A 72,089-nucleotide genomic window follows, 5' to 3' on the forward strand; every position below is an offset into this window, starting at 1 on the left:
ACTTCAGATTCTGTGTCTCACTCTTTCTGCCCCTTACCCAATCCCACACACACATACACACACACACTCTCTCAAAAATAAATAAACATTAAAAAAAAAGGAAAGTGGCATGCTGCTAGTTCCTTGTGGTTTTGGAGGGGGAAAAATCCCATTTGTTTCCTCAGCTCGGTGATTTGCTATGATGCCTATTTTTGTGAATGATATTTATGGATTCCCCCTTTCCAGACAATTGCCTTGGAAACTTATGTAACCAGACCCTAATCTAAAAAGAAGTCAGACTGAAGGTTATAAATGTTGAATATGTCCAAAGTTGAGTTCCTGTTTATTGGAGGAGAGCCTGGGACCCTTTTTGCTAGGTTACCTTTCTCCTTTGCTGAGTCTGAGCACTTGGAACATTTTAGTGCTGGCCTGCTGTGACTCACTGCCTGGCCAGCAGCTTAACAGATGCTTGAGCAAGACCACAATATGTCTCTCAGATAATTAAACACTGGGGCTATGCACAAGAGGACAAGTTTTTTTATGCATCAATTATGGGGACATTTTGTCATCAGCCCCTCATTTCTACTTTCTCAATACAACATAGTAAACTACGATATTTGAGAATCCTTATTCTTTGCCCTTTCCTACTCCCAAAACCTGATACAATGCAAGTTTTCATCATTGTCATCCATGTTAGACAGATCTACTCCATTTCAGTTGCAGGAAATATTCTTAGTAAACATTTACCTAGTGTATTCAACAGCAATCAGGCCATTGATGATAATGTAAAAGTTTATTAGAACATGAAGAGAGAAATTACCTACAAGTAATTCTGGAGTACTGGCTACTAGGAGCCAAATGCCTCATAGGCAGAAATTCATTGAATAGCATGCATTTATTATATGTTGGCTGCCAGAAGTTTAAGCACTTGAGCTCAAACTTGCCATTAGACCCTCCCCAGCATGCGGGCCACCCACCAGTTGCAAGGCATAATTACACGACAGATAACCCGCCCTCCTTGGTAACAGTATGGATATGGGTAGTAACCTAGCAAGGGTTCACAGACACGGCGGCAGTAGCGGTTGCCTCGGCGGCAGTAAATACAACAATAACCTCTCTCATCCAGCATGGGGTCAAATTCTATTCCATTTTCAGTCTGAAAGAAGAATAAACCATAGTTGGAGGGTAAGGTTCACTAAGAAAAGGTCCACCAAGCAGGGAAGGACTATAAGACAACATGAACTGGGGACTGGTGAGAAACTAAATTCCTTAGTCTGATCAAGATTGATCAAGATTGATTATGAATGAGCCCCTTAAGGATTACAAGTTTCTTAAATATTTTTTGTTAAAACAATGACCATGCACCTTTTAATGACTTTGATCTAAGGGGTAGTGAGTTTTTTGAGGGCTCTTTGCTATCCTTCTAACAGAGTGACATGATTGTAACTTACATAGTCATTTATTGGAAGTTCTCCCTCACTTGCTTGTCTGGCATGGCGGGTCTTTTCCACCTTCACTTGAGGGACCACCCACTGCTCATTTTGTTCAATCCCTTTTTTTTCATTGGTAGGAAAGTGAAGATCTTCACCATCCTCCTCAAAGTCTTGTAACTCTGAAACTAAGGGAATAAACACAAAGTTTTGATGCACCTCCTTTGCAAATGGTTCCCAAAAGAAGTCTTTGGGGTTATGGTGTTGGGAATAGAGATTTTCATTATCTTGTCAATGCCATCATTTAGGCAAGCATGAACCACTTTTCCAAACTCCTTCAGCTGCAATTATAAAGAGATTTCCCCCCAAACAAATCTGACTATTCCCATGTACGCAGATCTCTTCTTTGCTCATTTGGCATTGAATACTTACTGTTTGCCTTACTAGCACCCTAATTTTAAAAACCAGGAGAGGGGACTTAGGTGTCTCCCAACAATGATTTTACCTTTGATAAGTGCTGAGTAAATATTTTTTGATTGCTGGATTTGATTTAGTGCCATCTGTCTTCCCCTGCTTTCTCCTCTCTTTCCTGTCTTAAAATGTTTTTTTTTTAAATTTCTATTTATGAATAATCCTCCATTTACAGAAGAGTTGCAATGATTGTACAGAGTTCCTATATACCCTTTATCCAGTTTCTCCTAACATTAGCATATTAAATAACCTTGGTACAATTATGAAAACTAAGAAATTAGCATTGATACAATTCTATTAACTAAACTATAGACTTTATTCAGATTTCATCATTATTTCCATTAATGTCTTTTAGAAAAAGAATGTTGAAGCAGAAGTTTTAGCATCCAATCCAGAATATCACATTGTCTTTAGTTGCCTCTTTTTTTAAGCTGCCAAAAAGTACCAATAGCTTCTTGGTTTGGTAAGAGTGGTCTCTCTTGAATAAATAGTAATTTATTCTGTCTAGAATGAGGGAGGTCAAATTCTGTATTAGCTGGGAAGAATAAGACGTCCAGAGACCTTTGCCTTTTCTATGAGCTGATTGGAAGTTGAGAGCTGACCTCTTCTACTGTAGATCCCTAGCCCTCAATTACTTTTATAGTGATTCCTAAAACAGCCACAAAGAAATTTGTATTACAATGACTGTCCTGTCTTCTGGGGAGAATGCCACCAGTCAACACAGATAATCATTCTTGTGACAACAGAAAATTGTTTTGGCTCCTCTCTTCTGTTCTTGGGTTGGGTACACAGTGGTTTGAGCAATAGTCTGATATCCCAACTGCAATGAATATAGATGTGCAAAGAAAGATTAGTTTTTTGCTATCACTAGTCACATTAGGGTGGCATTAACTTTGCTGGGATATTTAAAAGCCTGTCAGCATTGATTTATCTGATTTATAACTTGGCTGTGAGAAATTCCTTCCTCCCTTGGTGGTGAGCATATACAGTTTCATCTAAGATACAAGCTGATCATTTGTGTTCCTAGAAATGTAGTTTCTAAATGATGGGAACATTAACCTGTTACTGACTTTGGAAAGAGGAGGAGGAGAAGGAGGTCATACCTGCTATTAGAGTGGGATTGATCCAATACATGGTCACATTATTACAAATTTCCAGAATTTTGGAATTTTTCAGAAAGTCTCGGTTTTCAATAGGCTTTTCTGCTGGGACCCAAATCACAGACTGTTCAAAAAAAGTGGTGGTAATTTCTTCATTCTGAGAGAAGTTCAGGGTGGGGATAGGCAGAGAAATTAATAAAATGAGTGAGACATTATGGAATACTGGAAAACACTCTATTTTAAGTTTGGATAACAATTTTAATCCCAGGGCTGTCTGTGAACTAGCTGTGTATGTGCATACAGTAGGTGCCTTTGAGAGAGTTAAAAATTGATCCCTCTCTCAGGTCTAACAGTAAAGCTAGTCACTGTACCAGGAGTTTGCTCTGCTACCATTTCACTTACAGTTAGGAAGGTTATCCATCGTTTTTTTTCTGGGCCTCCCACTGGGCCATATATGTTTTAATTCGGCTTCTGGAACCCTGAGTGATTTACATTTGTTTTTGCTCTTTTAAATGGATGTTGTGGGTGCCTGCCTTGTTTTAGGCTTGCAACTAAGATTGCAGGCAGGATTTGATCTCAAGCTGAAAAAACTCCTATAATCCAAACTGGTGAGATCAATTAAATAGCAATCGAACTTACTATTTTGGTTTTACAAGATTTGCCTGTTAATGGTGGCTAGTTGTAGTGTGAAAGATGTCTTTTTTTGTGTGTTACAGTCCAGTCTTTAGATTGTGACTTCACTGGCCTTACCGTTGTTTTACTCCTTTCATTCTAGATGCTTAGAGTTTGTCTTACAGTGTATTTTTCTTTAGGTAGCTTTTCTTATATTGTCAAGAACACTGCCTTCTCTTCAGTTTCTTGTATTGGAAGTAGTTGATCTATGTACCTACTTTCTTACTCACTTGTCTTTTGGGCCTTGACATTTCCCCCTACTCTTCAAAATTTTTTTTTAATGTTTATTTATTTATTTTGAGAGAGAGAGAGAAAGACAGAAGGAAAGAGAGCAGATGGGGGATGGGCAGAGAGAGAGGGAGAGAGAGAATCTCAAATAGGTCCAGCACCGACAGTGTGGAGCCCAATGCGGGGCTCAATCTCATGAACTGTGAGATCATTACCTGAACCAAGATTAAGAGTCAGACACTTAACCACCTGAGCCACCCAGGCACCCCAACATTTTCCCTACTCTTAATAAGGCTTTTACTTTTCTTTTTTGTTTCTTTCTAGCTTTATGATTTCAGTGTTTTTATTAATACGTTCTCTGAAATATGGCTTTCTATAATTTTTCCCTAGTTATTTAAAACTCTCAAGTCTTAGCTTCTTCAACTTTGAGTCTGTAAAGACCTTGGGATGTGTTGAAACGGATTGTAGAAAATGAGGTTGGTATGCTGACTAGCTTTGTTAGCAAAATCAGGGCTATTTATATACCTGCTCTGTATGTTTATCATGCGCAAACCATAGATACAGTGGTGAGAACAGAATAAGAGGGATTTTGTCATCCAGAACTGCAAACTTAACTCATAAAAAATCTGTAGCCTGAATATATATAATTGAATATAAAAGTAATCTCACTATCATGAGATAAATACTTATGTTATTTAAAAGATTTGGCAAAATTAATTGAAGAATAAATTAGGGCCAAAATGAGACATTATGAGCCTTTGCCTTTATCTTTTTCAGAAAAATAAATCCTGTTGTATTAGTTCAAGGTTTTATTGCTGGCTGGCCCTACTCAAATGTTTACATTATTTTCTGTAAAAAAAAAAAAAAAGCAACATGTACTGCCTTTTTCTCCTATTGACTCTCCCTTCATCTTATCCTTGCCTAATTCCTAATTAGGCAGTAATTCCTAATATCCTGGAAGTTGTTCTGTTCCTCAGATGCATTGAATTTATGCTTTTTTTTTTAATCACCAAAATTTTTCACTACCATAGACCTTGAGAACACAGCATTGTCTCTGGGAAAGTTTCTTTTTTTCCTTGGAAATTCTAGTAACAAGGGTCTGTAATTTCCCTGGCCATAAGGAGACCAGTGGCATGTCTGGGGGAGCCAATGACAGTTCTGAGACTTGGGTAAAGGAAAGGATAAAGGGCTCCCTATCCCACATCACCCCCCCAAAAATAGAAAAAGGGAAGAAAAAAATAAATGGGTAGATGAGAATTAAAATAGAAAGAGCTATGTAGGAAAATAGTGAAAAAATGGGGGAGAGAAAGACGAAAGAGGTCTTTACAGTACATAGAGAGGCCACTGTGCCATTGCCATAATTTCATTTTACATTTGCCAGTTAAACACTAAAAGAAAACCAAATAAACCAAACAAATAATTGTTTCTTTCTGGCTACAGTGGGAATATGCTGCCACAATATGGCTTTAGCTAAGGTTCCCCTTATTCCTTCACTGATAGCAACATACTTTAGTTACAGGAGGAATATCAGGAAAGCATTAAGAGCCTCAAGGGCTTTAATGATAGTTGTGTTTTAGTGAATAATCCTCCATCCCCCACTAGGTTTTCAGGGGCCATTTAGTGATTGCACCAGTATCTTAGGTTGCCTTACCTTGGCCTGACAGTATGTTTTCAGAGAATTTGTTATTACACTGCGGTTCTTACCTTCTTTGCTTTTGCCTTTCCTAGTGAGGTTAAATGCAGATTATTTCATTAGCAGAGTCTAGCATACAATGGTAAAGTGAATGAACTGGAATCTTTTAAATAGGTGAATGCCACAGTGTTATAAAAGCCGCAAGGATCTCAGGTGGCCTTGGGACTTTTCTTTTTAAGACTTTATCTTTAAGCAGGATTGCTTTGGTTCCTCTGGCTCACACATCTTACTAGAAATCTTTGGTTTAGAAGCAAATGTACAGAATGTTAATGGCTACCCAGGTATAAAAGTATAGTGTTGCTCCTAATAGCATGAACTTTCGTTTTTCAAAAGGCCCAAGTTCAAGATCCCAATCTGCTCCTCACTAGTTGTGTGACCTTGGAAAAGTCACATTTTGGTTCTGAACTCAGTTTCCTCATTGGAAAGTGGGGATAATAATAGCACCTCTCTGTAGGGTCATTGTAAGCATCAAATGAGAGTAAAGCATTTAGTACAATGTCTGGCATATAGTTAACACCCAATAAATGATGGCTTTTCCTACCACTATTAATATTCTTACTTACTTCATCTATTTCCTCCTCTGGTTCAGAAAATTCAGGAATCACTTTAATCTGAGTTTTGATGAAGCATTTTTGAAGACCTACAAAGTAGATGCCAGTGTAACCCTATAAACAGACAAAAAAATAGACCTTCCTGAAATAGTGACAGTTAACGAGGTCCATGATCTATTAAGGCCCCAGGATGGCAAAATTTGAATTCAAAGGGAAAGCTTTTGTTTTACAAACTCAGTGGAGGCTAAAGGCTATTTTTTAACTTGACTCAAATGTTCTAATATTTTAAGTGGGAAACCTTGAGGGGTGGAATAACCAACTTACATTTTTAAAGTCATGTACTTCCAATGTTTCATCAGTACCATTTCCACTTCTGAATATTTCAGTTCTGGTCACTGGATCAATTTCCATGTAAATCTTCTTCTTCTCTCCATTGCTGTAGAAAGTGTGCTCCATGTCATATGTCTGGAAGAACAGAGGAAAACAAGCTCTAAGATACTCAGTGTGTCCCTTCATAAGACACTTTAATTGGGTAATATCTGGGGCACCTTCTGTTTCTGGAGCCTTTGTGGTGAGGTGCCATCTCAGCAGCTTACCATTGGGATTTCTCTGAGACTCAAGATTAAAGTGAGGTGCTTCTTGGCACTGAAGCTGATATGGGGATCCTTCAGAGCCAGTATTTTGTATTCAACCCAAGTTGCTGAACTAATCACTAAAATTCCAACATTTTTTCTTGGCAGCCTTGATTAAATAGTGAATGATATTTTTGCAAACCAGCCTGTAAAGTATTTTTCCCTTACGTTAAGCAGAGGGATCATGTAAAACTGCTGCTGCTTCTTTAAGTTACCACTTCCCTTCCAAGTAGTGTTCACCCCCTCTCCCCATGAAATTCATTAGGGGCTGAGAAACAGATTTGAACACATGTAGAATGCTTAGGTATTGCTCTTTATCTCCTTATCTAACCAGGACTTTAATGTTGCCTCAGTAGTCTTGGGTCTTTTTTTAGAATCTGAAGACCATTCTCCTCGGCCAATATTAGGTAATACTCTTATCTAACCTCAACTGCTTCTTTTCCTTCCATTTCGACTCCAGGATACATTTATTGCCTTCCCCTGACCGTCTCTTTTATGGGTTAACTAAACCCACTCAGTTTATTCCTGAGTTTTGTTTTCCAAACCTAATTCAGTTGGCTTCAAGTATATTATACTTGAATATATGTAGAAATATATTATACTTGAATATATATAGAATTCGACAATTGTGTCAAGTTCCCTGCACTAAGTAATACAGTATCATACAAGAATAGTGCCTTGAAAAGGCTTCTTTATCAGGTTGTTCCTGAGTGGTTGAAGCAAAACTCCAGATTCTCTCTGGCCCTCTACAAGAGGTAATTTTTTCTTAGGACCAAGAGGACCAGTCCCATCAAGTGTCCCAGTTTAGGAGTAAGCCCATTACCCATAACTAATGACATATTTGTAGCTAGAAGCAAATAACAAACCTAAAGTAATATGCTACGTGTCACAAACCAAGCCAGACCTGATGGTGCCAGGTGGAAATCTCTTATTCCTGTTGTTAGGATGCTTCCTGCTATCAAGTTTTTTCCTACTTAGTTTTCCTTACAAAAAACATTTGGTAAATGAAAATTCCCCTAAAACAAGTCATTTATAGAGCCAATGTTGCTTTCTAATGATATGGCTTCCAGTGACAGAAGGCCTTTTAGAGCTTATACTGGGTCGGGATGCTTTTTAATGTCTGCGGGTGTCTGTGACTGAATGTTAGTTTAACCTGGTCAAATTGTCCCTAGCTCAACTAGAAAAACAAGTTGGAAGGGTTTGTAGAAACAATGTTGCTTCAAGTGTTAAAAGTCTTTGTAGCTGCTGAATAGGAAGCAATAATGTCATTTACTTCTTTGTAGCTCTGCAGTGCCTTGGACAGGGTCAGTACTTAAGTACTGGGTATACTAAATTAAATATTAACTATACAGCATATGTTTTTCCCACCAGGGACAAATTCTCAGCTTCATAAAGAGATTTTAAACATTGGCAAGGTCTTTTAAGACACCATACTTTAAAAGGGGAAGGAAAATGGTATTTACAACCTTCCAGCAACTGCAGAGTTAACTCAGGAATTCTGGCCTGGTTTGTGACAGGTAGCAAACAAATTCCTTTAGGCTTGTTATTTGCTTCTAGTTATAAATATTTCCTCAATTTCAGCTCTGCAGCCAGCTTGAGAAATGTCTACCTATGGCAAGAAATTGAACTCTAAGTAGGCCTGACCTAAGTAGAGGAGAGAGGCATCTACTTCAGATCCAGTCTTGTCAGATCTCCTAATGGGAGGGAATTTCTTTAGAAGTACTATACATTGTTGAGACAAATGTCGACACTACTAGTCATTGGGGGTGGGGTGGGGTGTTTGTTTCATGAGCAGCACCACTGATGGATTATTGCATGGAAAAATGAGGTTAGAGACTAGGGGATGTTGGAATGCTGCCTACCTGGGCAAAAGAAAAAAATACAGGCTGTATTTTCAATCATTGGTAGAAGACTATGGGACCATACCGGTGACATTTAGAATTTCAGTGTACTTCTGTGGAATGACTTTTCCTGCACTGTTGGCAATGTACTTCACTTGGACACCTTGCTAGATGAAAACTATTGGAAACTGCCAAGCTCAGCAGATCTTGATTACTTTCAACATTCCTTCAAAGAGGTTTTTTTGGGTTTTTCTTTGGTTTGGTTTGATTTCGTGGGAGAGAAGGGGTCCATTCTGATCACATTCATTAACCAGATTATTGGCTTATTTTTAGCAATGATAGGCTGCTAAATGGAGTGGGATCAGAATGACTTCATTTACGTGTGAATCCTGGATAAGGGGTGGGAGTGGGAAGCTATATATTCACCCAGATGGAATTCTACTATCGGAAGTATCCTTTTGGAACAGACTGTCCTTGTCTAGGAAGATGATGCTGGTGGCCCACTTTGGACTGTTTGGGGATGGGTTTGAGCAAATCCAGACATACTGTCTCGCCCAGGTCCCTGTGGAGCACATTGCCTGGGAAATGGCTATGCAAGCGCCACTGGCCCATATGAAGACTGAGCTCATGCCTTTGGCCTCAGAAGTACTTTTCTCTCTACTAAGCTCAATGCTCAGGGGCTGAGGGTCTTTCTGGAGATAAAGGACCAAATGGTTTTGTCCTTTCCAGGCACTAACTATAGCAGAGGCAGGATGACTGGCCTGAGAAACGTATGACTGGGTGCTCAGTAGCTCATCTCACACTGTCCCCAACTCAGCTTTACTTCAGGAAGGACAGAGCAAGGACAGACTGTGATGAGGACGACACTACTGTCAAATTGGCAAATAGGGAAAGTTAATTATTGGTGTTTCTAAGTTCCCTTTTCTGTTCTTTTCATATCCTGTTTCCTTTGTACTCTCTTAGTCCTTCCCCTTCTTCCCATCTTCCTCTATCCTTTTGTTTCCTGTCTAGACATCAAAGAATCTCATGGTGCTTCAGGTCCCTTATGTCAAAGAAAAAATAAATTTGACAAATGATTTCACACTAAGATGACCGTGAATGGTATTTATCTCTTTAAAAAGTGGAGTGAAATACTTAAGTCAAAAGAATGAATTACTAATGATGGATTTTAAGCACAATGACACCAGGAATAGGAGATATTTGAGAGGCAAGGGCATCCTTCCAGCACCACTCTGATACGTTCCTGTTCTACCCACACATAGGTCTCATCTTAACTGTAAGGACACTGGAGTGGGACAGGGAAGCCTATGAAGTGGGATATGACTCAGAAGTGAAATGAAATAGATATGTGGTTAAGTTCAGGTGGTCAGAGATGTAAGAAGACCACACTGAGAAAACATGGAGCAAAACCAAACTTATTTCTCTTCCCTGGCCCTTATACATTCTTTCCTCATTCCAGTTAAATCCTCCACTCAGGTACAAATGAGCCCTAACTTCCCTCTTTCACAGTCTTCCATTTCTTGCCTCAGTTTGTGGCAATCTCTGAGATTAGTTTTTGTAAAAAAAAATACTGTTGCCTCAGACCCCAGTGTGACGGATCGATTTTGGGGGCAAGTGCCTTTAGCCTTTCCTGAAAGGGATTTGAGGACATTTGGCTTAGGTTTGTTTCTTAGAGCCTGTGATTAATCTAGCTGCTCTTCTCTCCACCTTCATCCTTTACTGTTTATGAGGTACACTCTCCAAAGGTGAAATACATGCTCAGAATAGCTGGTTATCAGGTGTTAGGCTGGAAGGAAGGGAAGGGAATGCATTGTGCCATTTTATTACCAACCTAGCCTGTGGGAATTAAAGGGCCTCTGGGTATTTCTTTACCAACACAGAGCAGACAGATTGTTTCTTATGCAAAGTTGGACTTCTGCATCTTCAATCACCAGCTCTCAGCCCTGAAAAAAATTGGCATAAGCAGCACAAACATTCCTCTTTTTCAATGAGAAAAAAAACATTTCTTTCATCTACAGACTCAAGTTGGCTGGGAAGTTTTCCCATACCCACTATCCCCACCACCCCTCATTCTTATATGCATCTTAAGAATAGTAGAAAGAATCTTTAGACCAGGTTCTAGTCCTAGCCTCAACTCTGCCACTTAAAAGCTGTGTGACCTTGAGCAAGTCACCAAATTTCTCTGGAAGTTCAGTTCCCATCTTTATCTCCCACTCCTTGCCAGATGCAATGTTGAATAGTTGACAAAATTACTTTTGCTCACATTTGGACTAATACCTATCAGGTTGATGATTGGACTGCTACTATGCTATTATCTGTTAATCACCTGGGCTACTTTCCCTATACAGCTCCAGTCCCACTCTCAGCCTCTAAAAGACAGTTCCCTCTGAGGAGCCAGGTTTTCCTTGTTGGTGCCATGTAAGTTGCTCAGCAAATGCTGCCTTGTAGAATGGAGGGACTAAATCAGAATGTGCCCATTAGTATCCAGAGTTCTCATCTACATGATTGGTATTAACCTCTTAATAACCTACAGCAAGAACTGGCCCAGTGAGAGCTGCTGTCTGTATAAGGGTGGACTTTCCTTCTGCAATGGTTTGGGAGGAAAATAAAATGAAGAGAAGCCTTCTTTTTTAAAATGCCAATGTGGCACCATCTGGTGAAGCTCAGTCCCTCTGCTAAAGAGATTCCAGCTATAACTCCAACTTTTTCCTTGAGGGTATGAATGATTCTCCAGACCCACATTTTAGCCACCAAACTGCTGTGTAGGAAAGCCCAGAGAACTCAGGAAAGAGAGTTTTATTCTTTATGTGCCTAGAAGAGGCATTGAAGAAGAAGAAGAAGATGGGTCTCTGGCCAATGCTAGTATTAGAGAAATAGGCACAGGAAAGCTAGATCCAGACTTAGCAAGGAAGTGCTTTTTCCGAACAAAGGATTTTCAGCATACGATGATATTGAGCTGGCAATCCTGGGCGATGCTGTCTTAATGATTATTTGCAGTTGAGGTGGGGAGAAGGCAGAAGGATGCCCACATATCCTTACCACTTCTCTTCTCATACTGATAGTATGGAGGAGTTGTGAGGATACCCCCAGTAATCTTGAGTGCTGTGTGGGCCTTAGGATTTACGGTTTCTAAAGAGTCCTAAAGTCACCAGGTAGTTCCTGGATATGGTAGGAAGGGCAGAATTTCATTTATTTAATTTATTATCCTTTTGCCTCATTTTACAAAGGATTGGAGTGGATAGGTTACAAGGTTTGTGCTACATCTATAGATTGTTGATATAAGGGCTGGGATTTTTATGACTTGCTTTCTCCATGTTGGATGAATTAGCTGGGTAGTTGGCTTCTAATTGCTTCAAGTTAAATGGGTAATGCAGGGAACTTTAAAGGAAGAATGTTTCTCTAGGGTATTGGCTTCAAAGATCCTTGGGCAGTCACTGCCTAGAAGTGGAGCTTCATTGTGATGCACTCTCAAAATCTCTGGGACTGAATAGGTACCTTCCGTTTGGCTGAGAAAGCTGAATACAAGCATTTGATGGTCTGGCTTTAATTCAGCTTAAGTGGCTCCTATATGTGGTTGTGGGTTAGGGGCCTGGAGCCTGTAAGGGAGTGCAGCTGTTCCCCTAGGTTTAGTCCCTTTCATTTCACTTCATTTTGATGCTTTTCTCTTTCTGGAGTGTGTGTATGTGTGTGTATGCATTTGCACATGCATGCATGCACATGTGTTTATGCCTGGGGTGTGTGAGGAGAGGGAATCACGCATGGCTTACTCTCACTTTGGGATCAAGAATCTGGGTCTTTTGTACACATTAAGGTGGGAGGTAATGGAAGGAGGGGGAGGACTTACTGGCATGGAAATGTCAACATCAGATGTTAGATGTTAAATAAACACTGTTTATTATAAACAGATGTCAAAAAAAAAAAAAGAAAAACAAAATAAAGAGAAGCTATGATGGAGGCTGAAGGAGCAAACACTAAGAGCTTGGAGGAAGCCCCAGGAGAACAACAAAAAAATCAGTCCATCCATAAGCACAGCAACATCAACAATTCTGTCTCCACGGGTTCCCACAGGTCCCATAGGCTTGTAAAGGAAAGCCCAGAAGAACCTGGGTTTTAATTTGTTAGCTTTTGTTTCTTGCTAAGCCATACTCTTTTTTTTTTAAATAACATTTATTTATTTTTGAGAGACAGAGGGAGGCAGAGCATGAGCAGGGGCCGGGGGGTGGTGGGGAAAGAGACACACACAGAATCCGAAGGAGTCTCCGGGCTCTGAGCTGTTTGTTAGCACAGAACCCGATGCAGGGCCCGAACCCACAAACCACAAGACCATGACCTGAGCCGAAGTCAGAAGCTCAACTGACTGAGCCACCCAGGTGCCCCACATTTCTTGCTAAGCCATATTCTTAAGGGGAGAGTCTTTGTGCAAGGTGCCTGGATCCTTTTCCCTTGCAAATCTTCCAAGACTAATCTGACTTCTTTTTCCTTCCTAGGATTTATAAGTCAGCTCTGAGGCAGGCTTATTGGCAGTCTCAGCCATTGGAAACATAGATGGTTTCTTGGGCTCTTTGGGAATTAAAGGTAGTGGTGGACTGAGTGAAGCATCCACATCTCCAGCTGGTTCCTGAGTTTGCAACGGACCCAGCTGGGTCTTGTGGTGAAGGCCAGGACTTAAATATCAAAGACAACAAATTACAGCTCCCCACTGGAATGGAGAACAAATAACCTTTGTTCATGGTGGGAAAACTTGACCCAGGGGACACATATTGTCTTATACCAGATTATCTCACAATAATTTTGTTCATTTCTGAGAACCCCTTTGCTGAAAAGTACATCCCAAGATGGATTACTTCATCCCAAGATGGATTACTTTATTTCATAGCATACTTGACCTCTTCTGTGCTTGCACTCACTAGGTTTTAGTTTTGGTTTGAGGAATCACAGGATTGCTCCTTATAATGCATTAAGAAGAGAACTGAAGTGAGAAACAAAGATGATATGATATGGAAGTCGAGGGAACCATGGGCCCTGTTAGTGAGTTTGACACCTTGCAAGATAAAAGCAAGGTCCCACTTGTCATTTATAGTACTGAGGCAAATAACATTGAACGTTTAGAAAAACACATAAACTCTTTCAAAATAGCATTTGCAGTACCAACAGTCACAAAAAAAGGCCATCTGACCCACTGTTTAATCAAGCTTGTACAGGTGGTCAAAAGGGCTAGGTACCTACCACACTCAGTTAAGTACATTATGGCCATGGAAAACAAAAGGGTTTACTGTCCTCTAACTCACCCATAATTGTCAAAAGGACCCTATATTCAATATGTGAGGCAACACATCACCTAGAGAATTAGCTAAATGGTAACAGAATGGGAATGGAATGCATTTTGGCGCTCTTATTCATTTTCTGTTTCCTTCCTGATCTCTATTTCTTTGCCCACCTTGACAGCCTGAATATAGGTGGCTTCTCTAGAAAGATATGTGAACAGAAAGTAGTTCAGAAGCAGGGCACAGTGCAAGAGATGAGATGAGATGAGACAGAGAGAGAGAGAGAGAGAGAGAGAGAGAGAGACAGAGAGAGACAGAGAGAGAGAGAGAATGAGAGAAATGGCTAACTATAACCATTGGGTGATGCCTGAAATCCATTCTGGAACAAGGTGCAAATAAAAAAGCAGACAAAGATGGACTGGTTTGCTTTTCATTCTCCCTCTCACTTAAACTTGATAAGGTAGACTCTAGGACTAGATGAAAGTGGATATGACAGTAAAGGTGAAGAATCCAAGGGTAGCTATGCCTTATTTCTCTGTTTTCTTTTGGACACTTGTGTAGTTAATTTTCTATTTTCTCCCCACTGCCTCTCCTTTTTCATCAATCCATACTCTTTCCTCTCTGTTCTTATCACTCCTTTGGCTCCCAGTAGTCTATGTAAACCCATTTTCTTCTTATCTTTCATCCCCCCTCCTGGATATGTGCCTTTCTCTTCCTACATTTGTTATCAAATAAAAATTATGATCTCATTATAACAAATTAATAGCAACAGTAACAACAACCCACATGCAGAGAGAAAAATGTGGCAAAGACATAAAACCATCTTCACACCTTGTAGCTTGTACATTTATTAATTCTCTCTTAAATGGAAATGGTTAGCATGAAGGGACCACTTTCTTTGGGTCACATCTAAATTAGCCTATTGTGTGTGAGTCTGGGTATAACAATAACACTAAGGTACACAAATATCAACGACAATGGCCAGTCAGGTTTACCAAATTACCCTAATATCAGAAGTTTTCTGAGATACCTGTGATTAATGACTTGGTGTCTCTTGTTTCTACCTTGTGGCATTACTGTCTCATGGGTCAGTGACAATTATGGCTAGTGAGGAGCAGAAAAGTGCTGTTTTTTTTTAAGTCATAAATGCATGTGAAGTCAGGTATGAGAATTGCTTCTTCTGAAAAGGTATTTTCTGCCTGACCTCAGAACAGATACATTAAGTCAGAAACATAATCCCTGAAAATCCTTTGCTGCCATTTCTGGTGATTTCTTTTTATGTGGTTGTATATTACTTTTCCATCAACTTCTGCCCAGATAATTGAAAGGGAGATGAAAAATATTTTTTCTTACAGTAAAAAATTTGCTTCTAGTAGGGGTCTTAACTTCTTAAACCCAAGCATTATAAAAGAATAGCTAATTCTACTCTTATCATTATTAACTGAAATGCAGAAAACAAACTTTCCTTTACCAAAATAATTACACAAATGAAAGAAAGCAAAATCTTGATTCAATTCTTCATAAAACCAGAAAATATATGCAAAAGGGACTTAATGATTTTCATTTTCAGAGTAATATACACGTCAAGCACTAATTAAATTCAATCAAACTCAAAACAGAAGCATTAGATAATATGTGCATTTACTTACTTTTTTGGGTGTCTCCGGCCAGAAATGTTTGCCCCCCCAAAACAGGACAATTAGAGTTAGGGCCAGGATACCAAACACCAATCCACAAATCTTAAGTGATTTACATATCTTCTTGGATTTAAAAGCTTCTGCCTAAGAGAGAATAAAACAATACACAACAGCTCTTAAAATAGCAAGCCAAATTCAAAATCACCTTTGATTTCTCTTTTTAATGTTCACATTGCGATACAATAAATCTGTGAAACCATGCTTCTGCTCAAAAGGGAAAAAATATGAATCAACTTACATTTAGAATGTGACAGTCCTCACAGTTCTCTGGAGGATTCTTTGCCATGCTCTCTCAGCGCACAGTACTCTTTTCCTGCTTTGAGAGGACTGAGAGACCACTGCTGAGGTGGAGTTGCAAGTGAGTCAGCTAACAGATGCCAGAGGAGAAGCTGAATTTATATGGCTCAAATATGTCATACCAGAGCCTGAGGTAACCCAGGGGGCTCCTGTGCTGTGATTTGTTACATAGATATACCCATATATGTATATAACTTCTGTGCACAGAATTCCATCCTGATTGGCAAAGACAGAAGGTTATAGTGAAAACTATTGTCCTGGTGGTTGGTTTGGAATGGGACCAAGCCTAGGACACATTGAAATGATTTTTCACTACGAACTTAAAATATCAGTGGCAACACATGCTGCACACTCCAGAAATAAGCAAACAAAACAAAAAAAAGGAATGAAGTCCTGATTTCAATTCCATGTGATTTAACAAATATTTATTGCAGGAATATTAAATGTCAGGCACTGTACTTGGTGTTGGAAATTCAGAAATGAATAAGATACTGCCTCTGCCACTATGATAAAGTTCTTTGAGGACAGAGACCAATATGTTATCAACTAATTTTAATTAAAAACAGGGTTAAAAGATTACTTATAACTTTTCTCTCTCTCTTCATCCTAGCTCTCTGATTATTTTCCTTTCTAAATCCTCTTCCTCAGTCTGTTCCTTAATGTTGATATTCTTTGTGGTTCTATCCTTGATGATCTTCTTAATCTACATACACTTCTTGTATGATCTCACCCACTCCTATAAAGTATCAGCTGCATATCAATGATTTCCAAATCTGTATCTATAACCACTTTTTATCTCATGAATTTCAAAACCATTTGAGTATCTCTACCTGGATATACCTCAGAAACCTCAAACTCAATGTGTCCCACATCAAACTCTTCTTTTGACACCCTCTTCTCCCAACCTATTCCATGCCCCCTATATTCTTTTTTTTTAAAAAATTTTAATGTTTATTTATGAGAGAGAGACAGAGTAGGGGAGGGACAGAGAAACTGTAGGGGAGGGACAGAGAAAAAGGGTGAAACAGATTCCAAAGCAGGCTCCAGGCTCTGAGCTGTCAGCACAGAGCCTGATGCGGGACTCAAACCCACTGAAAGTGAAATCATGACCTGAGCTGAAGTTCAACGCTTAACTGACTGAGCCACCCAGGTGCCCCTCCCTGCCCCCCATATTCTTAATCTTGGTTGGTGGCTGTATTAGTTTTATAGAGCTGCTATAACAAAGTACCATAGACTGGGTGGTGTAAACAACAGAAATTTATATTCTTACAGCTCTAGAAGCTAGAAATCCAAGAGCAAGGTGTCAGAAGACTTGCTTTCTTCTGAAGCCTCTCTCCTTGCTTTGCAGATGGACTTCTTCATATTCACATGGCATTCTCACTCTATGCATGTCTATGTTCTAATCTCTTCTTATGAAGACAACAGTCATATTGGGCTACAGCCAATGCATATAACCATATTTTTCCTTAATTACCTCTTTAAAAGCCCTAACTCCAAATACAGTTACATTCTAAGATAATGGGTATTAGGGCTTCAACATATGAGTTTGGTAGCATGGAGGGCACAATTCATCCCAGAACCGTGGAACCATCACCCACCCTGGCTCCAAAACCAGAAAACTGAGGTTTGTCCTACACTCCCTCCTCTTTTTCACATTCCCTTGATTTAATCAGTCACCAAATCTTATGGATTCTAAATTCTTACATCCTTCAAAGCCATTCTTTCCTCTCTATGTTGACCATTAAAACTTTAGTCTAGGTCTTTGAGAGGTCTCAAATCCATATCTCTAACCAAGGCTGTTCTTTTAGAGCTCTAGATCCATGTGTCTTATCTAACCTGTTGGAACTCTTCACTTGGATATTTCATAGGCACCTCTAATATTACATGTCCCAAACTGAATTAATTATCTCCCCTTCCAAACATACTCTTCTTTCTGTATTACCTTCCTCACTGAATGACACAATAATTAGTCCAAGTGATCCTTAGTTTTGTTTTCTTGTTCACTCCCATGCTTAATCAGCTATTAAATCCAGTCAATTTTGCCTTTGATTTATCTCTCCAGTTCTATTGCCTCCATCCACAATTGCCACTTAGTTGAGGTTCTTATACTTTTACTGTTGCATTAGAATCTTAACTGGTTTCTTTGCCTCCAATCCATTGCCTTCAAGGTGATCTTTCTAAGACTCAAATCTGAGGATACTCTTTCCCCTGCTTAAAATCCTTTCCTGTATATTCATTATCTATAATTAATATCAAAGCTACTTATGGTGACATCATAGGGACTTCATGGTCTGGACTCTGCCTATCTCTCCAGCTTTTATTTATTTCTTTAATTAATTAATTTTTATTTTTTATTTTTCCTTTTGAATCGTTTTTAATCAGGTATCGTTTATAACTCAGATTTCAATCAATAGCAATAGTATCGTCAAATCTTATATAACAGCGATATTTCACCCTAGTAAACTTTTTTTTTGAATGTTTATTTTTTAGAGAGAGAGAGAGAGAACATGAGCAGGGGAGGGGCAGAGAGAGAGGGAGACACAGAATCCGAAGCAGGCTCCAGGCTCCGAGCTATCAGTACAGAGCCCGACGCGGGGCTCTAACTCACAGACCACGAGATCATGACCTGAGCCGAAGTCAGACACTCAACGACTGAGCCACCCAGGCGCCCTTCACCCTAGTAAACTTAATGAAAAAGCATGATACCAAGCATTACCTCTAATGTTTTTTTTTTTTAGTTGCAATATGATGGTTTTATTTATTTGTTTATTTAATATGAAATTTATTGTCAAATTGGTTTCCATACAACACCCAGTGCTCCTACCAACCGGTGCCTTCCTCAATGCCCATCACCCACTTTCTCGTCCTATCCACTCCCCATAAACCCTCAGTTTATTCTCAGTTTTTTTTCAATATATGAAATTTATTGTCAAATTGGTTTCCATACAACACCCAGTGCTCATCCCAACCGGTGTCCTCCTCAATGCCCATCACCTACCCGCCCCCTCCCTCCCATCCCCTATCAACCCTCAGTTTGTTCTCAGTTTTTAAGAGTCTCTTATGCTTTGGCTATCTCCCACTCTAACCTCTTTTTTTTTCCCTTCCCCTCCCCCATGGTCTTCTGTTAAGTTTCTCAGGATCCACATAAGAGTGAAAACATATGGTATCTGTCTTTCTCTGTATGGCTTATTTCACTTAGCATAACACTCTCCAGTTCCATCCACGTTGCTACAAAGGGCCATATTTCATTCTTTCTCATTGCCATGTAGTACTCCATTGTGTATATAAACCACAATTTCTTTATCCATTCATCAGTTGATGGACATTTAGGCTTTTTCCACAATTTGGCTATTGTTGAGAGTGCTGCTATAAACATTGGGGTTCAAGTGCCCTTATGCATCAGTACTCCTGTATCCCTTGGGTTAATTCCTAGCAGTGCTACTGCTGGGTCACAGGGTAGGTCTATTTTTAATTTTTTGAGGAACCTCCACACTGTTTTCCACAGTGGCTGCACCAGTTTGCATTCCCACCAGCAGTGCAAGAGGGTTCCCATTTCTCCACATCCTCACCAGCAAATCTATAGTCTCCTGATTTGTTATTTTAGCCACTCTGACTAGAGTGAGGTGGTATCTTACGCGTGGTTTTGATTTGTATTTCCCTGATGAGAAGTGATGTTGAGCATCTTTTCATGTGCCTGTTGCCCATCTGGATGTCTTCTTTAGAGAAGTGTCTATTCATGTTTTCTGCCCATTTCTTCACTGGATTATTTGTTTTTTGGGTGTGGAGTTTGGTGAGCTCTTTATAGATTTTGGATACTAGCCCTTTGATATGTCATTTGCAAATATCTTTTCCCATTCTGTTGGTTGCCTTTTAGTTTTGTTGGCTGTTTCCTTTGCAGTGTAGAAGAGTTTTATCTTCATGAGGTCCCAATAGTTCATTTTTGCTTTTAATTCCCTTGCCTTTGGAGATGTGTCAAGTAAGAAATTGCTGAGGCTGAGGTCAGAGAGGTTTTTTTCCTGCTTTCTCCTCTAGGGTTTTGATGGTTTCCTGTCTCACATTCAGGTCCTTTATCCATTTTGAGTTTATTTTTGTGAATGGTGTAAGAAAGTGGTCCAGTTTCATCCTTCTGCATGTTGCTGTCCAATTCTCCAGCACCATTTGTTAAAGAGACTGTCTTTTTTCCATTGGATATTCTTTGCTGCTTTGTCAAAGATTAGTTGGCCATACTTTTGTGGGTCCAATTCTGGAGTCTCTATTCTCTTTCATTGGTCGATGTGTCTGTTTTTGTGCCAATACCATGCTGTCTTGATGATTACAGCTTTGTAGTAGAGGCTAAAGTCTGGGATTGTAATGCCTCCCGCTTTGGTCTTCTTCTTCAATATTACTTTGGCTATTCAGGGTCTTTTGTGGTTCCATACTCCAGCTTTGATTTTAGACAATTTCTTTCATAGAGATGGAGCCAACCAGGGGTGTCAGCTGGGCAGGGCCATGAAGCATGTTCATGTGACTTCATCCATGTTCTAATGTCTCAAAGAAAAATAATTTTCTAATTGTTGCAAGCATAATTTTGCATGACATTGATTCTGTAATTCATGAAATTTAATTCATGATTCCATTTGTTTTACAATTTTTGTCCAAGCTTGGAGAAAAAGAGAAAGTCATGAGAAACTTATGTTTACTGTTTTAGATTATTTCCCCCTCCCCAATGTGACATTATGCCTCAAATACCTTCCTTATACTTTACCTTTTATTGATACTGAGACCCTGCACTTTTTCACACTGCAGGGCATTTGCACACGCTATACTCTTTGCTTAGATTTCCCTTCTTTGTTTTTTTTTGTTTGCTTGTTTGTTTGTTGGTATCTTGCTTACCACTTTAAATGTTGCACTTATTATACTGCATTACAACCCATTTATATGTGTTTTTCTCCTGAGAAGATTTTGAGATATTTTAAAACGTGCCATATTTGTTAAAAAGTATTTAATTAAAATTGAGGACAAAGCAATATGCTTTGGAAGCATAGCCGGTGTGTGTGTGTGTGTGTGTGTGATCACTTCTGATTCAAGAGTGCAAAGAAAATTGCACGAAGCACATGGAATTTCAGATTGGTCATTTATTAGCACTGTTTATTCAGTGCCCTCTATGTGATAATCACTGTTATAGGGGCTAGATATATATTTAGTAGTGGACAAGAGAAACACAGCCCTTGACATTATAGAGCTCAGAGTCTAGCTGGGGAGCGAAAAGCTAAACTAAAAGGAAAATATCCTGTATCCTGTAAATAAAGAAAAAATATAAATTATGAATCATGGTAAGAAAGAAAAGTTCAGGGTGCTATGAAATCACCTAATTTGAATTGGAGGTGTCATGGAAGTCCATGCTGAGATATATCTTAAGCTCAGACCTGAATAATGAGTAGATGTTAGCTGATGAAGAGTGAAGAAAAGATTATCCCAGGCAGAGGGAACAGCACATGGAAATACCCTGAAGCAGAAGAGATCTTGTATTTGAAGAGTAAAAGGAAAGTCAGTGTGACTGTAATACAGTGAATAAGGAAGAAAGTTGTTTAAGATAAGGCTGATGAGGTGGGAAAGGACCATCCCATATAAGATTGTGTCTATTAGGATTGTTTTTGGCTGCATGTAAAAGAAACCAAGTTATGGTGGCTTAACACAATAAGAAGTTTATTTTTCTGAGGTAACACCCTCAGTGTCAGCAGTCCAGGGCTTGTACAAGTTCTAGGACCCAAGCTTCCATATTTTTTTTCTGTGGTCCTTTGACCATCACTTCCATCTTCATGCTTCCAAGATGACTATTTCACTCCCAGTCAGGAAAAAGAAAATAATGTAAAAGGCAAAAGACATGTGACAGGTGAATCTATCTCTTTCCATCAGGAAAATAGGAGTTTTCCTGGAATCTCTATATTGTAGATTTCTGCTTATCTTATTGGCTAGAACTGGGTTCTCTATACTGGAGTCTGGGGAGGTTTTATTTTCAACTCAACCTATTACTACTCCTAACAAAATGCTGAGTTTGTTATAGAATGAGGAAACATATTGGGCAGGTAACTCACAGTTTCTGCCACAGGATTTGAAGTTTATTCTAATGGAAATTCATTGAGGGGTTTTAAGCAAGAGAGACACACAATTCCTTTTTCATTTATTAGCATCTCTCTGGCTGCTATGAGAAGAATCAATTGTGAGAGACAAAAATTTTAAAAGGTTCATCAGTTAGGAGGTAATTGCAAGAGATGATGGTAGCCTGGACCAAGGAAGTGATAATAGAGGTGGTAGACAGATTTGGGGTATATTTTAGAGGTAGCACATACTCGGTGATAGATTGGATATACAAGGTGAGAAAAAAGGAGGAATAAAAAATGATTCATGTATTTTTTTTTTGTTTGTGAATTTGGGTGGAGTGTGGTGCCATTCACTGGGATTAGGAAACATGGAGGAGGACCATGTTTGGGGTAATGAGTATGGCTTTGGACATGTTGAATTTGAGGTATGTATGAAGCATACAAAAGGTGTCTAGTTGGCAGTTGGGTATATGTCTTTGGAGGTCAGAAGATAGGTCCTGGAGTGGAAATATACAGGCAACTTAATTTTATTGTACTTTGCTTTACTGAGCTTCACAGATATTGCATTTTTTACAAATTGAAGTTTTGTGGCAACCCTGAATTGATCAAGTCTGTTGGTGCCACGTTTTTTCAATAGCATTTGCTCACTTTGTGTCTGTCACATTTGGTAATTCTCATATTGAAAAACTTTTCATTATTATATATTTTTTTTAATTTTTTTTCAACGTTTTTTATTTATTTTTGGGACAGAGAGAGACAGAGCATGAACGGGGGAGGGGCAGAGAGAGAGGGAGACACAGAATCGGAAACAGGCTCCAGGCTCCGAGCCATCAGCCCAGAGCCTGACGCGGGGCTCGAACTCACGGACCGCGAGATCGTGACCTGGCTGAAGTCGGACGCTTAACCGACTGCGCCACCCAGGCGCCCCCATTATTATATTTTTTATGGTCATCCGTGATCACTGATTATGATCACTGAAAGCTCAGATGGTGGTTAGCATTTTTTAGCAATGAAGTACTTTTTAATTAAGGTATGTACATTTTTTAGACATAATGCTATTGCACACTTAATAGACTACAGCATAGTGTATACATAACTTTTATATGCCCTGAGAAACAAAAATTTCATTCGATTCACTTTATTGTGATTTTCACTTTATTGAAGTGATCTGGAACTGAACTCACAATATATCTGAGGTTACACCTGTAGATTGCAAGCCTTTTGACTGGATGGTATTCAAAACTATGGCAGTTGATGACATGGTATAGAGAAAAAGTGCAGAATAGAAAGAGAAAAAGGCTCAAGATTAAGCCCTGGGGAATCTTCAGTTACTTATTTGAAAATGTACTTTTATAATAGTTTTTACATTTTTATGAAAAAGATACATACCCATTAAAAAATATGCAAGTAATATAGAAAAACCCAGCAAAGGGGAAAAAAATCTTTCCAAATCAGCACTAACCAGGGATAGCCATTATTGGGTCTCATTTTCCTTATTGGAATAAAGACGGATAAATATAGTACCTATTTATGAGATTCCTGTGCTAATTTAGTGAGATAACCATTTAAAGTGCTTATTCTGTTACTTGGGAGATAGTAAACACTTCATAAGCATTAGCTGCTAAGATTAATGAACATTATTCTGGGCATCAATTTTATTATATAGGATTAATAAATGAATACAAAAGTTAAATGGAAGTAATATACATGCTATTTTTAAAAAGTATGAGATTTTTTTAATTGTTTGAACAAAAGAAAAATAAATCAAAGTGAAAGGAATTGATATACTTCAGATCAATGTTTCTTCTCTCTCAAAAAATAGAAGTTTCTGAAAAACTATTTTAAAGTTAAGATCAACGATTTGAAAAATATAAAGAAGTTGTGGTCACTATATTTTTATTACCATGTTTAAATTTTTGATAGTGTTGACTGATTCCTTGGGTAGTTGGTTAAGAGCATGGGTTCTGTAGATAGCTTGCTTTGGTTCAAATCAGTTCTGCCACTTGACTAGCTATTAGGTGGTCAAATTATTTAATCTCTACATGCCTCAGTTTTCTAATTTCCAGAGTAGGGATTAACAAGTAGCTACTTCATTGAGTTGTTGTGAGTAATAAGTGTTAATATGTATAAAATACTTGGTATAGTGCCTGGTACATAATAAACTATTATTATAAATGTGAAGAAATGTGTTATTGTTATGAAACATGATAAAATGAGACCCCTTGCACTTTCCCTACCATTTTCTGATTTTTGTTAGTTATTTTATTATTTTTACCTTCTGTTTTCCACACCCTCCACCCCAGAATTCTTTACGTTTGGTCTTGGTTCTATGTTTAAATGAATTCAATGAATGGCTAAAATTAACAACACAGGAAACAACAGATGTTGGCAAGGATGCAGAGAAAGGGAAACCTTACACTGTTGGTGGGAATGCAAACTGGTGTAGCCACTCTGGAAAACAGTATGGAGGTTCCTCAAAATGTTAAAAATAGAACTACCCTGCAATCAAGCAATTGCACTACTAGGCATTTACCCAAAGGATTCAAAAATACAAATTTGAGGGGTATGTGCATTTTGATGTTTATAAGAGCAGTATCAACAATAGCTAATCTATAGAAAAGCTAAAATGTCCATCAATGTATGAATGAATAGAGAAGAAGTGGCATATATATACAATGGAATATTACTCAGTCATCGAAAAGAATGAAATCTTGCCATTTTCAATGATGTGGATGGAGCTAGAGTGTATTATACTACGTGAAATAAGTCAGAGAAAAACAAACACCATATGATTTCACTCATATGTGGAATTTAAGAAACAAAACAGGTGAACATATGGGAAGGGGAAAAAAGAGAGAGGGAAACAAACCATAAGAGACTAATGATATATAACAAACTGAGGGTTGATGCAGGGAGATGGGTGAGGGGTAGGCTAAATGGTTTATGAGTATTAAGGAGAACACTTGTTATGATGACCACTGGCTGTTATATGTAACACCCAGGAATTCTTTATTCCTGAGTTATTTGTTCTGATATATCACTTGGTTGTCTACATTTTCTCATTTACTAGTTTTTTAAAAAGAGGCACTCATAAATATTACATTTCTTGAACTTTTGCATACTTGGAAATATCTGTTGAAGGGAAAAATGATAGCATATAAAATTCTTGGGTCACACTTTGATTCTCTCAAGAGTTTGATATTGCTTCACTACCTTTTGGCATTGTGGGTTACACTGGTCCTTTAACTATGGTCTCTCCATTTATTCTTTGGTTGGCCATATTTCACTGCAGAGATTCCAGCATTAGAAGTCAGATGATAGAGGAGATGGAGCTAGCAAATGAGAATTAAATAGGGTGGCCAGGATAATGGGAGGAAAACACTGAGGTGTGACAAAAGCCAATAAAAAAGTGTGTTTGACAAAGAAGGTGGCATTGAACTCAATTAAACCTTCTATAAGTTTGAAATACTGTGAAAAATATATTTTTTTTAGTGGGGGGAATGTGGAAGAGCATTCTGGACTGTAAAAATAGCATGATCACAATCACTCACTACCTAACTTGCTTACAGCAAGCCTGGCCCTGTATGCCCCAGTGCAATTGCCTTTCCCAGTCACACTTGCTTCAGTCCCACCAAGTGGACCCCTTCTACCAGAAGACTAGCCAGTACCCCTGCCCACACCATGTCTCCTAACCCAGAAGTTTTTCAAGGCCTTGGATCTGGCGGTAGTGGCAACAAGTTTAATTTCACAAGCAGACCAGAGCACACCTAGTTAAAACTTGCCACATTCAGGCCAGGGACCAAACACTACCCACAGCAGGCAAAGAGAGCCTCTGAAAATGAGTAACCTGAAGGATAAAGCAATCAGGGCACAACAGAGCCCATGCAACACACATTAGAGAAACTCCCAAATCCCTAGGCCCTGAGGAAAAAGGGACTACAAGACCTCTTCTTTATAAGGCCATTACCCTCAAGAACAGGAGAAGTAGCTGGCTTTCCTAACACAGAAGAAGGCACAGAGACTTAGACAAAATAAGAAGACAAAAATTTGTCACAAATGAAAGAATAGGACAAGGCCACAACTAGAGATCTCAGTGAAACAGATATAAATAACATGACCGATAAATAACTTAAAGGAATTATCATAACGATACTCAGTGGACTTGAGAAAAGAGTGGAATGAAACCCTTAACACAGAGATAAGGAATAGCAGAAATAAAAGGCTCAATAAACAAAATGAAAAGCATACTTAATAGAATGAATAGCAGGCTGGAAGAAACAGAAGAATGAATTAATGACCTAGAGGGGAGAATAATGGAAAGTAATCAAGCTGAAAAAAAGAGAAAAAAAATTATGCAAAATGATAATAGACTTAGGAAACTCAGTGACTCCATCAAATGTAGTAACATTCACATTATAGGAGTCCCAGAAGAAGAAGAGAGAGAGGGGGGCAGAAGATTTATTTGAAGTAATAATAGATGAAAACTTCCATAATCTGGGGAAGAAAGCAGATATCCAGATGCAGGAGGCATAGAGATCTCCCAACAAAATTAACAAAAGCCAATACACACCAAGACTTATTATAATTAAAACGGCAAGATACACTGATAAGAAAAAAAAAAACTTTAAAATCATCAGGACAAAAGAAGACAGTTACATACAAAGGAAACCCCATAAGGCTATCAGGGGATTTTTTTCAGCAGAAAGGAGTGGCATGGTATTTAAAATCCTCAATGGGAAAAATATGCAACAAAGAATACTCTATGTAGTAAGGCTATCATTCAGAATAGGAGAGATAAAGAGTTTCCCAGAGAAACAAAGTTTAAAGAAGTTCATGACCACTAAAGTAGCCCTACAAGAAATGCTAGAGGGGACTCTGAGTGGAAAGGAAAGACCATAAGTAAGAGTAACGAAATTAGGAAGCACAAAAGCAGTAAAAATAGTATATATGTAACAATCAGTCAAGAGATTCACACACACACACACACAAAAGTAAAGTATGACACCATATACTTAAAATGTGGGGAGGAGAGGACCAAGAATGGGTTCAAACTTAAATGGCCATCAACTTAATATAGATTGCTGTATGCTGAAGGTGCTATATACAAACCAAATAGCAACCACAAATTAAAGCCACTAATAAATATGCAAAGAATAGAGATAAAGAAATGAAATATATCACTAAAGAAAATCAGAAAAACATGAAAGAGAGAAAGACAAGAAAGGATCAGAGAAAATCATCAGAAACAACCACAAAACAGGTAATAAAATTGCAATAAATACATATCTATCAATGATCACTTTGAATGTAAATGGGCTAAATGCTTTAATCAAAAGACATAAGGTGATAGAATGGATAAGAAATCAAGACCCATCTATATGCTGCCTACAAGAGACTCATTTTACACCTAAAGACACATGCAGATTCAAAGTGAAGGGATGGAGAAACATCTAGAATGGATGTCAAAAGAAAGCTGGAGTAGCAGTACTTATATCGGAGAAACTAGACTTTGAAACAAAGACTGTAACAAGAGACGAAGAGGGCACTATTCGGGGAATAAAGGGGAAAATTGAACCAGATGATATAACAATTATAAATATTTATGCACCCAACAAAAGAGCACCCAAATACATTAAAAAGTTAATAACAAACATAAAGGAACTAGTTGATAATAATACAATAATATTAGAGGACTTTAATACCCTCACTTACATCAATAGACAGGTCATCTAGACAGAAAATCAAGAAGGAAACAATGGCTTTGAATGACACACTGCGCCAGGTGTATTTAACAGATATATTCAGAAAATTGCATCCTAAAAAAGCAGAATACACCTTCTTTTCAAGTGCACATGGAGCATTCTCCAGAAAAGATCACATATTACTCCATATAAAACAAGTCTCAACAAATTAAAAAAGATTGAAGTCATACCATGTATCTTTTTTGACCACAATGCTATGATACTAGAAGTCAACCACAAGAAAAAATCTGGAAAGATCACAAATACATGTAGGTTAAACAACATGCTACTAAACAATGAATGATTCAACCATAAAATGAAGGAAGAAGTAAAAAAGTACATGGAAACATGAAAATAAAAACACAATGCTGTAAAACATTTTTGATTCAGCAAAAGTGGTTCTAAGAGGGAAGTTTAGAGTAATACAGGCCTACATCAAGAAGCAAGACAAATCTCAAGTAGACAAACTAACCTTATACCTAAAGGAGCCAGAAAACAAACAACAAAACCTAAAACCAGTAGAAGGAAAGAAATAATAATGAGTAGAGCAGAAATAAATGATATAGAAACTGAAAAAACAATAGAACAGAATAAGAAACCAGGAGCTGGTCCTTTGAAAAAAATGAATAAAATTTATAAACCTCTAGCCAGACTTATCAAGAAAAAAAGAGAAAGGACTCAAATAAAATCACAAATGAAAGAGGACAAATAACAGCCAACATCACAGAAATACAAACAATTATGAGAGAATATTAAGAAAAACGATATGCCAACAAATTGGACAACATAGAAGAAATGGATAAATCGCTAGAAGCATATAAACTACCAAAACTGAACCAAGAAGAAATAAAATATTTGAACAGACTTATAACTAGCAAGGAAATTAAACCAGTAATCAAAACCCCCCAACAAACAGAAGTCCAGGACTAGATGCTTTCACAGGTGAATTCTACGAAACATTTAAAGAAGAGTTAATATCTATTCTCAAACTATTCCAAAGAATAGAAAGGGAAGGAAAATTTCCAAATTCATTCTAGGAGGCCAGCATTACACGGATACCAAAACTAGATAAAGACACCACTAAAAAACAGAACTTCAAGCCAATATCCCTGATGAACACAGATGCAAAAATCCTCAACAAAATATTAGCAGACCAAATCCAAAAATACATTAAAAAATCATTCACCATGTTCAAAGGGGAGATACTCTTGTGTTCCAAAGGTTGTTCAGTATTCCCAAATCAATCAATGTGATACATCACATCAATTAGAGAAAAGATAAAAGCCAAACGATCATTTCAATAGACACAGGAAAAATCACCTGACAAAATACAACATCCATCCATTCATGATAAAAACTCTCAACAAAGTAGATTGAGAGGGAACATACTTCAACATAATAAAGGCCATCTATGACCCACAGCTAACATCATCCATATTGGGGAAAAAACAGAGAGCTGCTGTTCACCTACGGTCAGAAACAAGACAAAGATGTCCACTCTTACCACTTTTATTTAACACAGTACTACAAATCTTAGCCACAGCAATAAGACAACAAAAATAAATAAAAGGCATCCAAATAAGTAAGGAAGAAGTAAAACATTCACAATTTACAGATGTCATGAGACTATATACAGAAAACTTGAAAGACCACCAAAAAACTGTTAGAACTGATAAATTCAGTAAAGTCACAAGATACAAAATCAATGCACAAAAATCTGTTGCATTTCTATATACCAATAATGAAACAGTGAAAGAGAAATTAAGAAAACAATCCCATTTACAATTATACCCAAAATAATAAGGTATCTAGGAATAAGCCTAACCAAAGAGGTGAAAAACCTATACACTGAAAACTATAAAACACTGATGAAAGAAATTGAATAAATACTGTTAAAATGTCTACACTACCCAAAACAGTCTACACATTTAATACAATCTCTATCAAAATTCTAATAGTATTTTTCACAGAACTAGAATAAGAAGCTGTTTAGAAGAAACAGCTCTAAAATTTGTATGGGAATACAAAAGACCTCGAATAGCTAAAGCAGTTCTGAAAAATAAAAGCAAAGCTGGAGGCATCACAATTCTGGACTTCAAGTTATATTACAAAGCTGTAGTAATCAACATGGTATGGTAGTGGCACAAAAATAGGCACATAGATCAATAGAACAGAATAGAAACCCTAGAAATAAACCCATGATTATATAGTCAATTAATCTCCATCAAAGCAAGAAACAATTCCAAAGGGGATAAAGAAAGTATCTTCAACAAATAGTGTTGGGAAAATGGACAGCAACATGCAAAAAAAAAAAAAAAAAAAAAAAGAAAAGAAAAAAGAAAAGAAAGAAATTGGACCTCTTTATTACACCGTACACAAAAATAAATTTAAAATGGATTAAAGACCTAAATATGAGACCTGAAACCATAAAAATCCTAGAAGGGAGCACAGGCAATAATTTCTTTGACATCAGCCATAGCAGCTTTTTTCTAGATATGTCTCTCCTAAGGCAAGGTAAGCATTGGGACTACATCAAAATTTAAAAAAAAGTTATGCACAGTGAAGTAAACAATCAACAAAACTAAAAGGTAACCTACAGAATGGGAGAAGATATTTGCAAATGACATATCGAATAAAGTGTTAGTATCCAAAATATTTTAAGACTTATCAAACTCAACACCCAAAAACCAAATAATCCAATTAAAAAATGGGCAGAAAACATGAACAGACATTTCTCCAAATAAGCCATACAGATAGCCAACAGACACATGAAAAGATGCTCATCCCCACTCACCATCAGGAAAATATAAATCAAAACTACAGTGAGATATCACCTCACACCTGTCAGAATGGCTAAAATAAAAAACAAGAAACAAAAGGTGTTGGTGAGGATGTGGAGAAAAAGTAACTCTCTTGTAGTGTTGGTGGGAATGCAAACTGGTGCAGCCACTGTGGAAAATAGTGTGGAGGTTCCTCAAAATTTAAAACCAGAACTACCCTATGATCCAGTAATCACATTACTGGGTAATTACCAAAGAATACAAAAACAGTAATTCAGAGGGATACATGCAGTGCCCTATGTTTATAGCAGTATTAATTTAAAACAGTCAAATTATGGAAGCAGCCCAAGTGTCCATCGACCGATGAGCGGATAAAAAAGAGGTGGAATATGTATACATTAGAATATTATTCAGCCATAAGAAAATGAAATCTTGCCATTTGCAATGATATGGATGGATCCAGAGAGTATAATGATAAGTGAAATAAGTCAGAGAAAGACAAATGCCATATGATTTCACCCATATGGAATTTAAGAAACAAAACAAATAAGCAAAGGGAAAAAAAGAAAGAGAGACAAACCAAGGAACAGCCTTGTTTGATCTTGTAGAGAACAAACCGATAGTTACCAGAGAAGAGGTGGGTGGTGGAATGTGTGAAATAGGTGATGTATGGAATTATTGAATCATATTGTACATCTGAAACTACTATAACACTATATGTTAAGTAACTGGAATTAAAATAAAAACTTAAAAATAAGAAGTATATCATAGACCTCCTTCCTTGTCAGTACAAGAGCTCATTTCTAATAGCTAAATGACATTCCACATACAATAGAATATACTGTAATTTATTTACAGGTTCACTATTGACAGACGTGTGGATGGCCTCTATTTTTTGACATTATAAAGAATGTTGCAACAAGTCCTTTGATGCATTATAAGTATCTTTTCATACTTCTATAAGCATTTCTGTAGGATAGATTCTTAGTAGGGTATATTAGTTTCCTCGGGGTGCCATAAATAACCACAAACTTGGTGACTTAAAAACAATAGAAATTTATTCTCTCACAGGTCTTCCTTGATTCTTCCTAGTTTCTCATGGCTCTGGGCAATCCTTGGCATTCCTTGGCTTATAGCTGCACCACTGTAATATTTGCCTCTGTCTTCAAATGGCCTTCTTCCCTCCATGTGTGAATCTGTGTATCTTCAAATCTCCCTTTCTTTACAAGGATGGCAGCCACTGCATTTAGGCTGAAAAAATTATATCTCAATTTAATTGCAGTTCTGTTAGTATTTCTTATGTGGATTGATTGTTAATAACCATAAAAATGCACCATTTATAATTGTGCAATTTGGTCATTTTTAGTATATTCAAGAGTTGTTCAAACATCGTCACTAATTCCAGAACATCTTCATCACTCGCAAAAGAAACCCTGTAGCCATTACTATCACTTACCATTTCTCCCTTCTCCCAGGCCCTGGCAACCACTAATCTATTTTTGTCTCTATGGATTTGCCTATTTTGGACATTTCATATAAATGAGATTATATGTTATACGACCTTTTGTATTTGACTTCTTTCATTTAGCATAATCTTTTCAAGGTTCATTCATATTTTAGCATGTATAAACACTTAATTCTTCTTTATTGCTTAACAATAGTCCATTGCATGAACATACATTTTGTTTAATCATTTATTAGTATATGGACATTTGATTTGTTTCCACTTTTTGGTTATTATGAAATATGATGTACATTTATGTGTGAACATGTTTTGAGATTCTTCTGGGATTATACCTAGGAGTAGAATTTCTGAGTCATCTGATATCGTTCAGTATATATATTTAGCTTTTTTTAATGTTTATTCATTTTTGACAGAAAGAGTTTGGGGGGGGGGAGCAGAGAGAGAGGACATAGGATCCCAAGTGGGCTCTGCACTGACAGCAGCAAGCCAGATGCAGGACTTGAACCCATGAACAGTGAGATCATGACCTGGGCTGAAGTTGGATGCTCAACCAACTGAGCCACACAGGTGCCCCTAGATGTTTAACTTTTTGAGGAACCACCAAACTGTTTTCTACAGTGGCTGTACCATTTGCATTCCCACCAGCAATGTATGAGTGTTTTAATTCGTCCACCTCCTTGCCACAAATTGTTATTGTCCTTTTTGAAATGTTTATTTTTGAGAGAGAGAGGGACAGAGTGTGAATGGGGGAGGAGCAGAGAGAGAAGGAGACACAGAATCTGAAACAGGCCCCAGGCTCTGAGCTGTCAGCACAGAGCCCAACGCGGAGCTCAAACTCACAAACCTTGAGATCATGACTTGAGCTGAATTTCGACGCTCAACCAACTGAGCCACCCAGGTGCCCCTGTTATTGTCCTTTTAAAAAATTATAACCATCCAAGTAGATGTAAAGTGGTATTGCATCGTGGTTTTGATTTACATTTCCCTAATCACTAATGATGTTTAGCATTTTTTCATGCACTTATTAGCCATTGTACCCTTTTTAGTGTCTATTCAAATCCTTTGCCCATTTTTAAATTAGGTTATTTGTATTTTTATTATTGAGTTGTAAGAGATTTTGTTATATATTCTGAATACAAATACCTGGTTTCTCATGTGAATTGCAAATATTTTCTTCTTATTTGGCCATATTATTCCTTGATAATGCTCTTTGATGAACAAAAGTTTTAATTTTGATGAATTCCAACTTATATATATTTTTTCTTTTGTTGCTTGTGGTTTTGGTGTCATATCTAAGACTCTTGTCCAATCCAAGGTCACGAAAATTTATCCCTATGTTTTCTTCAAAGAGTTTTATCGTTTTAGCTCTTACATTTCAGTCTTTGATCCATTTGAGTTAGTTTTTGTATATGATATAAGGTAAGGATCCAAATTCATTCTTTTGCATGTGGAAATCCAGTTTTCAAGCCACCATATATTTTTAAAATTTACATCCAAATTAATTAGCATATAGTGCAACAATGATTTCAGGAGTAGATTCCTTAGTGCCCCTTACCTATTTAGCCCATCGCCCCCCCACACTCCCTCCAGTAACCCTCTGTTTGTTCTCCAGATTTATGAGTCTCTTATGTTTTGTCCCCTTCCCTGTTTTTATATTATTTTTGTTTCCCTTCCCTTATGTTCATCTGTTTTGTCTCTTAAAGTCTTCATATGAGTGAAGACATATAATTTTTGTCTTTCTATGACTAATTTCACTTAGCATAATACCCTCCAGTTCCATCCATGTAGTTGCAAATAGCAAGATTTCATTCTTTATGATTGCCAAGTAATACTCCATTGTATACATACCAAATCTTTATCCATTCATCCTCAAACCACCATTTGTTAAAAAGACTGTCCTTTTCCATTGAATGATGTTGGTACCCTTGTCAAAATTCAATTGTCAAAATTCAATTGACCATAAAGATTTGGGCTTATTTCTGGACTGTCAATTCTATTCCATTGGTCTATGTGTCTATCCTCATGCCAGTATCACCTTGTTTTAAAACCAGAAAATGGGGCTTATTCAACTTTGTCCTTTTTTTACAAGAAGAAAACTATTGGCTATTATGGGTCCCTTGCATTTCCATATAAATTTTAGGACCAGCCTTTCAGTTGCTGCAAAAGAGGCAGTTGGAATTTTGATGGGGATTTTTTTGAATCTGTAGATCAATGTGGGGAGTATTGCCTTTTTAACAATATTAAGTCTTCCAACCCATAAAAATATGATGACATATTTTCATTTATTTAGGTCTTCTTTATTTTTAAATTTTTTTTAATGTTTTATTTATTTTTAAGACAGAGAGAGACAGAGCATGAGTGGGGATGGGGCAGAGAGACAGGGAGACACAGAATCTGAAGCAGGCTCCAGGCTTTGAGCTGTCAGCACAGAGCCTGATGCAAGGCTTGAACTCATGAACTGTGAGATCATGACCTGAGCTGAAGTTGGACGCTCAACCAAATGAGCCACCTGGGAGCCCCTATTTAGATCTTCTTTAATGTCTTCTAATAATGCTTTCTAGTTTCTAGCATACAAGTCTTACACTTTTGGCTAAATTTATTACTAAAACTTTATTTTTTTGGTGTTATTATGAATGAAATTGTTTCTTAATTTCATTTTTGGATCAATTGACAGTGTATAGAAATACATGTGGTTTATGTATATTGATCTTGCATACTAAAACCTGGCTGAACTTATTAGCTCTAATACTTTTTTAGTGGATTCTTTAGGTTTTTCCATTATAGGATCATGTCAGATGCAAATATAGTTTTAATTATTTATTTCCATATTTGATGGCTTTTATTTCTTTTCTTTGCCAAATTATCCTGGATAGATTTTATAGTAGATCTACCGAGTTTTGAAAATTGAGGTTTTTGAAAATTTTTGTTGTTGTTGTTTTTGGTTTTGGTTTTGTTTTGCAAATTCAGTTTTAGACATGCTGAGGTAGAGGTCCTTGAACATTATTTAAGAGGAGAAGTCAGGGAGATAGTTGGTTATTTATTTATTTATTTATTTAGGAGAGAGATTTGCTCTGGAGATTCAGATTTAGTAGATGTCAACAAAGAGATATTTATTGAATCCCTTGAAAAGATAACATTGCCCAAGAAAAGTGTTTAGAATAAGAATGAGGCCTAGAACAGAGGTCAATATCCCATAAATAATGGGGATAAGAAGGAGATCACAAAGGTAATTGAGTAGTCACTGCCAGAAAACTAAGAGTTAAATCTTGAAAGTGCAGTGTTATGGAAGTCAAGGGAAGAAAGAGTTTCAAAAAAATGAGAGTAGTCATTAGTTTGGGGGACATGAAATGCTTTCAGTGGTGCTGCAAACTTTAGTAAAATAATGTCTTGGGTAGATTAGGGCATGTTAAAATGCTTAACGAATAAAACCAGTAAAGGTGATGATACAGATACTAAATAAAGACAGAGGAGATAATCAGTAAACTATATTTATTTGAGTCACTGAATAGTATCTTTGGATATGAATTACACCTGAATTTTCTGCATATTACTTAAGCTTTTTGATATAGTAGAAAACTTACTGTAGGGGATTCTTTGCTTGGAAGACAGGTCATATATAAGCAGGTTCCGGGTAGAAGAGGTCTGATCTATTCTTTTTATGCCAGAGTTTCTCAAACTATTTTTTGACTTGCATTAGCATCACCAGCAATATTTCTAAAGGTACAAATTGGTTAGTTAAAGGTACAAATTACATAACTACTGGATCACGACCCCAGGAGTGGTACCCTGGAATCTGCATCCTAACAACTTCCGTCAGGTAATTCTTATGCACACCTAAATTTGAAAAGCATGGTCCTGGAGGAAGCATCCTTCTAAAAGTTAGTTAAGCTGACTCATTTACTCGAATGCAACAGAGATGAGACCTACTGAAAAGAGACACTGATTATAGCAACATGAGTTTATTTGGCTAACTTTGGGTACAAGGGTGCACAGCCTCAAAAAATGCCAATTGTCAAACATTCTGTTATGTTTCCAATGACGTCATTAGCATTTGGTTAAAATAATGATTCCCTTCCTGTATGAGTTATTAAGTAGTGTTAAGATCTTCTATTGGTCAGGTTTCATCTTTCTATATTCTTCGTCTCTTAAGGTCAAGACTCCTTGCTTTTGATCTATCTTATATCCCTTTTGATCAGTAACTACATCAACTTAAACAAAAGAGGAATTTAGGGGTGGAAATTGACCATCTAATCCATGTCTTGAGGTTTTCTATAAAATGACTGACATATCAAACAATATCTAAATCTATTCCTAGGTTATTAATAGCTTCTGATACTTTTCAGCTTCATGGCTCTTTGAATTTTTCTTTGTGCATTATCTTTTTTTCTGACCAAAAAGTCTCTTCTTTTTTAAAAAAAAATTTTATGTTTATTTTTATTTTTGAGAGAGAGAGAGAGAGAGCACAGGAGGAGCAGAGACAGAGGGAGACACAGAATCTAAGCAGGCTCCAGGCTCTGAGCTGTCAGCATGGAGCCTGAGGTGGGGCTTAAACCCATGAACTGTGATATCATGATCTGAGCTGAAGCCAGACACTTAACCAACTGAGCCACCCAGGCGCCCCTAATCTCTTTTCTTAATTCACTATTTACTTCATGTGCTTATTCACAGAGGGTTTTTTTTAATTGATCATAGCATCAAGGAAAGTTGGGACTAAAGTGAACTTAGAGATTTTATTTTTACTTTATTTTATTTTAAGAAAACTCAAGGCCAGAGTCATGAAACAACTTGCCCACAGTAACACAGCTAGTTAGTGACACAGGGAAGACCAGACCAAGGTCTTCTGATTCTATTTCCAAAGCTACTATATATACTATTTCCTACTATAGCAGGGATTGTTATCCCCAGAGAAGATAAACTAATGATTTTTCATATGTTCTTCAAGTAGTACCAAGTCTGGTGTGCAAAAGGAAGAACTGAAGGAAAATAGTGAGTTTCTTTTTAAGCTTAGTCTGTTAAAAAGATTTAACTTTTAACCACTGTATTAGTTTTCATTTTTCCCCCTCATCGCTGCCAGAAACAATAAAATGACTGCTGTAGCACTGAGACCAAGGCAAGGTATTATACTTAAATCTGAGTTTAAATGATTTACAATTGAGTGGGAAGACTGTCTGGCATACTGGGTTTACCAGGCTATTTCTGAATGCCACTGACCAGCCATGTGACCCTCATCAAATCATGAGCCTCTGTCTCTCAGTTTCTTCATTTTATAGAGAGGATTCTACTCAGAGTGCTTAGACAGAGACCAATGAGAAAGCAGTTGCTTAAAAAAAAGAAGTTACTTATATTCAAGGAGTATCAGCTTTGGACAACTTAGTGACTGCCTTTTACAAAAGATAAGAAAGCTTAATGGACTCCTCACTGTGTCTTGATTAATTTTCACTTTTGAAACTTAAAAAAAAAACTCTCCAAGATAAAGAGAATATCATGTTTTGAAATGGGAGAAAACTCTGGAGTAGGAGATGTTTTTCTTACTACTGATCTTTTTTCTAAATAGGCCTATTAGATTTTACTAAAAGATTCATTAGAAAATGAACATGAAAGAAAGAGACAAGAAAAGAAATAGATCATTCAAAGAGAATTTTACAAAAAAGCAATGACTGTAGGGAGAATAAAACCTCAGAGAGACGTGGTAAAGTCAAGCAATTTGGGTGAAAAGAACATGTGGTGCTGGGTAGTAGTAAGTGCCAAAGAGGATGGGTGGAAAATAGCATGCGCCTGGCCAAAGAGCTTTAAATTTTTTTTTTTAACTGAGAACAGTAGGAGATAAATGGGCAGTCTCCAAGGTGCTCTGGAAAATCAATCAGAAACATCATCTAGAAGCAGCTGACTTAATTCATTCTATTCCTATTACAATAAATCTGACTGGCATATAAATTTCATGTGCCTGGAAATACTAGCCTGAAAAATTACTTTTGGGCTCTTGCTTGAATTGTTATGTTAACAGAGAAAACTAGGAATCCACCAAAACACAGAGAATCCAACTATTTTCTCCTCCAGAGAATAGTTCAAAGTCCAGATCTGGCCTACCGTGTAGATAGTAATTAACCATATAAAACAATTGGTAGCTTTTGGTTATCCAAAATGAGGATGCTGCATTTTTTTATATGAAGGTACAGAACTTGCATTAGGGCAGGTATTTGGAGTATTTTTTTCATACTTGGGGTGGTTTTGTATTGATCCATCTGTACTTTCTAATTCTTCCTCCCTCATGCTCAGTGCTAAGAGGCTTGCCAGGGAACAGAATAAATGGAATGGCCCACCCAGACTTTGGGCCCATAACTGGGACCTTATTAGCAACATGGCTCAGACAACTAATTCTAATGAAAGCTTCACTGAGGTGGCTGAAATGGCTTCCCAAGCCTTAAACTAGAGCTACTGAAAAAGAGCTATATCTTTGTCAACATGAGCTTACTACAGACCAGTTGCTATTGATGATAAAAAAAAAAATCATAGTGGTCAGTCTCTTTTTATGCATTTTGCTGGGCATTTGGTGGGCTCACCAAGTACCCTAGAGACTTGTATTCCTCAATTCTGGAAAATTTTCTTGCACTATGTATTTGATAATTTCATCCCTATATTTTCTCTTTCTGAACTTTGATTATCATGTGGATGTTAGACCCACCAGATTGATGCTTAAATTTTATTATCTTTTCTCTATGATTTTTATATCTTTACCTATTGGTTTAGTGTTTTTCAAATTATTTTTAGAACAGTTTATAGGTTCACAGCAAAAGTGAGTGGAAGGTACAAAGGTTATCCATATGCCCCTTGTACTCACATATGCATAACCTCCGCCACTCTCAAAATCCTGCACCAGAACAGTACATTTGCTACAATTGATGAGCCTACATGGACATATAATCATCATTCAAAGTCTATAGTTTACATTAAAATTCATGCTTGATGTTGTACATACTATGGGTTTTGACAAGTGTATAGTGGTATGTATCCATTATAGTATCATACAGAATACTTTCACTGCCCTAAAACTCCTCTCTGCTGCACCTATCCTTGTCTCCCTCCCGGCTAGCTGTGAACAACCACTGATTCTTTTACTATCTCAATAATTTTGCCTTTTCCAGAAGGTCATATAGTTGGAATCATATAATATGTAGCATTTTCAGATTGACTTCTTTCACTTAGTAATAATACGCATTTAAGATTCCTCCTTTCATAGCTTAATAACTCATTTTAATTTAGTGCTAAAAAATATTCCATTGATGGATATACACAGTTTATTTATACATTGACCTATTGAAGGACATCTTAGTTGCTTCCATGTTTTGGCAATTATGGATAAAGCTGCTATAGACATCTGTGTACAGATTTTTCTATGGACATGTTTTCAACTGTGTTGGGTAAATACCGAAAAGTACAATTGCCGGGTTACATGGTAAGAGTATGTTTAGTTTTGTAAAAAAACAAGACAAAACAAAACAAAAAAAAAAAAACAAAAAACCTGTCCAACTGTATTCCAAAGTAGCTGTACCATTTTGCATTCCCACCAGCAATGAATGAGAGTTCTGTTGCTCCATATCCTGGTCAGCATTTGGTGTTATCAGTGTTCTGGATTTTGGCTACTCTAATAGGTGTGTAGTCAAATCTCATTGTTGCTTTTAATTTATATTACTTTAGTGACATATGATATGGAACATCTTTTCATATGCTTATTTACCATTTGTATATCTTCTTTGGTGAGGTCTGTTAAGATTTTTGGCCCATTTTTAAATTGGTATGTTTGTTTTCTTATTGCTGAATTTTAAGAGTTTCTTGTTATTTTGGATAACAATCCTTGATCATATATGTATTTTACAATGATTTTATCCTAGTATATTTGTCTTATTCTTCTGACAATGTCTTTTACATAGCAGATTTTCATTTTCACAAAATCCAGCTTATTCATTATTTCTTTCCATGGCTTGTGCTTTGGAGTTGTATCTAAAAAGGCATTACCATACCCAGCGTCATCTAAGTTTCTTCCTATGTTATCTTACAGAATTTTTATAGACTTTAATTTTACATTTAGGTCTATGATCCATTTGGAGTTAACTTTTGCGAAGGTTGTAAGGTATGTGTCCAGACTTCTTTCCTTTCCTTTCCTTTCCTTTCCTTTCCTTTCCTTTCCTTTCCTTTCCTTTCTTTTCCTTTCCTTCTCTTTTCTTTTCTTTTCTTCTTTTCTTTTCTTTTCTTTTCTTTTCTTTTCTTTTCTTTTCTTCTTTTCTGTTTTTTGGTATATGGATGCCCAGTTATTGCAGTGCCATCTGTTGAAAATATTATCTTTGCTCCATTGCATTGCCTTTGCTCCTTTGTCAAAGATCAGTTGACCATATTTATGTTGGTCCATTAGTGTCTATTAGGTTCCACTGACCTATTTGTCTATTCTTTCACCAATTCCACATTGTCTTAATTACTGTAGCTTTATTAGAGAGTTTTGAAGTTAGTAGTGTTAGTCCTTCACCTTTGTTCTTCAGCACTGTGTTGGCCATTCTGAGTCTTTTGCTTCTCTGTATAAAGTTTAGAATCTGTTTGTCAATATCCACAAAATAGTGTCTTGGTATTTTGATTGGGATTGCACTGAATCTATAAAGATAGGAAAAACTGATATCTTGATAGTATTGAGTCATTCTATACATACACATGGAATATCCTTCTGTTTATTTAATTCTTTATTGATTTCTTTCATCAGTTTTATAGTTTCCCTCATGTAGATCTTGTGCATATTTTGTTAGATTTATACCTAAGTACTTCATTTTTTTGATGCTTGTGTAAACGGTATGTTTTTAATTTCAAATTCCTCTTGTTAATTGATGGTGTATACGAAAGTGACTGACTTTTGTATATTAACCTTGTATTTTGCATCTTTGCTTATTTTTAAAAAAAATTTATTTAAACTCAAGTTATTTAACATATAATGTAACAATAGTTTCAGGAGTAGAATTTAGTGACTCATCACTTACATATAACACCCAGTGCTCATTCCAGTAAGTGTTCTCCTTAATGCCCATCACCCATTTAGCCCATCACCCCACCCAACACTCCTTCAACAACCCTCAGTTTTTTCTCTGTACTTAAGCGTCTCTTGTGGTTTACCTCCCTCTCTCCTTATATCTTATTTTTCCTTCCCTTCTCCTATGTTCATCTGTTTTGTTTCTTAAATTCCGCACATGAGTAAATCATATGATATTTATCTTTCTCTGATTGATTTATTTCACTTAGCTTAATACACTCTAGTTCCATCCATGTTGTTGCAAATGGCAAGATTTCATTCTTTTTGATTGGTGAGTGATAATCCATTATATATATATATATGTATATATATATATATATATATATATATATAGTGGAATGCTAACTAATCACAGGGAGTTCTGATTATCTAGGAGAAACTGGTAGCAGAAAAAGGCACTTAAAGAAAATGTACATAAAATAAGGGACATTTCATGATAATGGTGGAAAAATAAAAGGTTTTATTGGGATTTTAAATCAAAAGTGAAAGGAACAATTATGAAAAGCAGTTTACTTTACATTTAACTTAATTCAGACTCAAACTATTTTCTAGTTCTTAAAACAAAGGACAATGTTTTGCTTTTGGGGGTGTAATTTGCTGACAAACTTATGCGATAGCATTATAATACCTTTCACTTTTGACTTTCATTTGAGGGTCATTTTTGCAAAAATGTTTGAAAGCTGCATCATTTTTTTCCAAGGAACTCTCTTAAGCTTTTATCATTCAAATCTCTTTGGAATGTCAATGCTATCATCATCCTTGTCCATTTTCTCCTCTTCAATTGTTAAGTGATCTGTCAGATCATCATTTGCCAATGACTTTGTGAGTTATTTGAGTAACTTACCAACATCTTTTATCTACTTCATATTTCTATATATTTTGCAAATTTTCAATTTCACTTTGAAATTTGCACCATGCATTGTTGGATATTTATGGCAAATAAATACCATTGCTGCAATGTCCAGGGGTAGACACTAACTCTAGTCAAGGAGGATGTTCAAATGGCACCTAATTTTACTATGGTTAGTTCATTTGTGAATTCTTTTTGTGTTATGGCAACTTTTGTCCCTACTGTGTAGATCTGAAAATGGATACTTGGTTAACAATAAGATCTTTGTATGTCCCAATAATTTCCATCTTTATTTAATTAGGACTCTTTTACTGGAGGCAACAGTCAGTGATTTCAGTGCCCCAGTGGTATAAATGACATTTTTCAGCCAGTGATACTCAACATTGTAGGTTTTCATAATCTACAAGAAAGAAAACTTGTGATATCAGTGAACAAGATTGACTAAAGGCTTTAACTTGAACTGAACCAGACCATGCACCACTCAGAACCATTGAAAGTTGCATTGATTGATTAATAAGGAAAAGACACTCAGGAAAACACTGTGAGGTAGTTACATCAGGCTGTACAATGTGTCAAGACTGTGAAAGATCCAAGACTTTAATTGCATGCCATTTTCATGGATGATAGCAGAAGATATGGAAACTCCTGGGTCAGAGACAAAGGACATCACTACTCACTGCACAGCAAGCAGCATGAGCTTCATATTCAATATCAGATCCCCTTTGCCATGCCTACCCCTCCTTTCCCACAGAGTGATATAGAGGGGGCTGCGTGGAATGTGTGTACACAGTGGGTTTGCATCATAGCTGAGGAATCCTGCATTTAGGGAACTCAATTATAATGGGCTGTACATTGAACTATTTAACTTTTACTTTAAATGGAAACATTATTGTTATTATACTAGAAGTATAATATAGTATAATAGAAGTATAACTAGTATAATAACTAGTTTTAGTCACCTTTTCTGCACCCTATTGGTGAGTGAGGAAATCCTACTCTAGGGTTACGGGATGGCCAAACACATGACACCTGACACTGGACAGATGAGATCCACAGCAGTTTATTATTCACATACACTCACAGCCCAGACAAGGAAAATACCACACGCCTTGCAGGGCACATCGAGTTGCACACAGGGACCGAGTTAACAATCAGGGGCTGTGGAAGGCAACTTTTGTAGCATCTACCCTGTGAGGTTCCCCTTGGTTCCTGTGGGAAGATGTGATTAGTTTGCTTGGATAATTCTTCAGGATGGCAGGGAACTGAAACCCCCTACTCTGGGATAAGCAGGAGCTATGCTTTGTCCCCTTGATAAGGAAGGTTGTATGGCTAGGGAATCCTATCTATGAGAGCAGAGTGGGAGGAAAACTTACACTATACTGGACAATAAACAAATCTGCCCTTTACTTCAGAGGAAGATGCTATTTCTATCTTTCATGGATGTTTGCTTTATAAACGTTCTTGAAAATATAGTCAGTCCCTCTGCTTGCAAAACATGCAGTCCCTCTGCTTGCAAAACATGCAGAAGTGAATAATTGCCTCCCAATACAATGTTGACAGGATTGAAGAACAGTACATTTTTATTGTGATAGTAATAAGACTAAGGTCACAAGAAATAAAACCCTTTTTGATCAAAGTCCATTATTTTTACATCTCCTGATATGGGGGATGAGGTTAAACTATACAAATAAACCTTTTCCTTTGTCTAAAAAGCTAGAGTACAATTGCTGTGGAAGGCATACTCAAGTCTCTGTATTCTATTTGACCATCAACAAGTGTCTGTAACCATTCCAGGCCTGATACAGTAACGCTAACTTTCTAGTTAGTTGAATAAAACCTTAACTCTGGGAAAAATAATAAGAAAAACAAATCAGAAACAGAATTAGAAATAGAAAAGACAAGAAACATCTCTTTACAGAATTACTATTTTCTCCATAAATCTTGAGGACACAACATGATAACCCCATCAAATTTTCATTCCTAGTGCAAGTACTACCTTTTTGAGAAGTGTTTCTAATTTCCCCATATAAAATTAATCTCATCATCTTCTGTGAATCAAAAGGGTTTTGTTTATAACATCTATTACATTCCCTTGTACTACAAGTTTTCTTATATCCTTTACCAGATATGGTTTCTGCCTCCCAGCAGTTTATAATCCAGTCAATACATTTCTATTTCAAAAATGGATTTTTTCTTCACTTTTAAATTTATTTTTTTCATTTTTGTGCCTCTCATAGTTCTCTATAGGAAATAGGTGTTCAATAAATGCTTATTGAATATATTTGGACAAAATAAACAGAAATATTAGTGCTCTATATGCCTGTAGCACTTTTAAAACTTGTGAAAGCTCTGTTGTATTGAGGATTTCATTTGATTCTCACAGCATCTTTGTAAACAAAAGAGGGCTAGCATTGCTAACCTCTTTTAACAGATGAGAAACCTGAGGCACAGAGAAGATAAGTGATTTGCTCCAAGTAACACATCTTGTTGGGAATGTAAATGAACGAAGATATCATGTAATTTCAGCATGTTTCCTTCCTTCCTTCCTTTCTTCCTTCCTTCCTTCCTTCCCTCCCTCCCTCCTAGAATCTTAAAAATATTCTTACTTTTGACTTAGTGAGTCCATTGGTAGGAATCTACCTTAAGGAAGTAATCTGAAATAGAGTAGATTTGTGGAGGGTGCTCATCACAATGTTACTTATAATAGTGAAAATGTGGAGGCAGTTTAAAATACCTAACAAGAAAGAAGTAGTTAAGTACATATGGTACAGCCATACAAATAGAATATTTTATTTTTAATAATTTGGTGTATCTGTTTTCAGATTGTTTTTCTCTTCATATGTATATATGATTACAAATAGTAATTCAGTGTTGTGCTGGCATAGGATAGATATATAGATCAATGGAATGGAATTAAGAGTCCATAAAAAATACCCTAATATTTATGATCAATTGATTTTTGACAAGGTAGCCATGATAATATTCTGGGTAAAGAATAGTCTTCTCAACCAATAGTGCTAAAACAATTGGATATCCACATACAAAAGAATGAATTTGGACCCCCTACATTACACCATTTACAAAAACTAACTCATAGACCTGAACTAGATCATAGACCTGAATGTAAGAGCTGAAAGTGTAAAACTCTTACAAGAAGACATAGGAGTAAATGTTCATGACCTTGGGTTAGGCAGTGTTTCCTTAGATATGACACCAAAAGCACCAGCCACTAAAGGAAAAGACAACTCACAGACTGGAAGAAAATATTTGCAGAGTCATATACATTACAAGGAATTTGTATCTGGAAGATATAAAGAACTCTTAAAATTCAATGATAAAAAAGACAACACATATATAAATGGTTAATAAACACATGAAAAGATGTTCAACATCATTAGTCAAAAATAAATGCAAATCAAAACCACAAAGTGATGGAGTGCCTGGGTGGCTCAGTCGGTTGAGTGCCTGACTCTTGATTTCGGCTCAGGTCATGATCTCACAGTTGTGAGATTGAGCTGCACATTGGGCTCCGTGTTTGACAGCACGGAGCCTGCTTGGGATTCTCTCTCTTCTCTCTCTGTCCCTCCCCTGCTTGTGCGTTCTGTCTATCTCAAAATAAATGAACATTTAAAAAAACACAAAGTGATACCACTTCATATTCAGTAGAGTGGCTATAATAATAAAGATAAATAACAACAGGTATTGGTGAGGATGTGAAGAAATTGGAACCGTAATACGTTGCTGGTATGTATGTACAATGGTCCAGACTCTATGGGAAACAATTTGACAGTTTTTTGAAATGTTAAACATAGTTTAACCATAGGATTTAGCAATTCTCCTCCTATTTATATACTCAAGAGAGAGGAAAACATATGTCCACACAAAATCTTGCACATGACATGGATATTCATAATAGGTAAGAAATGGAAAGAAGTCAAATGTCCATCAACTGATGAATGGATAAACAAAATATCATATATCCATGCAATGGAATATCATTCAGTCATAAAAGGAATAAATTACAAATGATGAAAGTGCCCTAAAATTAGATTATGGTGATTGTTTTTACAACTCCGAAAATATACCAAAACCCGTGGAATTGCACTTTAAATGGGTAAATTTTATAGTGTATACCAAACCCTGTGGAATTGTACTTTAAATGGGTGAATTTTATGGTGTATAAATTGCATCTTACTAAAGTTGTTAATGATAGCATCACACATGTTTTCTATAAATGACTATTTCATTATCAGTTTATTGTTAACGTATTTCATGGTAATAAGTATATTTCTACAACATTTAAAAAATCTTTATTTCCCATTAATTGCAAAAGTAATGCATGCTAATTGAAAAATATCTCAAAGAATACAAATGTCAAACACAGAAAACCAAATATTTCACATAATCTTATTACTTCCTCAGAATTCTATTAATAGTTAATACAACAATATACTTTAAAGGCTGCTTAGTATTCTGTTGTACGGCTGTACCATAATATACTGAGTTAGTTCCATGTTATATTTATTTAACAATGAATTGGAAGCAATCTGTAATAAATCCCCCTGCTATGAGCATCTTTGTGCATACATGGTGGTGCAATTGCACAACTTTCTTATTAGAATAAATTCCTACAAGTATATTTGCTGGTTAAAGTGTATGTGTGTTTTTAAGGTTTTAAAATTATATACTGCTAAATTTCACCAAAAATTATACTAATTTTAATTTAATCAGCAATATTTATGAAATATCTGTTCTCTCATATCTTTTTACAGCCTTGGTTATTAATTTTTTTCTTAAAACATTTTGTTTGGTAGGTGAAAATGATGTATTTAATTTGAAATTACTTTTGATCCCTAGTTACGTTGGATACTTTTTCATGAACCTTTGGCCATTTGTATTCTTTTATAAATTGTCTGTTTAACGCTTTGCTCATTTAAAAAATGAAGCATTACTTTTTCTTTAAGATTATATTCAATAAAATAATACACAGCCAATAAAAATGTTTTGTGAAGAATTTTAGTGCTTCTTTTCAATGTTAAATAAAAAAACAGGATACAGTATTGTATCTATTTTATCAGTTCAATTATATAAAATATATTATGCATTGGTAAATACTAAAAAAATGAAATCATCTCTAGATGGTACATTTAGATACTTTTTATTTTCTTTAAACCTTGTATTTTCCCTATTTTCTACAATGAGCATATATTACTTTGATAATTTAGGAAAATGTTTTTCTTTCAAAGCACAGAGCCAGTTTGTGGCAGAGCCAGGACCAGACTCTTCATGCCTTCCTGCCCTCTGCCTTGTGTATCTAGAAAGGTGTGGTCAGAGGTAGGAGAATCAAGAGAAGGCAAGGATTGCTAAGAGTTTCAAGGAGAGTATTGAAGGAGGATAATCTTATTCTTAGGAGATGAATGTTAAAAAAATCTAGAGTTCAAGTGTAATGATATCTGCAACTTAGAAAATGTATGCTGAAGTATTAGAGTGTCATGATGTCTGGAGAGAAATAGAGGAGAAGGGAGAGAGAGATGGAGGAGGGGAGGAGGGAGAGGGAATGAAGGATGGAGGAATGTGGTGAAACATTAACCTGTGAAGTTAAGTTAAAGCTGTATGGCTTATCACTGTAGTATTCTTTCAACTTTATATATTTTGAAAATTTTCAAAATAAAGAACTTGCAAAAATTGTGAGAAAAAAGAAGAGGTAATCACTTTGTAAATGTTTTGGAGAAATAAATTAGGATGAGCCCTAAGAAGAGGCATCTGAATCTAGGGACCAGGAGACCACAGGAGATATTAAAGAAATAATGATTTCAGTAGGCTTGGGTGGTGAGGGGGACAAAATCAGACTGCAGAAGTTTGGCAAATGGAATGAAAGTGAGGCAGTAAAGTCAATGGTTTGGGAGTGCAATTCTGAGAATTTGAGCAATGAAGAAAAGAGAGTTGTAAAGCTGACTTGAGAAGCAATAGAATTTTGGAAATATTATATCATTGTTATTTTTCACCTCGTATGGATACCTATTAATATATGACTTCTATCTCCCTTCCACACATATGCCTTTCCTGATGTATAAAATGATGAATTGGGGAAGCAATAAAGAGAAGTACAAGAATAATATGCACAATGCTACCATCTAGAGTATCCACTTAAAATTACACCCAGTGTTTGCTATTAATTCAGGTTCATGCATGTGTTTGTGTGTTTGTTGCTTTTTTAAGTCATATAGGAGGGTGAGAAATATTCTCACTGCAGTCCAGTGTTTGGGGACTGATACTTTGATCCCTGAGTGGAACATTTAAACTTTCTGTGAAGTCCTAATATTTTATTTCAAACTAGGAGAGATATTTTGGCAATGCTTTACCTCAATAGTGCTTTGGAAATGAAATGAAAACATTTAGAAGAAGAGGAGGAGGTCAAAGACAACCCTAAATATAAGAATTAAGGGGTATATTGTGTTTAGCTTGAAGAAAGATGAAATAATGCTTGAAGTTTGTTTTTGTTTTTTGTGGGTTTTTTTTGTTTTTTGTTTTGTTTTGTTTTGTTTTGTTTGTTTTTTTGCTTCAGAGAGCTTCATCAATCTTTTCAGCTAGTCTGAAGTCAAATGTTACTGGATAATGGTGAAGGTGTACATATAGGAATGCACTCTTGGGGAATGGTAGAGTAATTTAGGGTAGGCAGGCAGGCACTGGCTTGGCGCTTATATTTCCTCCAACCAGAGGATTCACTCTTGAGAATACTGGAGGGGAGGGGGACCTTGTCTTTTGTTCCTCTCTAAGGGCCTGATAATTGGCTAGGTGCACAGTAGGGATGCAGTTATATCTCATAATAGTTTGGCTGTCAGAACTACAAAGGTGGATGCTGAGATTTAGCTTCTAGAAACATGATTCTGGTGCTTGAAATCAGGCAAATCCAACTCCCAGCTAACAACCAGAGCAGCACTTCTTAGGCTTTAATATAAATCACCTGAGGATCTTGTTAATGTGCAGATTTTGATTCCATGCAGCTGACTGGGGTGGGACCTGTGAGCTTGCATTTCTAATAACCTCCCAAATGATGCCTGTGTTGTTAGTCTGGGGACCAAACATTGAGTAGCAATGATTTGAAAATGCCTTCCCCCTCAATTCATTGACATTTGCAGACTCCAGACTCCTAAATGATTTTGCACAACTAAGGATTCTTCACTTAGTATAGCTGATAGAAAAGCTCAAATTTAAAGTACCTTATAAAGATTTCCTGCCATTAGAATTGTTGAGGTATATTTGTACTAATGGCATCTAATCCATGCCATTTAAAACACTTTTTTTGATGAATATTGTTCTTTCTGGTTGGACTCAGAGTGTAATGTAGTCTACTAACTGATGAATGGATAAGGAAGATGTGGTGTATACATACAATGGAATACTATTCAGTGATCAAAAAGAATGAAAACTTTGCCATTTGCAACAGCATGGAACTAGAGTGTATTATGCTAAGTGAAATAAGTCAGTCAGAGAAAGATATCATATGATTTCACTCATATGTGGAATTTGAGAAACTTACAGATGAACAGGGAAAGGGAAGGAAAAATAAGATAAAAACAGAGAAGGAGGCAAACCTTAACAGACTCTTAAATACAGAGAGCAAACTGAAGGTTGATGGGGGGTGGGTTAAATGGGTGACGGGCATTAAGGAGGGCACTTTTCGGGATGAGCACTGGGTGTCATATGTTAAGAGATGAATTACTGGGTTCTACTTCTGAAGCCAAGACTACACTGTATGTTAACTAACTTGAGAATAAATAAATAAATAAATAAATAATAAATAAATGTAATTGTAAGCCCTTACTCTCCAAATAGATACTTATTTATTGATTGAACATCCTTTCTGTCTAAATTCCATGCCTATTTCCTCCTTAATAATTACAAGCCTATGTTTCTCAGGCTAATAACTCACACAAGGGACAAACTCTAGTCACTGCTATTCTCAAAATGATTATTGTTATATAAATAAATATGGCTGTAACAACATAAGTTGTGCCTTTTCTGGGTGCTTATTATTTTTATTTCATTTTCCTCATCCTTTGAGTAGGCTGAGCTGTACAAGTTTAATATTGATTCCTATAGAGTCATCTTTCTCATCTCGCAAGATGGTGGGTGAAAAAGTTGAGAAGCCGGATACTAAGGAGAAGAAACCTGAAGCCAAGAAGGCTGTTGCTGGTGGCAATGTTAAGAAGAGTAGCCTCAAAGCTAAAATGCCAAAGAAGGGGAAACCCCAGTGTAACAGAATCCCTGTCCTAGTCAGTGGAATTGGCAGATATTCCCCATTGGCTATGTATTCCAGAAAGGCCATTCAGCAGTGAAATCCAGGGTTGAAAAGAAGAAGAAAGAGAAAATTTTTGCTACTGTCACAAAGCCAGTTGGTTATGACAAGAATGGTGGTACCAGAGTGGTTAAACTTTGCAAAATGCCTAAGCATTATTCTGCTGAAGATGTGCCTCAAAAACTGTTGAGCCATGGCAAACAACAACAACAAAAAAAAAAAAAAAAAAAAAAAAAACCCTTTCAGTCAGCATGTAAGATGGGTGGATGCTGAGATTTAGCACTCAGCACTCCTGGGACCATTTTGATCATCCTCACTGGGCAACACATAGGCAAGAGGGTGGTTTTCCTGACGCAAATGAGCAATGGCTTGCTACTTGTGACTGGCCCTCTGGCCCCCAAATGAGTTCCTCTACATAGAATACACCAGAAATGTATCATTGACACTTCGGCCAAAATTGCTATCAACAGTGTGAAAATCTCAAAACACCTCACTTCTGCTTACTTCAAGATGAAGAAGCTGTGGAAACCCAGACAGCAGGAAGGTGAGATCTTCAACACAAAGAAAGAGAAATAGATTACAGAGCAGCACAAGGTTGATTAGAAAGCTGTGGACTCGTAAATTCTGCCCAAAATCAAAGCTGTTCTCCATCTTCAGGGCTGCCTCTGCTCTGTGTTTTCTCTTACAAAAGGAGTTTATCTTCTCAAATTGATGTTCTAAATTTCTTACAAAGAACCTAATTAAAAAATTGATCCATTAAAAAATATTGATTCCTATCATTGTGAATGTCAGAATTGGTAGGAATGGTCTCCATGAGGAAAATGAAAGTGATGGTAAATTGTTGCATATATTAATTGGCTTCCAATTAGTTACACAATACCACCTGGCCACATTTCAGCTGTGCTGAGAAAGGCCTGAGTGCATAATTATAGCCTTATCTAGAAAGATGCCAGCCTTTAGGGTAAGATCACAATTCCTCACCTCATCCCCCAAATATATTTATGGGATATATTTGGCCTAACAATGACATATTCACACAGCCTGGAATCTGGAAGCAAAGAGACCCACCATTTGAACCCTTGCCTTTTCTCTTTTCTCAGTGTTTAGGACACCCATCTGTTGAGATTCTTAGTATGACTTTATGAGGTCTTCGTCCACCTAAGTTTAACCACTGGAAATAGCAAGATCTGTTCAGCAGCCTTTGACCACCTGGAGGTCCACTTTCATGTGTAGCTGAAGGAAGAGGTTATCTATATACATATATATATATATATATATTTTATAGACATTTATTTTAAAATAAAATAACACATAGGAAGAAATGAAGGAGTTTTGCTTTTGCATTTAAATAAAATTTTCTTTTAATGGCTAGGGCAATTGTTATGCTTTCTTTTCTACCTAAAGGGTGTAGACTGCCATAATCGCTAGCACAGCAACCTAAAAATACAACAGTTTTCTGTGAAGAAGGACTGAACTCTTCACAAGAAGCTTCCTAGAGTGTCTTAGTGTGCATTCTCTATAAGCTCAAGCCTAGAGGAATTCAAAACAAGGGCCTTCTGATTCCTGGCTATTTTTCAAATACAATTCCAGTTGATTTGAGTGAAGATTCCAAGTGAATGTTAACCTTCCTTCCTTTCTCTCTGTCTTCCTTCCTTTTTTAAAAATTATAAAAGAGCTTCTATGTTGAAAAAAATTCAAATATTACATAAGTGAAGTTTCATCATTCCCCCCTATTTTTGATTATTACAATAAGTTTGGTTAATATCCATCACCATCATCATATACATTTTTTATTGTGATGAGAACTTTTAAGATGTACTCTTAGCAACTTTCAAATATACAGTACAGTATTAACTATAGTCACAATACTGTACAATGACACTCCAAAAACTTATAACTGGAAGTTTATACCTTTTGACCCCCTTCATCCATTTTGCTCACCCCTAACCTCCACTTCTGGCAACCACCAATCTGTTCTCTGTTTAATCGCACTCTTCAGAGGTAACAATTGTTAACAGATTGGTATAAATTTAGAATTTTAATATGCATATGTAAACATATACAGTTAGATATATAAATTATTTTGGTTTATATAAATTGGATGGTATTTTATATACTTTTCTATGTTTTCTAATTTATCAACATATTATGAATAGTTTCCAACATAAATACATATAGAATTCCCTCACTTCATGATTCCATAGTATCCCATTTTCAATCTATTTAACCATTCCCCTATTAACAGAAATCTCATTTATTTCAGTTTTTTCTATATGAATTATGCTACAACAAATGTGTTGTATGACACAAGGTTCTTTTTGGTAACATAAATTATTAGAAATGGAAATCCTGGTTCAAAATGTCTACATATTTAAATGTTGGTAGATTGTCAAATTTCTTTTTACAAAAGCTGTACCAATTTAAACTCTGCCAATGTCTAAGAGGGCCTGTTTCCTATAACCCTTACCAATACAGGGTATTTAAATCCTGTAATTTTTTGCCAGTTTGAAAAGTTTTTTTTTTTTCCAGTTCAGTGTTGTTTTAATGTGTATTTCATTCACAGTTGGTGAGGCAGAGCATCTTTCAATATGTTTGATGGCCATTTATGTTCTTTCTCTTGCAGGACCTATTTTCATCAGAAATTGCAGAGGGAAAACAATCCAGCTTTTGTGACAGAGCTCTGGTAATGAAAAAGGTGTGTCTCCTATACTTACTCTGAAAAAGCAAAAGATACTTATTTTCATTAGAAGTACAAATATGCTTTTTTAAATGATAAAGACTAAAAGGAAAGTAAAATGTGTCACTCTGAAAGATACATGGATAGGCTTCATAGTGTATTTCAGAGACACTAAAGCAATTGAATAGAGGAAAACAGAGAAATGGATTGCTGAGGAAGCTGGCAGTGTACTTCTAGCCATCTATCCACTTGTTCATTATTTGAAAACCATTCAATAAATATTTTTGAGCACTTATAATATGCTAATCACTGGGTATCTGGTGGTGAGCAACGATCCTAGTTTCTGAAGTAAGATTGACTGGTTTTGAATTTTGGCTCCATCTCTTACACTGTGATCTTGTGTGAGTTGCTTAATGTCCTTGTGCTACAGTTACCTCATCTGTAGAATGGGTATAAAAATAGTATGTACTGCATAGGGATGTTGACAGGATTAAATGAGATTAATGCAAGTAAAGTTCTATGCACAGAGTAAGCTCCTAACAAGAGTTATATTTACAATTCTTGACAAATGGATTTTTACTTCCTACCCAAAATCAACTATAGAGAGAGAAGCCAGAGGGAAACATAGATTCCAGGAAAAATATCAACAACTATGGCAATACCACTGTGAGAAGTCCCTGGAGAAACTGAAAACTGCCTCGAACTGATGTGTGTAGAAGTTAGATGGTTGTAGCTTGGTGCAAGGGATGATCAGAGGTATTGGTGATGGGATAGGGCAGAACAAAACTTCTAGAGTTCTGTTCCTTATGATCCCTTGTATATCCTTAGTATAATTTCCGCCTACCTCATTCACTGAAGAAATCAGCTGCAATAGACCAAACTGCCTGTATCAGCAGGCTCATGAGTAGATAGGCAATGCAAAAGTCTTACTGGAGTGACTTGATGGACATAAGGATGGACTAACCAGTTGCCCTCTGACATTCATTCCTCCACCTCTCCCCCTCCAAACTCTTTGATCTGATGGTTCGCAACTCAAGGCAACTAACAAGAAGAGTTGCCTCATAAGGTGCCACGATGCAGGAGTAACAGTAGTTCTGTGGTATCTGGGACTCTTCACTAGGACTGAACTAGAGCCTGGCCCTTGATCCTTGACTCTTTTTTGATATACATTTATGAGATGCAGTAGCTGATACCCCCAGGAAATAAGAATAAGCATACTTAAACCTCTGAGAAGGATGGATGACTACTATAGAAAAGGACAACAAATTGAAAATATATACCATTCAATTCAGAATTACTGGAATAGATGGGCTAATAATTTAAAATATACAAGGTAAATATATTTAAAGATTTAAGGTAATAAATTAGTAATATGAAATAAAATAATTTTAAAGGATCAAATGGAAAATATTAGCCATAAAACATATCTTTATGTACATATTTACCATTTCTGACACTCTTCATTCCTTTGTGTAGACCTCAATTTTCATTTCATAACATTTTACTTCAGCCTGAAAACAATCCCTTGTCATTTCTTTTTAAATATATTTTTATTATGGAATAGATTTAGATTTATAAAAAATTGCAAAGATGGTACAGAGAGTTTACATATACCTTGCATTCTGTTTCCCCTACTGTTAATATCTTATATTAGTATGGTACATTTCTCACAACTAATGAGCCAATATTGATACATTATTGTTAACTAAAATCCATACTTTTTTTGATTTCCTTAGTTTTTAATCTCGTTTCTTTTTTCATTTCTAGAAACACATCCAAGATACCACATTACACTTATTTATCATGTCTCTTTAGGCTCCTCTTGGCTGTGATGGTTACTCAGACTTTCTTTGTTCTTGATGACCTTGACAATTTTGAGGAATACTGGTCGGGTATTTTGTAGATTGTCCTCCATTTGGGTCTGTAGGATGTTTTATTCATGATTAGACTGGGTTATGTGCTCTTGGGAGGAAGACACAAAGTTCACTTCTCATCATATCCTATCATGTGTACATGCTATCAGCATGATTTATCACTGATTATATTAACCTTGATATTTGTCGGAAGCAGTGTTTGTTAGATTTCTCCACTCTAAAGTTACTCTTTCTCCTCTTTTTCCATACTGTTCTCTTTGGAATGGAGTTATTTTGTGCAACCTACATTTGAGGAGTGGAACTTAGGCTCTACCTCCTCGAGTGGAGACAATACCTAATTTATTTGGAATTATTATATATAGGAGGTTTATTATGGGTATATTATCCTCTATTTGTTTACTAAATCTTTTATTTATACCAATATGGACTTATGGATATTTGTTTTATAATTTGGGTTATAATCTAATACTAATTTATTTTCTTTTTCACATAATTCCAACTTTGGCCACTGGGAGCTCTTTCAGTTGATTGCTCTATCTCTTTGACATGACCCCATCATTTTTTCTTTTTTTAACACTTCCTTAGTTTCTGGTATTACAAGATGCTCCAGGCTCATCTTGTCTACTCCCATCTGCAGCCTTAGAGTCTGCCATTTCTACAAAGAGCCCTTGTTTCTTTTATTGCAGAATGATATTAGAAACCAAGATCTGGGCACTGGGTCTAATATTTCCTTTTGTGCAGGTTTGCTGGTGACAAATTCTCTCAGCTTTCATTTGCCTAGCAAAGTATTCCTTTGGTCTTTATTTTTGAAATTTCTCCCCCCTTGGATATAGAATTCTTTTCCAGGTTATATTCTTTCTGACAAGAAGTGAGTATTCATTCTTACCTTTATTCCCTTATATATAAGGTATTCTTTTTCTTCCTCTGACTGCATTTAGGATTTTCCTGTATCAGTTTTCAGCATCTTGATTATGATGTGCCTATACATGTTTTTCTTTGACTTTATACTGCTTAGTCTTGTGGAATTTTTTGGATCTGTGAATTCACAGTTATCATCAAATTGGAAAGCTTTCATCCATTATTTCTTCAAGCATTTTCTCTGAACCTTCCATTCTGGGACTCCAATTGCTTATAGGCTACACTATTTGATATTGACGCACATGCCAATGAGGCTGTGCTCATCTTTTCTTACATTTTTCTCCTTCTATTTACAAAATTTTTTTTAATAGAGAAAGAGAAAGGAGAAAGAGAGAGGAGACATAGTGCAAGCAGGGGAGGGGAAGAAAGAGAGGAAGACACAGAATCCAAAGCAGGCTCCAGGCTCTGAGCTGTGAACACAGAACACGACATGGGGCTTGAATGCATGGATTGTGAGATCATGATCTGAGCCAAAGTCAGACACTTAACTGACTGAGCTACCCAGGCGCCCCTCATTTTTTTCTTCTTCTTGGGCTTCAATTTGGATAGTTTCCACTGCTATGTCCTCAAATTTACTCATTTTCCACAGTGTCTAATTTGCTGTCAATCGTACCCAGTGAAATTTCCATTTCAAATATTATACAGCCACCTCTAATACTTTCATTTGGTTCTTTCTTATACTTTCCATTTCTTTCCTAATTACTTCAATATTTTACTTTAACCTTTGACCCTTCTTTAACTTTTAACCTCAATATTTTAAGAGTGATTCTAAATTTTTGTCTGCTAATTCCATCCTCTCTGTCATTTCTGTGTCTTTTTATGTTGTCTGATATTTCTCCGGGTTATAGGTCATATTTTTCTGCTTCTTCACTTGTTTAGTAGTTTTTTTAATTGGTTGCTGGATATTGTGAAAGTTTTATTGTTGAGAGCCTGGATTTTACTTTTACTTTAGAGAATGTTGAATTTTGTTTTGGGAAGCAAAGTCAGTTTCATATCAGCTTCAAATTTTCAAGGACTGTTGATAAGTTTTGTTACAGTAGGCCTAGGATAGCCTTTATTGAAGGGCTAGATTATCCCACACTAAAGTGTCATCATCCTGGGGTCTCTACTTAAATTTCTTGATTCTCAACATTTGTCTGCTATGGCTGGCTGGAAATCAATCATTTCCTAGCTGTGTATGAGCTCTAGGAATTGTTCATTCCCCAGCAGTTGTTCTTTGCCCATTCTCATTGGAATTTTGCTTTATGCATGCAGAGCTCAGTACGTATCAAAGATTCAAGGGTGTTGCTAAGCCAATTTGTAGAGTTCTTTCTTTGCATAGCTCTCTCCTCTCCACTTCTCTGTTCCACTAATTGTAGCTGCCTCAGCCTCCCTGAATTCTGATCTCTGACTCTTCAAATCAGCAAGATCACTATGTTGTGCTTGGACTTTCCATCCCTATGCTGTTGTCCAGAAATTGCCTGTAGGCAGCAAGGTGAGACAATCATAGAGATTATCTCATTTTTTCCCCTTCTTTCAAAAATTGCAGTCTTGCACTGCCTGTTGTCTATTGTCTGAAAACAATTGTCTCCTATATTTTGTTCAGTTTTCTAGTCATTTATGGTAAGAAGACAAGACCGTGCCAGTTTCTCTGTCATGAATGTAAGTGGAAATTCTATTCATAAAAAATATAATAATTGAAATTAAAAAAAATATGACTGACGGAGTTAATACCAGTATAAATTTAGCTAAGGAAAAAATTAGTGAGTTAAATATAAAATTGAAGAACTTTCCCAGAAGATAGCAGGAAAAGATAAAAAGATAGAAAATATAAAAGAAAAGCTGTAGGATATGGAAGATGGAAGTAAAATTCCAACATCAAATAAAAGCAGTCCAAGAAATAGAGAAAATAAAAAATAGGGAGAAGTAACTGCCTTAAGAAATAAGGGACAAATTATGGAAAGGGCTCAAATGTCCATCAACTGATGAATGGATAAAGAAGATGTGGTTTATATATACAATGGAACACTACTTGGTAATGAGAAAGAATGAAATCTTGCCATTTTCAACAATGTGGATGGAACTGGAGGATATTTTGCTAAGTGAAATAAGTCAAAGAAAGATATCATATGTTTTCACTCATATGTGGAATTTGAGAAACTTAACAAAAGAGCATTGGGTAATGGAAGGGGAAAAATAGTTTCAAACAGAGAGGGAGGCCAACTGTAAGATACTCTTAAATACAGAGAACAAACTGAGGGTTGATGGGGCCCAGGGTGGGGAGGGGAAATGGGTGATGGCATTGAGGAGGGCACTTGTTGGGACGAGCACTGGGTGTTGTATGTAAACGATGAATCATGGGAATCTACTCCTGAAGCCCAGAGAACACTGTATACACTGTATGTTAGTTAACTTGACAATAAATTATATTAAAAAAAGAAATAATGGAGATAAATGTTTTGGAATTGAAAAATAATGAGAGACTTCATGTAGTAAAGAGTCATAGAGAGTCAAACAGGAGAGAAAAGGAAAACTTATACTCGATACTCTATAATAAACATTAAGAGAATCAAAGAGAAAATTCTAAAAGTGTCCTGAAAGAACAAATGGTGCACCTACAAAGGAACAAGAATCAGGTTGATCTCAGACTTCTCAATAGCAGCATTAGATGTAAGAAGAAAATAAATTATCATTGGGGAGATTAATAGGTGAGCGTCACAGAGAAAAAGGCTGGGAGAGAGGAGAAACCAGAGGAAGAACTGAATTAATTGGTAATTGATCAAAAGCTTCCACAGCTATAGTTTAATGGTACAAAAGGTCTTGTGCATATCTTCAAGAAGAGAAAATTAGTCATGATTTTTCCCCACTGGATCATCTTTCTTCTCTGGAGTTAAAAGGAATAATTTCATCTTGCATTTGTATTACATTTTATACAGTTAAAATTATGTTAATATTCATTACCACATTTAAACTTTTTTGGAACAGAAAGCTCAAATGTTACTGTGTTCAAGTAGTGTTGTTTGCCTTATTGTATAGACCAGAAAGTTGAGACCCATTAAAGTTATGCCATGAATTGCTCACAGAGCCAAACCTAGACCCCTACATTTCTAACTCCCACATTTATGCTGTTTCTTCAGCATAATGAAGGAGCATGAAAACTCTGGAGAGCCTGGTGGATTGTGAACTGATTTGTCCAATGGACCTTGCTTGGAAAGGCCTTTTGGCTGGGAGTGGGCATTCTTAGATGAAAAGGTAATTGTGTGACTCATGAGAAGGCTGTATTTGGCTTATATAACATGATTGTCCTAAGCTCTGAGATATGATCAGATAATGAAAAAAACATCTCTTTTCCCGCTTGGAGTTCTTATTAGTCATTTATGTGGATAAGGTTTTATTGGGATACTTATTATAAATGTGACATACATGAAGAGTGGTTGCAATTGCATTTTTAGAGCACAAATGTATGATAATGAATTTCATGGCAACTCATACAAATCTCCTTGTCTTAAAAGCTACCAGCAGGAGAGACATAACTCTGTCAGAGAAATGACAGAAAGAAACCTCTTTTCTAATTTTTTCTTCTTACATATGAAATGTCTCTTTCCCATGGAGCCCATAAAGGCTTTCATGTTATCAGCTATACATGAACATTCTTTTTACCAACTACCCTAAGGTTCTAAAAGTCCCAGTGAAGGAACAAAAAAGAGCATAATAATTCTCAGAAACTGGCTGAGCACTACAATCTCAACACCTCCTAATTAGAGGGAAATGGAATCATGAATGCAGCAGTGTGTCAGACCTAAGACTTGTCTCCTCTTTGGTAGAGTTATGAGCTTCAGAAAACCTGTTCCATCAGTGTAGAATGTGTTCTCCTGATTTTGTAACTATGCTTTCATTTGTGTCTCCATTTGAAAGATGTACTCTCTGAGAATCTGGAAACCCCTGTCTCCCCACTAGACACACATGCACATACACTCCCTCTCATGCTATGAAAGCACAGCCCTTGCACAGACCATTGAAAATTAAAATAGAAATAAGGATGGATGGAGTCTGAATTGTATGTTAGGACATTTCAGAGCCCTATGTATCAAATTATAAACAAAGCAAATAAAGAACCTGATCTGATAGTGAAGTCCAAAATGGGAGTTCCAGAGTGCCCTTCCAAAGATTATGAGCCACTCAACTTGCCTCTAGAAGTAAGAACCCCAGAAGAACCCTACTCAGAAGAATGCTCTATGGAACTCTACCCAATCTCATTCAGAGAATAAATGCTCTGGAGCATCCTAGAAGATGCCAAAGAAGATGATGCCAATTGACTGTGAGATGGTGAGCACAGGACCCCAGGGGCATATAAGTCCTTTGGCCTGATGTAGCACTGTCAACTACCACGGAGATGTGCTTTATGATGAGTACATCCTTCCCCCCTGCCACATCGTGGACTACCGGACAAGATAGAGTGGCATCTGGAAGCAGTGCATGATGAGTGATACACCCTTTAAGATTACTCAGAACCAGATCTTAAAGATACTAACAGGGAAGATAGTGGTGGGGCATCCCATTCACAATTTCAAAGCCCTTTAGTACTTCCACACCACATCCCTCACCTGCAACACCTCCCATATCCTCCCAGCCATCAAATGGAAGGTTGACTGCCTGGAGAATGCTACCATGTCTCTGAAGCATCTCACCAAGAAGCTTCTGAAATGGGACATCCAGATTGGGAAAAGTGGACATTCTTCTGTGGAAGAAGCTCAAGTCACCATGAAGTTGTATGAGTTGGCTGAAGTCGGGTGGGAAGAGCCTGCCCCAGAATCCCCCAAAAGACTAGTGGCAATGGGGACGCTGGTGATGTGGGAAGGCAGAAGCAGCACTGCACCCAGGAGAAACAGGGCCTTCGACCAGTGGACAGCTCTACCAGCTCCACCTCTTTGCAAACTCAAGTTGTGAGGGAGAGAGAGCTTCCACCCAGACTTAATATCGATTGAAATTTCACCTCAAGTGTTGTGTTCTGTGTCTGGTTAAATATCCCGTGGAAGGTGGAAGGCTCCATGTCAGAATGAGCCCTATACTGTTTATATCTTAAATGGCGCTAACTACAGGTCCCAGGGTGCTTTGCTCCAGTTGGGCCTTTTGACTTTCAAGTGGCAGGGCATACCGAGAAATGTAGTTTCTCAAACTATCTTATCACTAGAGTGGCCACATGTCCCATTTTATGCCTTTTGTTCTCAAGTAATTAGTACCCTTTCTCTCTCAAAAGTACCCTGGTTGGATGATCACACCCTGTTTCACAGACTCTGGTTTTGGCTCGGTCTCCACCTAATCCGTGTTGGGATATTGCCTATTCTTGCCACCTTGATTTCCAGAGGAGCCATACCCTCATGAAGTTCAGTTCTCCTTCAGGTTACAAGGCAGTAGAGATAAGAGAGCATGACTTGGAAATCAATTTTTCTGAATTAGGAAAGCAGTCTCTTTCCTAAAGTAATACAGGATTTATTAAATTTACATCCTACTTGGTAGGTTAAAAAAGAATTTAAAGTGTTTTCATGGTTTTTAGTCTTTTACTTTGCCAAACCAAACCTTTAAAAACTCAAAGTATTTCCTTGATAAATTTTTATAATGGAAAAAAATAAAATAAAAATAAAATAAAATGGAGCTACAAATGTAAAAGGTAATTAAAATGGGCCAAAGAAAATGAGCCATGTGCACAGGTGAGTCTGAAAATCTTTTAGGAATAGCTAATATTTATGTTAATACCCTTTGTAATTTTAAGTTCTGAATTTCATCCTGCTTTACACTTGAGGCAGTGTTTTTTATTCCAATAAGGATCCTTTGGGTATATAATTTATTACTGGATTCAAAAGAAAATGTAAAACTCTTGTGGAGTCTGGTCTAGCACCAGCTGAATTTTGTATCTTCCTTTTTAGGCCCCAGTGTTGCTTACTTGAGTTCCAGGCTAGATTGCCTTTGGTAAAACAGTGTAGTTGACCAAGTTACTTTTTGGACACCCTCTCCCCCTCCGCTACCCCCCAGCTTCCTTACTCTGTCTGGATTTTCTCTTTGTGTTATCTGCCCTCCTCCTCTTCCCCACCTCTTCTCCTCCTTCCCTGCTTCCAGTACTGCCTGTTCTCTTTCTTCCTTCCTATTAAAATCTGCTCTGAGGAGTCACTCTAATATTAATCATTTATGACTTCGTATGGATTTAAATCAACTTTCTTCCCCCTCACAGAGAGCATTTTTCTAAGCTTATCTCCAATTATGGAATTAAATACTGTCTCTTATTAAATAGATTTCAGGCATCCAGCTTGTGGGGAAGGTAGATTTTTGGCCACCAGACCTTAGGCATCTCAGAAATTTATGGATGATTGTACCACCCCAAATACTTAACAATGGCTGGTACACCTAGTAGTAGTTCAATGAGAATTTGCTAATTGGATAAATGGTTATCTACTCCTCCTACCAATAAGGTTTTGGCTGTTAGGCATTTTTTTTTTTTTTTGGCTTTTCAATGTGTCCAGATTGATATTGTGGGGCTTGGGCACATTGTGGATCCTGATATTACATTGGAGTTTGATAATGAAGAAGGTTGCAATATTTGAGAAGATTGAATCTTGAAGGATAATTCAATGAGCAGTGACAGGACAGCATCACAAAGTTAAACAGACATATATGAATCTTCCAGAATTGAAAACTGTCGAAATTGCTGCAAGATTAGATCATATTAATCATTTGCTATAAACCTGCTCCAGCTGTACCTTCAAAGAAGAGTTTATTTCCTTACTGTCAGTCAACTGTGGCCTGATTAGAGGGAGCAGGATCTGAGGAGGTCAGAGTCTGGGTTCTGGAGTCATTTCTGATGAGTTTTTCTTTTGCCTAAAACACACCAGGGAAAGTAAATGCAGGTGGAGAAGAGATTTACATTTTTCCTCCGTATTGCTCACATGAAACTTATATTTCCATTTAAAATCTTTTTCAGAGAAAGCTCTTGGAAAAATTGACCCCTGAAGCAAGCACTATTTAGAGTTTGGGACGTGGCTTTCTGGCAAGGTGTAGGTTTGAATGTGATTAGCAGACAAGCCCTGGGCTGGGCCTCTTGGCTTCTGCTAGCTGGCGTTCATCCATATACCACCCAGCCTTCTCTGTTTCCCCTGCTGCTAGAAATGTCCCTGCTACCGTTAAGACATTCTCCAATACATTCTCAAGCCCTCCTTAACTGTCATCTTAGAGTGGCCCACCATCTATGCACATAAATCAATCATTGTAATTTTCCCTAAGACATCCTGTGAAGAGGAAGTGGTTGTTGACCTGGATGAGAATATTTCTGCTCTAATCACCAAGCCTATCTTATTGATGTAAGGGCAATTTCTACCAGGTTTGGGGGAGGAAAGGAGAAGAAAAATAAAGGTACTTTGCTCTTCCCTTGACAGGGGTAATTGCCTCAACTGCTAGGCAACTTTTCATTCATGACCTCTTACACTTCCATTCCTAAGATACCCTTGAGTTGTTCTCTATTTTAGCCTCATATTGTTTTTCAATAGGTTAAGGTTACAACTGTTAATAAGCTTGGGCTTTTGCTTCAGGGCTGTCAAACTAGCCCCTTTCAAGTCTGCAAAATTTGTTTAGCAATTAAAAAGGTATGAAATCTCATATATTCATGTAAGTAGCTCTTCCTTTCATGTTTTTGCCTGGATATAACTGGAGATGCTTTTTAACCACAAGTTTATCATTAGGTAGAAAATGTAATTATTGAGGGGAAGGGCAAGATGCTCCTAGTGACTTGTCTAAAGAATCTCTTTAACTAATTACAGCTTCTCTCAAATTAGAGCAAGAATTGTAATGATTCTGAACAATATTGGGGCAGTACAATAACATCAGGAAAAATTTAAGAATAACATCAATGCCCTAATAAGTAGTTTCTGCTGTGAAAGCTTATAAGCACTTTATTCAAGTCTTATTTGGAAATATAAAAGTCATTGCATTCTAGGCTCAGTAAGGCAAAATGATAATGGTGAACAATCTTAAAGATCTTTCAGTAAGAAGAAGGCTTACTGGAATGTCTAAGAATCTTGCAGCATCATTTGAAATAAAATTTCATTTATTTATTTATTTAAAAAAATTTTTTTTAACGTTTATTTATTTTTGAGACAGAGAGAGACACAGCATGAACGGGGGAGGGTCAGAGAGAGAGGGAGACACAGAATCGGAAGCAGGCTCCAGGCTCTGAGCCATCAGCCCAGAGCCCGACGCGGGGCTCGAACTCGCGGACCGCGAGATCATGACCTGAGCTGAAGTCAGACGCTCAACCGACTGAGCCACCCAGGCACCCCTAAATAAAATTTCATTTAATGTAGTTCAAAATCTCATTCCAGTGAGCTCCAAACAAGTGTCCAAGTGACTAATGCAATTTTCTTTAACCAATACCTTTAATTAACCAAACAATTTCTTAAATTATATTTTTGCAGGAAGAGGTGTATCAAAAGATCATCATGTTCTACTCTTTTAAAAAATGGCCATTTCCAGTATATTGTGAGTTCACTATGGGTTAAACACAATCTCTTAAGCCTTTTACAGCTACATCACTAATCTTGGCTGATGCCATAGATGGTGGAAAGATGACTCCCAGACCCAGTAATATCTTCAATCTTCAAATATTAAATTTTGTTCACTAATGTAACTTATTATACTGCACTCACTAAGGCACGAAATTGGACTCAGAGGATTTCTAGCCATAGATTTTGAAAAATAATAAGGTGTCATGTTACCCCCAATGTACCCATACAAAAAACAGCCACAATATTTTATTCTCAGACCCAGTGAAAAAACGATTGGGAATGATGGTGTGTCATTGTATTAACAGCAGCCAAAATGACTGCCAATGATTTGGAAATGGTTTTGTTTTATAGTAAATTTGTGGTACTAGAAATTGTTCTGGGGTGTTTGTTGTTATTCACTATGTGCATCTACCCAGACCAGTGGGTGACCTTAACATGGTAAGTGCTTAAAAATTTATTTTTGTCTAAATAGAAGAATGAATGTGTATGCTATATATATATTTAAGATATTAAACCTATTTTTGTTGCCAGTTGCTCCTGATAATCTGTTGCCTTTTTGTCTTGTACTCCTACTCATTGAATCAATTGAATTTACTGCTCCAGGTAAGATATAACCTGGAACAAATGTATCATTGCTCATTTCTGAGTTTCAAACTGTAATTTCTTTAGTTCATTGTGAGACAATAGTTTCAAAATCCACGCTTTGATGAGTTACATACCAAGAGAAAAATGTGGTGGTGTGAAAATAGTAGGTCACCATCAGCTATTGTGTAGAGAGGATGGGGGATACTAACCTAAGGGAAGTTTCTGCCACTCAGAAAACCAAAACCATTTTTGGTGCTCAGAGGAGTTTGGAAATATATTTGGGGAAGAATGTGCTTACACTTCAGGTACTCATCTGACACTCTGGGCCACAAAAGGGGCTAGTATTGCTTTTCCTGTTTATAGCTCTTGAAAGGGATCAATCACATGGTGCCATGTATCAACACAGAGTAGCCATTGAGTAGAAGTGGGCACCATAACATAATAAAGCAAAGAGAGGTCTTGGGATAGTGTACCTGGTCCTGAAGGACTATAAAAGAGATCTTAAGTTGTCATGTGCCCTGGTGGGGAATGTAAAAGTATAGAAGGGATAGGTGGCTAGAAGAGGACTGGGGTTACAATAAGAAGATGCTGAGTGCAGGAACCTTACCATCAGAAAAATGGCAAGGTTCATGGTCATTAGCAGTGACTCCCAACATGAATCCTCAAAAGCCAGGTGGCCGTAAGACACTATGCGGTGGTCATTTCTGCAAAACTCACAACGATCAGGGATAGAGGCAAACTCAGCAGAAGTCAGAAAGGAACCAGAGACCAACAAGCAATACAGAGGATCCTTCTCCAGTGCAATGAGGTTATATAAACTTTCTTCTGCACCCCAATGCCATCTTGAGGAAGGGGAAGAGATTTTAAGAAAATAGAGGCAGCCCTAATAACTTTGAACTTTAAATTGAATGAATATTAATCTGACAGATACTGGGAGAATTAAGGTTCCAAAACAAGATGAAGTCAGATATAGAACATTAAAAATTGATTTTTTTGGAATTGAGTCATTGTGTAAATTTGTACTTCCTCTAACAAATGCATTCTCCAATTCATTACAGACTAAGGCAAGGCTCATTTACCTTTCCAACTCAGCACTAAGTTTTCCTTCTTATTTTTTTGCAAGTCTTCCTTCATATCTATTTTTTCCAGCTCTATTGAGGTATAATTAGCAAATAAAAAATATATATACATTTAAGGTATACAATGCAATGATTTGATATATGTATACATTGTGAAATGATTACCACAATCAAACTAATTAACACATCCATCACCTCACATAATTACTTGTTTATGTGAAACACTTAAGATCTACTTTTTTAGCAAATTTAAAGCATACAATACAATATTATTAACCATGCTGTGTATATGCAGTCACCATGCTGTATATTAGATCTACAGAACTTATTAACTTTGTAACTGAAATTTTGTGCCTTTTCACCAACATCTCCCATTTACCACACCTCCCAGTCCTTGGCAACCACCATTTTTCTGTGAGCAACCACCATTTTTCTGTACTTCTGTGAGCTCAAAAGTCTAATTTTTAATATATTTACTCTAAGAAAAGTATAAAAGGGAATGAAATGACAAGAAATTCTCTATTAAAATGCAGATTCCTCTGAAGCAGTTACACCTTAAAATTGTATCAATTAATACTAAATTATTAGTTAACAAAATAGTTGTCCATTAATACCTCAGTAGAGGCTTGGGTGGGGGGGGTAATAAACACTAGGCACTTTGGAGAAGGCGGTTAAGAAGTAATTAAGAAGTAGGTATAGTTTTCTTTATATATCTGAGGTTGCTTGGATGGTATCTATCCCATGGTTCTTTTTTTTTTAAAAGATAAAATGAGGTTTATTGGCTCCTGTAGTTGAAAAATCAAATAGTAGAGCTGGCCTCAAGGGCCCCTGCCTTGTGGTCAGGTGTCCAGGTTTTCTTTCTTTTTAATTTAATTAATTAATTTTTGATTTCAGGAGTAGAATTTAATGATCCATTACTTACATATAATACCCAGTGCTCATCCCAACAAGTGCCCTCCTTAATGTCCATCACCCATTTAGCACATCTCCCCACCCAACACTCGTCCAACAACCCTCAATTTTTTCTCTGTATTTAAGAGTCTCTTATGGTTTGCTTTTATCTTTGTTTTATCTTATTTTTCCTTCCCTTCCCCTATGTTAATCTGTTTTGTCTCCACATGAGTGAAATCATATGATATTTATCTTTCTCTGACTGACTTATTTGGCTTAGCATAATACCCTTCAGTTCCATCCATGTTTTTGCAAATGGCAAGATTTCATTCTTTCTGGTCACTGAGTAATATTCCATTATATATGTACCACATATACCATATCTTCTTTATCCATTCATCAGTTCATAGACATTTGGGCTCTTTTCATAATTTGGCTATTATCGATAGTACTGCTATAAGCATTGGAGTGAATATATCCCATGGTTCTTAAGACACAGACTAGTTATCAAGGCAATACTGTGAGGTAGTTAAGAGCACAGTCTTTGGAGTCAGACAAGCCTGGTTTCAAATATTAGCTGTGTCACTTTGAATAAGTGACCTAACCCATTTTAGCTTCAGTTTTCTCTCATCTATAAAATGGGAGAAATATTGTTTATGGCAAAGTTTTGTTGTAAGCAATAAGTGCAATCTGAAAACTTCCAAAAATGATATCTGAAATGAAATAGTTGCTCCATAAGTGTTTGTCCCCTCTCCCTTGTTGAGCTGTGTTGGACATCTTCCCTTTGCCTCTCCAGATCCATTCTCCACCTTTTTTTTTTTTTATCCTATTCTGTGTTCTGGAAGACTGATCTGTATAGACTTCATCACTAGGATTCCTTGTTCTCTGGCTTCCTGGTGGGTTAGACCAATGGAGAGCATTAGTAGGAGATCAGAGGGAGGAAACAAGTTGAGGTATTTATTCCTTTAGCTTCCATCCAATGGGATGCCATGGGCTGTTTAGGTTCCTCAAGGAAGGGTTATAACTACAGCCAGGAAGCCCTCTCCATGGAACCCACTCTCTTCTGTTGCTTTTTCAGGCCTGAGGTGACAACCCCCTTCTATCTCTCCCAATACTTTTTTATCTCTTTCTGTGGTTTGCCACACCTTTGTAAATAGTCCCTTTATTAAACTCTCCTCAAATTATTCAGTTTGAGCATGACTGCATATTTCTTGCTGAGACCTTGACTGATACATTCTCTTACCATTTTTAAATGTCTATGACAAACAGAAGGAAGACACATGAACTCAGTTTGTCTGTAAAGGTCTGAATCAGCTGTCCTATTCCTTCTTTTGAGATGCTTAGCTCCAATGAGGGGACAGTTTGGTCTAATGAAAAGAACACCAAAACAAAGGGTTAGAAGACTTAGCGCTTTGTTCTGGTTCTTCAATTAACTCTCTGAGCTTGGGTAAGTGACATGGCTCCTGTGTAGGTCTCAATTGTTCTGTAAAATGAAAGGATTGAATCAGATGACTTCCACAGTAACATCTAGTGCTTACTCCACAGCGACTGGCATTTTCTCTAGTAGAGTTGTAGCAGACATCCTTTTGATATTAAATAACTTAGCTTTCTATACAGGGAAGGAGACTGATGTATCCTGAAATCTTTCTTAAGAAAGAAAGAAAAATAAAATAGATAAAATAAAAGCTAAAATAAAAACAAAAAAAAAGAGAAGATAGAGGAGAAGGAGGAGAGGAAGGGAGAAGGAGAAAGAACAAACTTTTACAAATGATAAGTAAAGCGTTTAAGCCTTCTAATCAATCTCTCTGCCCTCAGATTGACAAATTAAGATTGTTGACATATGAATGATTTATTATGACTTAAAGTCCATACTTACAGCACTTCAGCTTGATTTCTTTACAACAGGAGGCAGTGGAAGGCTACAGATGATAGGCAGGAAATAAGACCAGTCACTGCAGAAATGGGAGCTTAAATGGTGATTCTTCCATGTGTCCTTGGCAGACATCAGAATTTTTTGTTGTTGCCATAGTTGTTTGGTTTCAATAGTTTATGAGAGTAGGGATAACAGAGGAGGGTAGAGTTACACACACCTAGAAAAAAAAAAAAAACAAGGCATATGGAGAGGCATATAATAGCAAGGAGTGGTTTGTGGAAAGTAGTGAGATTGTGCATTGACATCTATCATGTCCAAGCCCACTATGTTGTGGGCTTTATATAGGTTAAAGAACTTAATCACAACAGCTATGTGAAGTAGAGATTGTGATAATTGTAAAGAAGTGGAAACAGATTCAGAGAAGCTAAGAAACTTGTCCAAGTTCACCCAGGTTTATCAGTAAAGGGAAAAACCAACATTTGAACCTAGGTTTAGTTGGTTTCAAAGTCCACACTTTCTAGAGACTGCTAAAGAATAATGTCATGAGTTACAGCTGGTGATTTCAGGGCATACAGATAGTTTAAAACCATTTATGCAATCATTTGAGAAATATTTATTGTGTATCTACTATGTGCCAAGAAATATTGTATATACTGGGATTGAGTGGTGAATAAGTCAGATAAAATCCCTACTCTTACCTCCTAAGAACCTACCTCTTAGTGAGGGAGATGGATGATTAACAAGTACACAGTTAACAAAATATAATTTTCTAGTAGCCATAAGTGGTTTAAGGAAAATTAAATAAGGAGAAATTGGGAGGTGGTCATAAGTGGTTTCCCTGAGGAAGTGACATTGAAGCTTAGTCTAGTATGACTCAGAACTGGCCTTCAAACATCAGGAAGAAAGGACATTTCAAGCAGATGTACAGCAAGGACTAGAAGAGGAGCCAGTTTAACTGGAGAGGGAGAGAAAAAGAGTATGTGATATAGATAACTGTAGATCATAATGAAGGGTTTGGCTTTTATTTTAAGAATGATGGTGAGCCACTAGTACCCTCAACTACTTTCTCCACCCAGGTATTAATGGAAGAATCTTCTGAGACTGAACTTGATGATTTAGGATTCCAAATGTAAATCTTAGCTACCTCTCAGACAGAGTTAAAATGTCTCTTAACTCTGTTAATGGTTAGAGTTAAAATAACATGACAAAAACACTTATTAAATGCCAGTTTGTACATGGCATAAGGTTCCAGTTCAGTTGTTGCCACCCCGTGTGTGTGTGTATGTGTGTGTGTGCGTGTGCGTGTGTATCAGTGTAGAGGTAAGGGTGGTATGCATGACTATAAGATCTGGAGGGTCAAGGAAATGGGTGGTAGTACCCACAGACCTCATCTGCTCGCCTCCTCTCCAGCTTAAGGAACCATAACCACTTTTCCTTGGTGTTTGTGGCTATTTCTTGGTCTACCTGCCTGAGTCCCTCCTGAATAAAATGAAGCTTCCAATGAAAATGAAGGTAAGATGTTTGCAGGTCTTTGAATCTTGCATTGGCAATTCCAGTGAATGTGTAGGATATATTTACATGATGCTGGAAGCATTTATAAATGTGCTCAGATTACATAGCTTGTGAAGAGGAGATTGTTTATTCAAACGAAGATTGAAAGGGTTAATTTGATTTCTTAATTCAACCCAAGACTATGTGATGGTAAAATATGTAAATAGTTTTCTCAATGATTGAAGAGTTCATCTTTACATTAAAAAATAGAAGGAAATAAGGGGGCGTTGTGCTTAGAGGGGACATTGAGAGGGCTTCTGCTATGTTAGTTAATTGATATGGGTGCTGGTTACATGAATGTGTTCAATTTGTGAAAATTCAGTGAGCTGTACACTTATGATTTGTGACATTTTATGTGTACGTTATACCTAAATAAAATTCTACAAAATGTGAACTAAATGAAATGCAACCATGAAGGCATTTTCAATATAATAAAGCCAAGATAGTTAATATGCACTAGAGTAGGAGTTTAGAGACTAGGTTCAGTATAAACTCTTCCTCTAAGTCACGTGAATGAGTAATAATAATACAGAGATTTGAGGTAGTCAAATAAATGACATCTTTTCTTGTCCCAGTTCTTAAGTGATAGAGACAAAGAAGTCAAGCAGGTAGAGATCAAAAGAGCTTTATTTCTGATAGAAGTGACTTATATCTGATATCTGATATAAGTGATATCTGATATCTGATATGATATGACTTATATCTGATATCTGATATATCTGATAGAAGTGAGTGAACTTCTTAATTCTCAACTTCAGAATTAGGCAGAGATACCCATCTAGACTCAAGAAATTCAAGAAAACTGTAGTTCTTGCCCATAAAGGGGATTTTATGGCAGTAAATAGAACAGAGATCATTCGGTCTAAAAGCAGATAGATACCTACTGTCTACACATGGCCTGTTCCTGCTCCTAAATCTACCAACAGAATTCTCTACTCCTGAGGAGGAGAAAATGAGAGGCTGAAGAGAGGTCAACAGTGTTATGCTAATTGATATTTCTCCACTTGGGAACATCAAACCAAGAGAAAGAGTGTCTCCAGCCTTCCTTAACTAACAATAAAAACAGCTTCAGCCGTGATGATGACAGCAACTGCCATTTATTGAGCACTTACTATGGTGAGGCAGAGGGCAAAGTATTTACCCATGTGTATTTTTACATATATTATCTAATTGCATTCTCACAATAACCTCAGGAAATAGATACCATTATTACCTCCATTTTATATATGGAGTAACCTACCCAAGGTCATATAGCTAGGAAATGACGGAGCCAGGATTCAAACATAGACTCCAGAAGTCATACCCTTAGAGATAGTAGTAGCATAGTGAAGAGTAGAGACTAGCATTGGGCTGCCACATTTTAAGACAGTACCACTTACAAGTTGTGTATCCTTGGGCAAGTTACTATACTGTTCATTAGTTTTCACATCAGTAAAGTGGAGATGTTATTTCTTTTCTTTGGGACTCAATTTCCTTATCTGTGAAATGTGTACAGTAGATTAGCACAGTAGTTCTCAAGTGTGATTTCTGGACTAGAAGCACCAACATCATTAGGAAACTTGTTTAAAATGATAATTGTGCTGAACCTGAAACTCCAGGGTGGGACCCAGAAATTTGTGTTTCAATGAGTCCCCCAGGTGATTCTGATTTCATACTGAAATTTAAGATCTTCTGATCTAGATGATATCAAAATTTTCTTGTAGCTCTACCATTCTGACCTTTCACTTCAATGTTTCCTGTTACCCTTTAGTCTTGTTGGGTGTCCACCCACTAGAGGAGACATTGCTTTACTCTCAAGAAGCTCCTACTGTCAGGCTAATGTTGGTGGTGTTAGAGGGAAGGGACATAGAGCTGCCTTAAGGAATGCCCTTTTTAGTGGGGCAACTACACTATTAGGTCTGCCTCCCTACTCCAGACTGTGCTAGTGGCAGGTGAAGGAATAAAGATTAAAACCAAGCCCTTAGCCTGAGATGGGA

At 36.9% G+C, this 72,089-nt stretch overlaps 1 protein-coding gene and 2 pseudogenes across 2 annotated transcripts; 2 read left to right on the forward strand and 1 right to left on the reverse strand.

Moving 5' to 3' along the window:
• Positions 1-753: 753 nt before the first annotated feature.
• On the reverse strand, positions 754-15,932 carry TNMD (tenomodulin). 2 transcript variants are annotated; one of them, XM_040467246.1, is made up of 7 exons: positions 15,797-15,932; positions 15,511-15,642; positions 6,449-6,589; positions 6,137-6,238; positions 2,984-3,137; positions 1,431-1,597; positions 754-1,135 (listed from the first exon to the last, which is right to left on the reverse strand). In XM_040467246.1, the coding sequence occupies exons 1-7, from the start codon at positions 15,842-15,844 to the stop codon at positions 926-928; spliced, it is 954 nt and encodes a 317-aa protein (XP_040323180.1). In that variant the 5' UTR covers positions 15,845-15,932; the 3' UTR covers positions 754-925. The 2 variants fall into 2 exon arrangements, with proteins under 2 accessions (XP_040323180.1, XP_040323181.1); XM_040467247.1 differs by lacking the exon at positions 6,137-6,238.
• A 34,032-nt stretch (positions 15,933-49,964) lies between these two features.
• Positions 49,965-50,857, forward strand: LOC121024934 (60S ribosomal protein L6-like; annotated as a pseudogene).
• An 83-nt stretch (positions 50,858-50,940) lies between these two features.
• On the forward strand, positions 50,941-60,413 carry LOC121024953 (interferon-stimulated 20 kDa exonuclease-like 2; annotated as a pseudogene).
• Positions 60,414-72,089: the final 11,676 nt, after the last annotated feature.

Source organism: Herpailurus yagouaroundi, unplaced genomic scaffold, assembly GCF_014898765.1.
Source record: "Herpailurus yagouaroundi ecotype Mexico unplaced genomic scaffold, PumYag 67383, whole genome shotgun sequence".
In the NCBI taxonomy this organism is placed as follows: Eukaryota; Metazoa; Chordata; class Mammalia; order Carnivora; family Felidae; genus Herpailurus; species Herpailurus yagouaroundi.

Excerpts from the sequence above, each read along its gene's own strand:
- TNMD (XM_040467246.1), bottom strand. The coding sequence starts at position 15,844 with ATGGCAAAGAATCCTCCAGAGAACTGTGAGGACTGTCACATTCTAAAT. Across the intron at positions 6,590-15,510 it reads GGCCGGAGACACCCAAAAAA|ACATATGACATGGAGCACAC; the intron begins GTAAGTAAATGC and ends CTGTTCTTCCAG. Across the intron at positions 3,138-6,136 it reads CAGAGGAGGAAATAGATGAA|AATGAAGAAATTACCACCAC; the intron begins GTAAGTAAGAAT and ends AACTTCTCTCAG.